Source organism: Sciurus carolinensis, chromosome 1 (genome assembly GCF_902686445.1).
Source record: "Sciurus carolinensis chromosome 1, mSciCar1.2, whole genome shotgun sequence".
In the NCBI taxonomy this organism is placed as follows: domain Eukaryota; kingdom Metazoa; phylum Chordata; class Mammalia; order Rodentia; family Sciuridae; genus Sciurus; species Sciurus carolinensis.
In genome coordinates, this window is record NC_062213.1 from 91,621,288 (window position 1) to 91,693,376 (window position 72,089).

The window sequence follows — 72,089 nt, forward strand, 5'->3', positions numbered from 1 at the left end:
GGAATCATATAGAAAACTAGAATTGAGATGCAATATGGGAGGTAAATTTGTGGGAAGAAAATTTGAAGACAATAAATGTATGTTAGAATAATTGATAGGGAAGGGGTAGAAAAGAAGGCTATCAGGAAGACAGGAGACTGATCTGGAAAAACTCATATAAGAGTGGTGAGGTACAGATCAGTCCATGTGAATCCTCAGGTCAAAGATAGAGGGGCAGAACATGAGGGTGTATCCAAGGGTGTGAAGAGATTAGCTCATGCAGGCCCTGCTGTGTCTGTGGCAGGGTGGGGGTGGTGAAGGGTGAAGCATAGAAGTGAGTGTGAGCCAAAGGGAGACAGGGAGTAAGGTCAGGAAAGATGGAGGATGGTAGAAGCTGGTAAGTCAGCTTCACCCTTTGAAGGCAGAGGATTAACTTGGAACACCAAACTCACATTCAAACTGGAACTGACTAGAAAAGGCCTGCACTACCCTGATGAAACCATGGAAATACAACTGGAACAGTGATTGAAGATTCTTCAATTCCTCCTTGCTGAAGTTTCCTTGGGACCAGGGCTTCAGATATTTGAAAGTGCCTACAACATTGTCCCAGCTAAGAATCTGGAGGTCATCCAGCCATCCTGAGGCCTGGGTGTTGGCCCAGCTGTGGTTGGCAAAGGAGGCGATGTGGAGTAGGTGGAAGGAGGGGAGCTCTTCTGCTGCTGCATGATGTGATCCAAGAGTCTGGGGAGCTGAAAGAGATGAGAGTGACCATTGGAGAGAATATAAGGGATGATAGAAGAGATACTGCAGGAAGAAGAGGAGTGGAAAGAAAGAATGGAGAGAATTATAGTTTGCAAATATCCCAATAGCTGCTATTCCCTAATCCAGGTCCCCATCCCTAAAATCAGAGACAGAAACAGTCAAGAAGCAAGCATCCTCTCTGAGGAAGTAGTCTGGAATGTAGACCCCAAGAGCATAGTGTAAGAGGATTGCCACCTTTGGGCAAGTACCCCAAGAGCTTTCTCCCCTGTGCCTGACCACAGATATCTTTCCACCTGATCTCTTCTTACCAGTTGTGCTTTGCCCATGGCAGAGAAGTCCCTTGAAGAGGAGAAGGACCAGGAACAGCATTTGGAGCTTTGATATCTTGGCCAGAAAACTCTCCTCAGAACTCAGATATATGCTGTCCTTCCTACACCTTTTCATGCTCTCATCTGTCTTTCTGTGTGGCACAGATTAACCTCTCCCTCTACCCACTTCCCTGTCAGAAAATCTTCAATTGCCTTGCTGAGCAGCAACCTCCCCCAATGTCTCTCATTTCCCTCTACCTTTCCCACTGTTGGCTTTCAATTTCTCCTCTCTTGCCTGCATTCTCCTGACCTCCCCTACTGCACCAACTGCACAAATCCTGGAGTCTTGGATTTGGACAAAGAGTATAGTCTGTAATGTGACTGAAAAAGATCAAGTGCTTTTGGTCTTAGAGAAATCTAGCTCACATGTGAGTTCTTAATGTTCTCATCTTCAAAAAGAAGTGACAGAAGTTGCTCAGATAGTGCACAGTTACCTTCCTGCAGTCTCCCCTTGTCTTGTCTATCTGTGATCTTCTCCTGCTCCTCATCTTTTCTCCCTTTTATTGGTTCTCCCTATCTTTCTCTACTTAGTCATTATTTTTGCCTGAGTCTACTATTGTTCTGTATGATTATAACCCATGAATTTCTTTCTTAGAATGACCTGTTTGCTGGGGTGGTATCCTAACCTGAAAACAGGCACTGTGCTTCCAAGAGAAACTAAAACAGCAAAACCTCCAACAGAAACTCCTTAAACTTTCTTGCTAGAAATTGAAGGAGCAAGTGCATCATATGCCAACAAGAGTGGGGCTTATTGTGAGTGACAGTTTCCTATTTGTACAGAAAATTCAGGTTGGTGTGATATATTTATTTTAAACAGCAGAAAAAGTTGAAGTATAGTATTCTACGTATTTTTACTAAAGATATTGAAAGAGGTATATGCCATACAACATGATAAAAACAAATTAGAAAGCTGGGCTGGTGTTAAAACAGATGGAAGATGTAGAGGGATTTGCATGTTAGAAGTCAGTATTATAATTTAGGGAACAAAGAAAACCAAAACGAGAGAAATGAGTAAGCCTGGATTATGAAAGATTATTCATGCAACACTGGGGAATTGTCTTTTGTTTTTTCAAGAAAGTGAAAGATGCCAAACATAAGAGTGAAGTGGCAAAATGCCATTTAGGAAAACTGCCTAGATCCCAATTGGATTTACTGGAGGACGCATCAGAGTGATAATACAAAGATGGCGGATGATCACAGTGACCAGAATAAAGGCGGCAGCAGTGAGAACCAAGAGGAGTGCCCAAAAGAGGAAAACGGCAAAGATACCGTGGACTTCAGAATCGTGACTGTGGGGAGATAATATGGCAACACAAAGAGAGAGAACATAGGTGTTACATGGACAAACTTCAGATGCACAGTACAATGTGTTAGCATGGGCCACTTTGGGATTCAGGCTATATTTGGAAGAACTGGGATGGTTCACGGTATGTGGGTTGTTGCAAGGGGGTGTTATGAACTAGAACCTCCCACGCATATGGTGGCACAGAAACAAGTGAAGACTTTTCCAACTTTTTTCAAATCATATTTTAAACTTCCTTTTAGGATTATTATCATCTACACTTTGGGAAATATTAAATTATCTTGATGTGTGTTCATTTATTTATTCTCGAATCATTATAAATATTTATTGAGTGCTTACTCTGTGACAGGCATTTTACTTAGAACTGAAAATATATAATGGTAGTTCAAATTAAGAGTGGGGAGAATATATAGTCCTTGTCCGGGTAGAGTTCAACATGGAGAGAAGAAACCACACAAACAAATATATAACCATAATTGTGTAAGCACCTAATTGAGAAGTACACTGTACTTTCATAACAAATGATAAGAGGAGTAGACTAGATCAAGGGACAATTTCCCAAACATGGTAACAGACCTGGGTACAAGGGAAGATTAAAAGTTAACCTGGAAAAGAGAACACAGAACATTCAAAACCTGTGTAAGTATAGGGAGTATCTCCCATCTGAGGAACTGAAAAAGTGATTCACATATATTTCACAACAAAATGTCTCAAATACTAAAATCTACTTCTCTGTTTTAATCATGTCTTTTCTTGAGAAGATGGGAAAAATATAATTTCAGATATGACCACTCATTGAATCTTATAGCATACCCTAGTAAAAGTTATATTAGTTTCTCATTTAAGTGACAAGCTCAGAAGACTTATCTGATCTTGACGTCATCCACGCACAGTAACCTACCACATCTGCAATTCTCCAACTCAGTAAAAGATGTTTCAGAGCTCATTCTTCTATCAGTTCATCAAGTTCTCAGTTTCCTTTGTTCTTGTCAACCATCACTTTCAGAGAGACAGCCTCTGGGGTAACCTCTGGGAGGCCTGGGTCTTCCTTCTCCCCACTACCATGTTAGGCAGAAATAAGCTAAACAGAGTACCTCACTTCTGCTACATCACCACCTCACTTCTGTTACATCACCACCTGGTAGGCCTCTGAGGTCCTTTTGAACATCCAACGAGACTCTTCTAAAGTTCTTTGATTCTGCGTGACCCTGAATCCTCACAGGAGGGAGAAGATTCACAGGGCATGTTAAGACCATGCAGTTGAAGAGTTGTTGCTGTAATTTTACTGTGGGGAATTTCCAGAATGAGAGAGTAAGGAGCTTGGCTAATCATCTTCACCTAAAACAGTGATAAAACTGCACAACTGTGGTCAAACTATTCAAAACAATCATATTGCAAATCTGGAAAGGAATCAGAGGTATGGAACTAATTGAGAAGCGCTTATTCTAAACCACAGCTGAACCTGGATAAGCACAATTCTAAGCACATCTTCTTCCCATATCCAGTAGCTTTGTACCAGTGCAGCCAAAAACAACAACAACAAAAAACAAAAAACAAAAACCAAAACCCAGAAGCATCCTTGCTGGATATGGCTAACATGATGAAGAGTAGGAGGAAAAACGAGAAACCCAACATTGTCATCAGAAACAATAACAAACCCCTTGGCAAACAAATGGGAAAAGTTTACTTCCCAGCCTGAGGATGTAACTCTGAATGAGGCGAGCAGTATACCGGAAGATTAGCCAGAAAATCTTGAGACACATACTGTGAATAAGATAAGATTTGGAACCTAATTAGCCCCCTCATGTTCCTGGCAGACTGGAAGAAAGCCCACAGGTACACAGCTGCACACAGGTTCAAAGAGATCAAAAATGACCATCCCTTGCTTTCCGTAAGTCCCTGCAGGAATGTGAGCCACCGCGCCCCCCCCCCCCCCCCGGTTATTTTTTTTCTTCCATGCACATCGTAGGAGGAAACAAAAAAAAAGTGGAGCAGAAAGGGAAAGTCAGGACTGACTTGCAAACTTCCAGAGCTTGCAGTGAATTTCCTAGCCTCAGAGAAAATCCATTGGCAAAGGGTAGAAGCCTTAACAGCTCAAAATGCTGGAATGAAATCTCTGACCAATCACAAGGCAACCACTGAGCCATGTTGACCTCTAAGAAATTAGACTTAAAAGAAAAAAAAAAAAACTATTTCTACAACTGAAAAGAAAAAACAGCAGCAGCTGTTGTTCTGAACAGCATTAGTGTAGGAGACATAGATCACACGATGCAGATCAGTGTTAATGACTATTGTAGAATCAGAATAAATACATAATCTGTACATGCATTTTTCAAGAATAAAAAGTATGTAAAAATGAAGAAGCACTGAAGCGGGGAAGAAGTCAATAGAAACAGGACTTGATGTTGCTTAGATGTGGAGCTTAGCACAAAGATTCTGAAGCTCCTATGAAATAGTATAACTGACCAAAGCCCATATTGAAGAATTAATGCAAAGTAAGACAACAATAATGAGAATAATAGATAATATAATTAAAGAGACATAAATGATTTTTTAAAAGTAAATGGAAATTCTGGAGTCTAAAAATACAATAAATTTCTGGCAGGATGGGAAGGTAAATATGTAAAAGTGATAATATTTCTATATACTTAATATAAGTTTTGCAAATCTGAAGTGTGTGAAGATGATTTTATTCACTGAATTATCAGAAAGAATAAAATATCTCTTATGATATTTAAAAGAAATGCAATTTTAATCAAAGAAATGCAAAGTAGGTACATTGAAAACTATAAAAATTGCTGAGAGAAATTAAAGATCTAAATAAGTAGAGATAATTATTATGCATTCATAATGGCATGTAAAAGAATAAAAATAAGAAATAAATCATGTAACACTTGTATTCATTTGGCATATACATATATTGTAAACAACAACTCATCTTGTATTTCTGCCAATGAATTGATTTTCTTTTTCCTTGATACCATTTTAAATAAGTAAGGTTCAAAGAAAATTATACCTTATAGTATTGCTGCATTTATTTAGCATGATTTTTAATTCTTTTCTTTTTAATTTCTCTTGTCTAACAGTTTCTGTAAGGGAAAATTCATGCTCATAAAATCTGCAATGAATGACCATCTTTCTTACACCATTTATTATTACTTACTCATTGGCAATAGCAGCAATACTTGTCTTATTCCTAATTTTTATGTGAAATATTCCAAATTTTTATATTTAATTTATTTCAAACTTGAATTTTTTTTTTTAATTGTATACAAATGGGATACATGTTGTTTCTCTATTTGTACATAGAGTCAAGGCATAACATTTGTGTAATCATACGTTTACATAGGGCAATGATGTTTATTTTTTTCCCTTCCCCCCCCACCCTTCTTTTCCCTCTATACAGTCCTTCTTTCCTTCATTCTTACCGCTCTCCTTATCCCTAACCCTAAACCTAACCCTAAACCTAATGCTAACCTCTCCCACCCCCCATTATATGTCCTCATCCACTTATCAGCGAGATCATTCGTCCTTTAGTTTTTTGAGTTTGGCTTATCTCACTTAGCATGATACTCTCCAATTTCGTCCATTTGCCTACAAATGCCATAATTTTATCATTCTTCATTGCAGAGTAATATTCCATTGTATAAATATGCCACAGTTTCTTTATCCATTCATCAACTGAAGGGCATCTAGGTTGGTTCCACAATCTGGCTATGGTGAATTGAGCAGCAATGAACATTGATGTGGCTGTATCTCTGTAGTATGCTGATTTTAAGTCCTTTGGGTATAGGCCAAGGAGTGGGATAGCTGGGTCAAATGGTGTTTCCATTCCAAGCTTTCTGAGGAATCTCCACACTGCTTTCCAGAGTGGTTGCACTAATTTGCAACCCCACCAGCAATGTATGAGTGTTCCTTTTTCACCACATCCTCGCCAACACCTATTGTTGCTTGTATTCTTGATAATCGCCATTCTAATTGGGGTGAGATGAAATCTTAGGGTAGTTTTGATTTGCATTTCCCTTATTACTAGGGATGTTGAACATTTTTTCATATATCTGTTGATTACTTGTACATCTTCTTCTGTGAAGTGTCTGTTCATTTCCTTAGATCATTTGTTGATTGGATTATTTGTAATCTTCGTGTCGGGGTACCCGGGACCCCTAGCCCAAGTCTAAGCAGGATGGCAGCTGGCAGTTTGCCGGCGTACGGTCCATGGCGCATACTGATGACGCGGTAAGCAGGAGTCGCACTGACGCCATATGAGGAAGTACTTAGCTGTTGGCTCCTGTTGCTCGTGTGCAGCGCATGATCTGCTCGTGCCCCATACACTTACACATTAGGATCATGTATGTAGCTCGTGCCTTGTCTGTATAGCTTTCTGATTGGCTGCCTTACCATATATATTCTTTGTGTGCTCCCCTGAGCGGGAAGAAGAGAACAATAAAGGATCTTGGAAAGCTCCATGTTGTCGGGGAGTTCTTTCCTGCGGACAGGGGAATCCCCGATAAGTGGCGCCGAAACCCGGGACACACATAAGGGTGAGTGACGTCGGAGGCAGCCTCAAAAGTTCGTGGTACGCGACTATTTGAGCTAGCGGAAAGCAGCTCGGAGCGGACTGGTTTAAAGCAGTCCGGAGGCAGAGTCAAGCAGAAAGCGACTCTGGGTGGATTAGCGAAAGGCAGTCTGCCACGCGGGTAAAGCAAAACGCGACCCGGAGACTGGGGCGGCGGAACGCTAGCCCTTGTATTTTCAAATATAAGGTATATACAGAATGGGATCTGAAAACTCTAAGATTCGTATGCAACAGCCCTTGAGAGAGCTTCTTCGCCTCAATGGCACGCCGCTTAAGGCAAAGACAGCCAGGACCTTTTTAGATAGTGTAGAAAAGATTGCTCCATGGTTCTTGGATGAAGGTTTACTAAATATCCCTCAGTGGGAACATTTAGGGGCGGATCAAGTAAAGCTAACAATCAATCCCCTCTGCCTATAGGAACCATGGCTATATGGACCTTGGTTCGGAGCTGTCTCGACATTCGTAAGGATGTCTTTACAGAACCTTTTCATGAGGGAAGTCAGGTTTTAGAAGAGATAAAGGAAGAACGATCTGTCCGCTCACATAAGACCGGGGATACGGGGAGTGACTCGGAGGGGGAATTATCAGGGGAGGAGCTTGCGCGACAAGTTAAGACATGGACGTTAAAGGAGGAATGTTCTTTGTTACCCTCCGCGCCTCCCGAGCCGCCGCCTCCGCTTAATGAGCGGACGCGTAGAGAATGGAGTCACTTGGGCTCCGCTGCTTATCCGGTCTTTGAAGATGCTCAGAATCAGAGATACCATCAGGCCTTAGATTTTAAGTTTGTCAAGCAATTAAAAGAAGCAGTTAGTACATATGGGCCCCAAGCTGCTTTTACTGTTGTGCTAGTGGAAACTATATCCGCTTTAAATCTTACCCCTCAGGATTGGATCAATTTAGCTAGAGCTACGCTCTCTGGAGGGCAATATCTTATGTGGAAAACATCTTGGCAGGAAATATCCTCAGATACCGCTAGACGGAATGCTGCAGCAGGAAATCCTCAATGGAACATAGATATGCTTATGGGAACAGGCCCTTATGATGGGTTACAGGCACAATTACAATATAATCCTGGTGTCTACGCTCAGATAGCTGCTGCAGCTACACGAGCGTGGAAAACTTTGCAAGGCACGGGAGACTTACAGGGACATTTGTCAAAAGTTACACAAGGAAGCAATGAACCTTATGCTGATTTTGTTGACCGGTTGATTCAAACAGCCTCCCGTATATTCGGGGATGTTGAGCAGGCTATGCCAGTGGTTAAACAGTTGGCTTATGAACAAGCTAACAAATGGTGTAAGGAGGTCATTAGACCCTGGAAAAATAAAGACCTTTCAACTTACTTAAGGGTGTGCAAGGACATTAATGATGCCACTGGACAAGGTAATATGTTTGTGGCTGCATTAGATAGACAGAGCCAAGTTTTGGCTGCAGCTATATCTCGGAATGGACGGGCTGGTCCTAATAAAAAACTTAAAGGGCCCACGGGCTCGTGTTTTGCTTGTGGACAGATGGGACATATTCGAGCTAATTGTCCTAATAAGTCTGCACCAGCTACGCCACCACAAAAGCCTGGACCCGGCTTATGCCCTCGGTGTAAAAAAGGCAATCATTGGAGTAGTTTATGCCAATCCATTAAGGATAAGGAAGGAAATTATTTAGGCCCAAATCCTTCTCTTCCAAAAAACGGGAGGACGGGCCCTCCCCGGGGCCCACAACAAATATACGGGGTAATTCAACAAGTACCTCGACAATGGTATCCCCCCTCAGAGAATGGAATGTCCAGAGAGCAACAACAGGGAGTGCAGGATTGGACATCTGTGCCACCACCAGATTGGTACTAACTCCAGAAATGGGTGTTCAGGCTATTGATTCAGACTGGAAAGAAAGAATTCCTAAAGATACTGTAGGGCTGCTATTAGGAAGGAGCTCTTCTACCTTAAAGGGACTAATAGTACACCCTGGAGTTATTGATTCGGATCATGAGGGGCAGGTTAAAATATTAGTGTCCTCTCCTAAAGGCATTACTGTAATATCTCCAGGTGATCGAATTGCTCAAATGTTAATTTTGCCTAGCAGGCACTCCTCCTGGCCTAGCAAGAATACAAGACGCGCAAATGGGGGATTTGGTTCTTCAGGCACTCCTACGACATTTTTAACACTCAATTTAGATGATAGACCATTCCTAAAACTTGTGGTGGGAGGGCAATCTATTGTGGGATTATTGGACACGGGGGCTGACAAAAGTATCATCAGTACCCATGATTGGCCTAAGGCATGGCCATTAGTTACTGCTAATCAAACCCTTCGAGGACTGGGGATTGCCTACAGCCCTTCTCAGAGTGCAGCTACATTGTCATGGAAGGATACCGAAGGGCATTCAGGAGTTTTTCAACCTTATGTTTGTGACTTGCCTGTTACACTTTGGGGTAGAGATGTTTTACAACAAATGGATATGAAACTTACTACTGACATTACTTATCAAGGGACCCCCGTTAAACAAATTATCAAAAAAATGGGATACACTGAATATGAAGGTTTGGGTAGGGAACATCAAGGTGCGGTTCAGCCCCCTTCCTTACCTAGTCCGAAAACTGATACCAAAGGTTTGGGTTTTCCCTAGGGGCCACTGTGGATAACACCATCCCTATAGTGTGGAAAACTGATGAGCCTTGCTGGATTCCACAGTGGCCCCTCACCAAAGAAAAATTGCTAGCTGCTCATGGATTGGTAAAAGATCAACTCTTGGTCGGTCACTTAAAGCCTTCCACATCTCCGTGGAATACACCTATTTTTGTTATCAAGAAAAAATCAGGGAAATGGAGACTGTTGCATGATTTATGTGCTATAAATCAACAAATGTTCCCTATGGGACCTATTCAATGTGGTTTACCACTAGTTTCTGCCTTACCTAGACACTGGCCAACTATTGTTCTGGATTTAAAGGATTGTTTTTTCTCTATACCTCTTAATGAACGAGATTGCTGGAGATTCGCCTTTACTCTTCCCTCTATTAATCATTCCCAGCCTGATCAAAGATATGAGTGGGCTGTATTGCCTCAGGGCATGGCTAATAGCCCTACCATGTGCCAAATTTATGTCGATAAAGCTTTACAACCAGTGAGAGATAGATTTACAGATTTACTCTTATATCATTATATGGATGATATTTTATTATGTCATCAATCCAAAGACCTTCTTATGCAGGCCTTGCATTTTATGTCTACGATCTTGCAATCTTGGAATCTTATAATAGCACCTGAAAAGCTACAGCTGGATGATTTACAGCAATATTTAGGCACAAAATTGTCTTCAACCCAGGTACAACCATTAAAATTAGAGATCAGGACTGATAAATTAAAGTCTCTTAATGATTTTCAAAAATTGTTGGGAAATATTAATTGGATTCGTCCATATTTAAAATTATCTACTGGGGAATTAAAGCCCTTGTTTGATATATTGAAAGGTAATCCTGACCTCAACTCGCCAAGGTACTTAACTCCTGAGGCTAAAGAAACCTTAAAATTAATTCAGCAACGTTTACAATCTGGGCAAGTTGATCGTTGTGACCCACTCCAGCCTTTATTATTGATCATTCTCCTCGAACCTCATAGCCCATCTGCAATTTTATGGCAGGGAGGTCCTCTACAGAGTGTTTCCCTTCCCAGTTCCCCTTCTAAAATGTTACAACCTTATCCTACAGCTGTGGCTCAAGTTATATTCAAAGGTATTGAGGCTTCCATAACAGCCTTTGGTATGCACCCAACTACTATTATTACTCCTTATACTCAACAACAAATTTTATGGCTCACTAATAACAATCCTGATTGGGCTATACTCCTTTGTAGCACCTCAGCTCAATTCGATAATCATTATCCTAATCACCCTTGGGTGCAATTTTGTAAATCTACTCCCATAGTATTTCCTAAAATAACAAAATTTTCCCCTATAAACAACTGTCTTACGGTATTTACTGATGGTTCTAGAAATGGAGTTGGGGCCGTTATTATAGGGCAGGATGTTCACACTCTGCTTATTCAACCCTTATCTGCTCAAGTTACTGAGCTGGCTGCTGTTATCTTAGCATTTCAACTGTTATCCGATCAACCTTTTAATCTTCTTACAGATAGTCATTATATTGTTAACTCCTTATCTGTATTAGAAACTGTTGCTCATATTTCTCCTCACTCCTCCGTTGCTTCTTATTTTACTAGTCTCCAACAATTGATTTTCCAACGTACCGAACCTTTTTATGTAGGTCATATTCGAGCCCATTCTAACCTACCTGGACCCCTTACCTCTGGTAATTACCAGGCTGATTTGGCTACTAAATCTCTCTTTGTTTTTTCTATGGAAGAACAAGCTAAACTTTTTCATTCAAAATTCCACGTTAACTCTACTACATTGTCCAGAAAATTTCCTATCTCTAAACAATCAGCCCGGGAAATTGTTAAACGCTGTCAACATTGTCTGCCCTTACTGCCAGCCCCATCTTTTGGTGTCAATCCTCGAGGCCTTCTGCCTAATCATTTGTGGCAGATGGATGTTACTCATATCCCTGAATTTGCCACTCTTAAATATATTCATGTCTCTGTGGATACCAGTTCTGGCATCCTTATGGCATCTGCATTACCGGTGGAAAGGGTTGCTCATGTCATTCAGCATTGCCTTCATTCTTTTGCCTGTTGGGGAATTCCAAAAATAATTAAAACTGATAATGGCCCTGCTTATACTTCTAAAAGTTTTTTACAATTTGCAAACACATTTCATATTCAACTTGTTACTGGCATTCCCTATAATCCTCAAGGTCAAGGAATCATTGAACGAGCTCATCTCACATTAAAAAATTGTTTAATTAAACAAAAAGGGGGAATAGGGGTATCTTATAGATCCCCACGAGATAAATTAAATGTGGCACTTTTTATTCTTAATTTTTTAACCCTTGATGTTAATGGACGCTCAGCTGCAGATCAGCACGTGTCTCCAAACCCAGCGCCAAAATCTTCGGTTAAATGGAAAGATATCCTAACGGGAGAATGGAAAGGACCGGACCCGGTTCTTCGTTGGGTCCAAGGATCTGTCTGTGTGTTTCCCCAGGATCAATCAACACCTATTTGGGTGCCTGAAAGATTGACCAGATTCATACCTCCTGATGAAAAGGATGTTACTTCCCCTTCTGATGATGATCGGGATTTTCAGCAGAGTGCAACCTCAAACGATACATCAAAGGAACCTATGGGCAATAGTTAAAGCATGGCCATATCCTTTACCGTTAACTAATACTTCGCTTATTCTTCCTCCTTTGTTCTCTACTAATGCTTCTACGGGATTGCCCACTGCTCTTAATGATCCTGATATTCAGTCCTATAATTCTTCCGTTATATTTCTATATATGTTGAATAGAAGCGGTGAAAGAGGGCATCCCTGCCTTGTTCCAGTTTTTAGAGGGAACGCTTTCAGTTTTTCACCATTTAGAATGATATTAGTCATGGGCTTAGCGTAGATTGCCTTTATAATGTTAAGGAATGTTCCCACTACCCCAATTTTTTCTAGTGTTTTGAGCATGAAGGGATGCTGTATTTTATCAAATGCTTTTTCTGCATCTATTGAAATAATCATGTGATTCTTAACTTTAAGCCTGTTGATATGGTGAATGACATTTATTGATTTCCGAATGTTGAACCAACCTTGCATCCCTGGGATAAAACCCACTTGATCATGGTGCACTATCTTTTTAATATATATTTGTATGCGATTTGCTAAAATTTTGTTGAGAATTTTTGCGTTGATGTTCATTAAGGATATTGGTCTGAAATTTTTTTTCCTCGATGTGTCTCTGTCTGGTTTAGGTATCAGGGTGATATTGGCTTCATAGAACGAGTTTGGGAGGGTTGCCTCCTCTTCTATTTCATGGAATAGTTTGAGAAGTATTGGAATGAGCTCTTCTTTAAAGGTTTTGTAGAACTCGGCTGAGAACCCATCTGGTCCTGGACTTTTCTTTGTTGGTAGGCTTTTGATGACCTCTTCTATTTCATTGCTTGAAATTGGTTTATTTAAGTTGTGTATGTCCTCCTCGTTCAGTTTAGGTAATTCATATGTCTCTAGAAATTTGTTGATGTCTTCGAGGTTTTCTGTTTTGTTGGAGTATAGATTTTCAAAATAGCTTCTAATTATGTTTTGTATTTCACTCGTGTCTGTTGTGATGTTTCCTTGTTCATTCCGAATTTTAGTAATTTGAGTTTTCTCCCTCTTTCTCTTTGTTAGTGTGGCTAAGGGTTTATCAATTTTATTTATTTTTTCAAAGAACCAACTATTTATTTTGTTAATTTTTCCGATTGTTTCTTTTGTTTCAATTTCGTTGATTTTGGCTCTGATTTTAACTATTTCCTGTCTTCTACTACTTTTGGTATTGGTCTGCTCTTCTTTTTCTAGCGCTTTGAGTTGTAGTGTTAAGTCGTTTATTTGTTGATTTCTACTTCTTTTTTTGAATGCACCCCATGAAATAAATCTTCCTCTAAGTACTGCTTTCATAGTGTCCCAGAGATTTTGATATGATGTGTCTTTGTTCTCGTTTACTTCTAAGAATTTTTTAATTTCCCTCCTGATGTCTTCTGTTATCCATTCATCATATAATAGTGTATTATTTAGTCTCCAGGTATTGGAGAAGTTTCTGTTTTTTATTCTGTCATTTATTTCTAATTTCAATCCATTATGATCTGATAGAGTACAAGGTAGTATCTCTATCTTCTTGTATTTGCTAACAGTATCTTTGTGGCATAAAATATGGTCTATTTTAGAGAAGGATCCATGTGCTGCTGAGAAGAAAGTGTATTCGTTCTTTGTTGGATGGTATATTCTATATATGTCCGTTAAGTCTAAATTGTTGATTGTGTTGTTGAGATCTATAGTTTCTTTATTCAATTTTTGTTTGGACGATCTATCCAGTGGTGAGAGAGATGTGTTAAAATCACCTAGTATTATTGTGTTGTGGTCTATTTGATTTCTGGAATTGAGAAGGATTTGTTTGATGTACGTGGATGAGCCAATGTTCGGGGCATAGATATTTATGATTGTTATGTCTTGCTGATTTATGCTTCCCTTGAGCAGTATGTAATGTCCTTCTTTATCCCTTCTGACTAGTTTTGGTTTGAAGTCCACATTATCTGAAATGAGGATGGATACTCCAGCTTTTTTGCTGTGTCCGTGTGCATGGTATGTTTTTCCCCATCATTTCACCTTTAGTCTATGGGTGTCTCTTTCTATGAGATGAGTCTCTTGCAGGCAGCATATTGTTGGATTTTTCTTTTTAATCCAATCTGCCAGTCTGTGTCTTTTGATTGATGAATTCAGGCCATTGACATTCAGGGTTATTATTGTGATATGATTTGTATTCCCAGTCAATTGACTCATATTTGTTTTTGACATGATTTGGTTTCTCCTTTATTTGGCTATTCCTTTAGGCTAGCGCCTCCTGTTGCTGATTTGCATTGTTGTTTTTCATCTCTTCCTCATGGAATATTTTGCTGAGAATGTTCTGTAATGCTGGCTTTCTTTTTGTAAATTCCTTTAGCTTTTGTTTATCATGGAATGATCTTATTTCATCGTCAAATTTGAAGGTAAGTTTTGCTGGGTATAAGATTCTTGGTTGGCATCCGTTTTCTTTCCGGGCTTGGTATATGTTGTTCCAGGTCCTTCTAGCTTTTAGTGTCTGGATTGAAAAATCTGCTGATATTCTTATTGGTTTCCCTCTGAATGTAATTTGATTCTTTTCTCTCACGGCCTTTAAAATTCTGTCTTTATTTTGTATGTTAGGTATTTTCATAATAATGTGCCTTGGTGTGGGTCTGTTGTAATTTTGTATGTTTGGAGTTCTATAAGCCTCTTGTACTTGGTTTTCCATTTCATTCTTCAGATTTGGGAAATTTTCTTTTATTATTTCATTGAATAGATTGTTCATTCCTTTGGTTTGTTTCTCTAAGCCTTCCTTGATCCCAATAATTCTTAAATTTCGCCTTTTCATGATATCCCATAATTCTTGTAGATTCTGTTCATGATTTCTTACCATCTTTTCTGTTTGGCCAATTTTGCTTTCAAGATTAAATAATTTGTCTTCAATGTCTGAGGTTCTGTCTTCCAGGTGTTCTATCCTATTGGTTATGCTTTCTATGGAGTTTTTAACTTGGTTTATTGTTTCCTTCATTTCAAGTATTTCAGTTTGTTTTTTTTTCAGTATCTCTAACTCTTTATTGAAATGATCTCTTGCTTCCCGTATTTGGTCTTTTAACTGTTGATTGGTGCGATCATTTAATGCCTGCATTTGCTCTTTCATCTCCACCTTCAATGCCTGCATTTGCTCTTTCATCTCCTCATTAGCTTCCCTGATCGTTTTAATTATGTACATTCTGAACTCCCTTTCTGACATTTCTTCTGCTGTGCTGTCATTTGGTTTTATTGATGTAGTATCTAGGTTTGTTTGGGACATTTTCTTCCCTTGTTTTCTCATATTGGTCAGCTGTCAGTGGGACCCTGAGATATTGCAGTTTTCCGCTATTGGCTTATAGTGTCCCGGTAGATTTCCAGTGTATCACCTCCCAGCCTTCAGTAGCCTGATGTCTTGGAGGAATCTGATAAAGCAGCGCATCCAAAGAAAACTGCCCCTAGCCCCCTACTGGTTCCACGGTTTGGAACTGGCTCTGTGCGGAAATGCTCTCCCTGTGGGCCTGCACCGTGCAGCTGGCTGTGTGGGAGGAGCCCACTGCCAGAGTGTGGAAGGCTACTTTGGGAAGACTCTAGCTGCCCTGCCTGGCTCCGATAAGCCACCTCTATCTGGGCCTGCCACCCGGGCTGAGCTTTACCCAGTGGGCAGACTCACCTGTGGCTCTATTTCAGTCCGAGTCTCTCAATGCCTCCCCTTCTTAACTCCTGGATTCTGGAGCGACTGGGGGTGCAGTCTCCCTCTAGGCCGCCATCTTGGATCGCCCCGTGAAGAGAGCCTGCAGCCAGAGTGGGCAGAGCTGCCTGAAGAGGTCTCTGGCTGCCCTGCCCTGATACCAGAGGCTGCTTGCGGATCGAAGCTCTCCGTTGGTTCGGGGACTTGTGGCTGGTTCTATGTAGAAAACCTCTCACTGGGCGGTCTGGTCTGAGAAGCTAGCCTTGAAAGGCACCTCCCACCACAGGGGTCCAGGCTACTTGGGGAGGTCTCTGGCTGCCCTATCCTGGTCCCTGAAGCTGCTTGTATGCCGGAGTACGCTGCGCTGCACTGGCTCCGGGACTCGGAGCTTGTTCTGGTCAGAAAGGCTCTCACTAGCGGGCCAGTTCCTTTCCGAGAACCTGGAGAAGCTGGCTGTGTGGGCGGAGCCCACCGCCGGAGTGCGCAGGGCTGCCTGTGGATGATTCTAGCTGCCCTGCCTGGCTCCAATAAGCCACCTCTATCTGGGCCTGCCACCCGGGCTGAACTTTACCCAGTGGGCAGACTCACCTGTGGCTCTCTTTCAGTCCGAGTCTCTCAATGCCTCCCCTTCTTAACTCCTGGGTTCTGGAGCGACTGGGGGTGCAGTCTCCCTCTAGGCCGCCATCTTGGATCGCCCCTGTCACACTTGAATTTTATTTGCTCTTTTTTGACTCTAGTGACACCAAACCATATGATAAACTCCCTTTTATTCTTGGTTGATAAAGTGCTTTTCTCCATCAATTAATACTTAATTATATTGAGGGTTTTATTAACCATGTGATTAAGAAATCATGTGGCTTATTTTTTTCCTTTTAAATTAATTTTATATTCCATTTAGAATATTATGTAATAATCATACATATTTATGAGGTGTGGTGTGTATTTCGATAAATGTATGCAATGTATACTGACCAAAATCAAGATAATTAGCATTTACCTCTCCTTTCCATTTTTTCAAATTCATTTTTATTGTAAACAAATGGGATACATCTTGTTTTTCTGTTTGTCCATGAAGTGTGATGGACTGATAGATCTGACTCCATGAGAATGTTATAGGCCAGACTCTAAGGGAAATGACTAAACAGACTCCATTTTGCTCTGAGACTCCATGTTATGTAGGAAATAAGCTTCTCCCATTGGAACACCCCACCTCTGTGCCCATCATCAGTTACTTGGTGTGACATGTTTAATAATATACAATGGCAACTCCTATGTAGTAAAGAATTGCTCTCTTTTGATTCCTAATGCTCCTAAACAATGTACCATGTGAACAGTGATTGTGTGGATGTTAGCAACCATTCTTCAGTTTGTACCTAGGTAAGGGTCATTCTGACCCACTACCCCCTCTGTCGATGATCTCATGATGTTAATGTGTAATTTCGAATCATAGAACAGACACTTACGATTAATGTGATTTTTGGTATAAGAACACCTACAACCCTGTAGTCGGGGCTGTTCTCCAAATAGCCATTTTTTGGGGGCATTGTGTGAGACAGTCAGCTGGCCAGCTTAATAAAGACTCTCAAATTTGGACTTATCAGTGCTGATGGGTCTGTTCTTAAGTTGCGCCCCATAACAGAAGTAGAGGCATATCGTGTGTGTAATCATACATTTACCTAGGGTAATAGATTCTGATTCATTCTGTTATTCTTTTTCTTCCCCCCGACCCCTACCAACCCTTTTTCCCCCTATACAGTCCCTCCTTCCTCCATTCTTGCCCCCCCTCCGAACCCCTATTATGTGTCATCATCCACTGATCAGCGGGATCATTCCTCCTTTGGTTTATTGAGATTGGCTTATCTCACTTAGCATGATGTTCTCCAATTTCATCCATTTGCCTGCAAATGCCATAATTTTATTATTCTTGAAGACTGAGTAATATTCCATTGTGTGTATGTGTGTGTGTGTATGTATATGTATATATATATATATATATATATATATATATATATATGTATGTATATATAATCACAGTTTCTTAATCTAGGTTGGTTCCACAATCTGGCTATTGTGAATTGAGCAGCTATAAACATTGTTGTGGCTGCATCTCTGTAGTATGCTGATTTTAAGTCCTTTGGGTATAGGCCGAGGAGTGGGATAGCTGGGTCAAATGGTGGTTCCATTCCAAGTTTTCTAAGGAATCTCCACACTGTTTTCCAGAGTGGTTGCACTAATTTGCAACCCCACCAGCAATGTATGAGTGTTCCTTTTTCACCACATCCTCGCCAACACCTATTGTTGCTAGTATTCTTGATAATTGCCATTCTAATTGGGGTGAGATGGAATCTTAGGGTAGTTTTGATTTGCATTTCCCTTATTACTAGAGATGTCAAACATTTTTTCAAATATCTGTTGACTGCTTGTAGATCTTCTTCTGTGAAGTGTCTGTTCATCTCCTTAGCCCATTTGTTGATTGGATTATTTGTATTCTTGGTGTAGAGTTTTTTGAGTTCTTTATAGATTCTGGATATTAGTGCTCTATCTGAAGTATGAGTGGCCAAGATTTTCTCCCACTCTGTAGGTTCTCTCTTCACATTGCTGATAGTTTCCTTTGTTGAGAGAAATGTTTTTAGTTTAAATCTATCCCAGTTATTGATTCTTGCTTTTATTTCTTGTGCTATCTGAGTCCTGTTAAGGAAGTCTGATCCTAAGCCGACATGTTGAAGATTTGGACCTCCTTTTTCTTCTATAGATGAAGAGTCTCCGGTCTGATTCCGAGGTTCTTGATCCATTTTGAGTTGATTTTTGTGCAAGGTGAGACATAGGGGTTTAATTTCATTCCATTGCATATGGGTTTCCAGTTTCCCAGCACCATTTGTTGAAGAGGCTATCTTTTCTCCATTGCATATTTTTGGCACTTTTGTCTAGTATGAGACAATTCTACTTATTTGGGTTTGTGTCCATGTCCTCTATTCTGTACCATTGATCTACCTGTCTATTTTGGTGCATGGTATGTTTTTTCTCATCCTTTCACCTTTAGTCTGTGGGAATCTCTTTATATAAGATGAGTCTCTTGCTGGCAGCAAATTGTTGGATCTTTCTTTTTAATCCATTCTGGTAGTCTATGACTTTTGATTGATGAGTTCAGGCCATTAACATTTAGGGTTATTATTGAGATATGATTTGTATTCCCTGTCATTTGGTTCATTTTTTTGTTGTTGCTGTTTGTGTTTTTTTTTTTTTTTTTGACATGACTTGGTTTCTCCTTTATTTGACTGTTCCTTTAAGCTAGTTCCTCCCTTTGCTGATTTACATCGTTGTTTTTCATCTCTTCCTCATGGAATATTTTGCTGAGAATGTTCTGTAATGCCAACTTTCTTTTTGTAAATTCTTTTAGCTTTTGTTTATCATGGAAGAATTTTATTTCATCCTCAAATCTGAAAGTAAGTTTTGCTGGTTATAAGATTCTTGGTTAGCATCCATTTTCTTTCAGAGCTTGAAAAATGTTGTTCCAGGTAATTCTAACTTTTAGGGTCTGAGTTGAAAAATCTGCTGATATCCATCTTGGTTTCCCCGTGAATGTAATTTGATTCTTTTCTCTTGCAGCCTTTAAAATTCTGTCTTTATTTTGTATGTTAGGTATTTTCATAATAATGTGCCTTGGTGTGGATCTGTTGTAATTTTGTGTATTTGGAGTCTTATAAGCCTCTTGTACCTGGTTTTCCATTTCGTTCTTTAGATTTGGGAAATTTTCTGATATTATTTCATTGAATAGAATGTTCATTCCTTTGGTTTGTTTCTCTAAGCCTTCCTCAATCCCCATAATTCTTACATTTGGCCTTTTCATGATATCCCATAATTCTTGTAGATTCTGTCCATGATTTACCATCTTCTCTGTTTGGTCAATTTTGTTTTCAAGATTAAATATTTTGTCTTCAATGTCTGAGATTCTGTCTTCCAGATGTTCTATCCTATTGGTTATGCTTTCTATGGAGTTTTTTATTTGATTTATTGTTTCCTTCATTTCAAGGATTCCTGTTTTTTTTTTTTTTTCAATATCTCTAACTCTTTATTGAAATGATCTTTTGCTTCCTGTATTTGCTCTATTAACTGTTGATTGGTGCGATCATTTAATGCCTGCATTTGCTCTTTCATCTCATCATTTTCTTCCCTGATCATTTTAGTTATGTACATTCTGAACTCCCTTTCTGATATTTCTTCTGTCATACTGTCATTGGATTTTATTGCTATACTGTCTAGGTTTGTTTGGAACATTTTCTTCCCTTGTTTTCTCATATTGCTCAGGTATCTACCCCTCTAGTAGTGAAACTCTGAGATATTGCAGATTTCCTCTATTGACTAATATTGTCTCTGTAGATTTCCAATAACTCACCTCTTAGCCTTCAGTAGCCTGAAGTCTTGGAGGAACTTGATAATGCAGTGCTCTACTAGGAAGCTGCCCCTCTAGGGGTAGTGGCCTTCAGGTGGGGTATATTCCCTGTCAGTGGGCAGAGGCGCCTCCACTTGTTGACTGATGGTCAGTCAAAGGGAGACTAGACTGCAGACTGGGGCACATCTGATATGGGTCTGTGTCTCTGGTTCTACTCCCCTGGTGGGAATGCCTCTTCCAGTGGGGTAGACTCACCCGGTAGGGAAGTTTTGCTGGGCAGCTCTCCTCTGAGAATTTCCCTTCAGTCCAGAACTACCACCGGGACTGGGAAGCCCTCCTCTGAGATGTTCCCAGGGGTCCTGACCTACCACCTGGGCTGGGGATCCTATCCCTGTGAGGGACTCCCTCTCTGAGTGCCCCTCCTCTGCTATGTTCCTTGGGGACCAGAGCTACTGCCCAGGCCTCGGACCTGCACTCTGCATCTAATCCTCTTGCTGTGCAGCCCTCCTCTGCAATGCTCCCGGTTGACTGGGTTCTCGGCTCCAGCAGAGGAGTCTCACTTGGCTTCTCTACTCCATGATGTTCCCTGTGTTTCGGGATTACTGCCCCATCCAGGGAGCCCAACCAAGGGGAGAGTCTCACCCAGTGGCTCTGAGTTGGTCCCTAGTCTCTCAATACCTCCTCTTCTTGACTCCTGGGTCTTGTCAAAGGTCCTCTAGCTTCCTGTAGGTGTTCAAGTAGGGAGCTGCCCTTCCAATGATGATGGTCACGCCCTCAGTAATAATTCAAAATGCCTGCACCAGCCTGTAAAGAGGCCTCTGGCTAGCTCCGGGATGCAGGCAGGCTGGCTTGTCTGCTGGCTTGCTCTGCGATGGCAACAGACCTCGGTGTGGTAGTCGGGCAGGGTTGCTCAGTAATGGTGTCTGTCTTCGGCATGGTGGTTGGGTGGGTTGGCTGCTCGCTGCCTAGCTCTGCAAGGCAGGTAGGTTGGGTGCCCCCCTGCTACCTCCACGATGCAGGTGGCCTCTCCTTTCCATTTTATTGTGTTGTGAGTCTTCAAGCTTCCTTGTTTTAGTTCTTCATAAAACCTGTAGTGGCTCCTGTGAACCAAAGTCACTCTACTTTGCTGTAGAACACTAGAACTTTATTCTCATAGCTAAGTTTTGGTGCCCATTGTTCTCCTTCCTGCCTTTCTCCCTCCTAAAGGTGATAGACTAGTTTGCTTGAAATCTCTTCAAATAAGATTTAAAAAAAAAAAAAAAAAAAAAAAGACCCAGCATTCAGAGTGCAGCATGAATATTATGGGATACTTTTATCCAAATCTACCAAAAAATCAGGAGATAAAGTTGTAGATTGGAAATATTTGAAAAATTCAGAGGACAGGAAAGGAGCATTTATTTGTAAAGGTACAAACAAGGAGGTTATAGTTGTTAGCAAACTGACAATTAAAAAAATAAAAAAACAATGACAGACTGGGATTGTAGCTCAGTGGTAGAGCACTTTCCTACCATGCGTAAGGCAGTGGGTTCAATTCTCAGCACCACATATAAATAAATAAAATAAAGGTCCATTGATAACAACAACAACAACAACAAATGAAATAAAATCCAAGTGCTTTGCATCAGGACAAAAGAAAATATGCCCTCATCTCAAAACCTGCAAGACTTCCTTGCCATGATAGCTGCATCAGAGATGGAGAAATATAAATTTGTTTCAAATACTCCAAGAAGGAATCATTTCAGGGAAGCACTCCACAGTAACCTAGTGCCTCTGAACATGTTGGGATTTATTTTCCCATGCTCAACTAGTAAAAGACTACGAGACCACTGCGCTCATTGTTCAATGGCTGCCAGGTATAGCTCATGTCTGTGGCAGACCTTGGCATTACCCATGTGAGGCTGGTTTGGAAGACATACAGAAATGCAAGGCTTATGGAGTCATGTAGACTTCCACCAATATTTCAAGTCCTGAGAGTAGGCCATAGGGTCAGGGTCCCCTAGGAAGCTCCTAGCTGGGCAATGTGTTATGGAGATACAAAACCATGGAAATTAAACTTCACTGGGAACCCAAAGAAGGTCATGATACCCACAATGTGAAACGCCTGCCAAGGAAAAGTATAGTCAGCATGGAGAGCCAGTGCAGGAAACTCTGTGTGCTGTAATAAGCAAGGCTATGGGGGCAGGGCCATCCCAGACCTTGGTAGCCCACGTTCTGCTCTAGTGTGCTGTAGATGTCAGACAGAGAGCTTTAGAATTGAATGGTTGCCCTGCTTGGTTTCAGTCTTGCTCTGGGATGATCCCTCCTTACTATTTTCTTATCCTCCCCTTTTAAAATAGAAATGTTTGATCTGTGCCTGCCTCACATTATATCCTGGAAGTGTGTAACTTTTTTAAAAAACAGGGCTCACATTAAATTTGCCTTGAATCTCAGAGCAGAGTTTGAACTTGAACTGTTGAGCAATGTGGGACTGTTGGCTTTGGAACACTTAGTGATGAAATGAATGCATTTTGCTTTGTGAGATGTATAAACCTTGGGGATTAGAGGCAAAAAGCTATGACTTGAATATGAATGTTGTTCCCCAAAAGACCACATGGTAAAGGGAATTTCCCCAGATTGGCTCAATTTGCTCAATTAGAAGGTGCTCTGGGTCTTTCAGAGGTAGGATTTTATAGGAGGTTCTTTATTAATTGGGGGTGTGCCCCAAGGTTGATCAAGGGACCCAGACCCATCCTCTGTCTCTGTTCTTTCTCTTTCCCATGATGTAAAATGTCTGCTCTGACATGAACATGTCCTGTGGCATCCTCACAGTCTTACAGAAGTCAAAAGCAAAGGAGCTGCCCAATTTTGAGCTGGAGCCCCGAGAACTAGGAGCTAAATAACCTCTTTACCCATTAGGCATTTCACTTTAATGGTAGAAAACTGAATAACACAGTAATTAAATTAAAGATGATTACTTTCATATTGTTCTGATTTTCTATAAAGTATATGTGTCTAGTCCACAAACCAGCCAGACATCCCCCCACACCTGCATCCTCAAGACCGATTCTGCTCAGCTCAATCAGGAACCCAACACAACTGCATGATGACTGCCAAGTTTCTTGTAAGGACTCTGTGGGATGTATCACTACAACATACAGCTCTTCTCCATCCACACTACCCACACTGTGATTTATTATATCCAATGACTAATGATTATTATTACTTCATTCCTTGCACTATTAGTGAGGTATAGGGTAGGGTGGAGGGGCCATTGCAGAAGCTGGTTTCTCACTATCAGGAGTGCACTGTTCTGATCAACTCTAGGCAAAACAGGGGACACATTTAATAGGTTCAAGAAGCTACACAATGTGAAATATTTGAGTAATAGATTTTATACTGAATTAATTTCATCCCTTAAATATTTCATCCTAGTTAGTTCAACATGATGAATACTGATTTAAAATTTAAAATTTCCTTTCTAGTATTTCACTCCAGGATTTTTAAAATTTGCTTAGTTTTTAGTTTAAATCATAGAAGCCTGTGCCATAGTTCATGTGGTACACACATCCCTGTTCTAACACTGTATGAAAAAGTCCTAAATTTCTTTTTTTCCAAAATGTTACCAAAAAGTAAGAATTGAAACAAGAGTAAAATAAGATGTGAGACAAGATGAATCCTAACCAATTTTATTGACTTTTAAAATATCCTGGAATTTTACTTATGACAATGTTGGATTATATTATTTAAGGGAAGCTATTCTGATGAGTATAACTAGTAATAGATTTTGAAAAATTCTACCTATCTGATGACATCTGAGAGCTATTACCATAGTGAGGAATTAGAGGACCAGAGGCCAGGAAAGATAAGAAGTCCTGAAAGGCAGAGCTCAGTGTCTGCAGCCATATGTCTCCACCTGCAGACATCTACGAATCCTAAAGAGAAAGGGGACTGAGCAGAGCATTTCACAGGCTAAGGAACCGAGAAACAAAAATTAGGTTATGGTGTCTGCATGGGAAGAGAAGTCCTGGAAAACACCATGGACTTTAGGGTGCAGTTCTAAAACCTACATCCTCAATCTCTATGCCCTAGGACCAAAGTGAATCATAAATAGGGAAAAAATATAGAGCAGTAATGGTTGAAATCCAGATCTGAATATTGTATTACTGATCTGATTAAGATCAACAAGCGTTGTTGTTAGTCCAGAACCCTAAATGTGAAGTTGAGAAATGAAAAGGGTGAATAAATCAAAGTCAATATTACCATGTTGTGTTCAAAATTTATTTTGAATGTTAAATTTACATGTGTTGTAAATTGAAAGACACAACAACTACAGAACACAGGAAGTGGATAAATGATAGGAAAATATTCCAAAGTCACTGAACAAGAAGAAAGTGGTAAAATATTAATTAATGTTAGGGTGTAATGTTTAGGATTAAGTGAAGGTTTAGAGGATAGCCAACAAAGAAATAGTAAAAGATCTTCAAACCAAGTTAATAATTGGGAAAGTAGTGTATATTAAAAATATTTGATCTAAAGGAGGTAAAATATTTGATCTAAAGGAGGCAGGAAGAAAAGAAGCAATAGCAAGATAGCAGATTGAGCTGTAAACACAAATTCAGCAATTAATTAAATTAAAATAAATAGCCTAAATAACTAAATGACAAAGACTCAAAGTGAGTAGGAAATGACTTACCTGTACTCTATTCACAAGTGAACTATAACAAATATATCTAAAGAGAAGATTTAGAGTTTAAAAGATGCAATAAGAAAATACTAAACCCAATGACCCTGATAAGGCCCTACTAAGTCCTGAAAACATCACCTTACCAGCAAGGAAATATTAAAAGAAGAAATACATCACAAGGAAGATTTAGCATTTGTAAATATTTAGGCATGTAATAGTACATTCTCTAAATTATGAAGCAAACAAAGTTATTTTTAAAAAGGAGATATTAAAAATGTACAATTTTGGTGGAGAATTTTATTAACATACCTGTGTGAATGATAGGAAAAGCATTGTACAAAAGCATCTGAATATGTATTAGATGCAAACAGCATAATTAATGAAAGTGACCTAATGGATATATTTAGAATTCACATTTATAACACCACAACCATAATTCTTTTCAAATAAACATAGAACATTTGTATTGAAAATGATGCTTGTCTATAAAACAATATGAACAAATTTCAAGAGTGAAAACACACAAAATATTTTTACTGACACAATGTAATTAAGTCAAAGCAATGATATTACTGGCAAATCCCTACCCTGCCTGGATGTTCAGAAACACTTTCTAAATAATTAACACGTCATGGTGAACAATTAGAAAATATATTGAACTGACAAAGACAATACAGTATATCAGGTTTACTGACATGCACTGAAACCCTGCTGCAATAAAATTCGTAGCCTTTAAATCAAGCAAATATGGGAGAATAGATACTTAGGGATTTCCATCAAGAAACTAGAACAATGAAAGCAAATTAATCCTGAAAGAAGTAGAAGGAAAAAACTGAAAATAAATTGCATGATTTGGATGACTTGTACAAAATATTTGAAACTTATCATATCTGACAAAAAAAAAAATAAAATTCTGAATACACAGTAAGAAAAGCTAGAAATATTCTCAAAAACTGGCCACAAATCCCAGCTGGGGAGGCTAAGGCAGGAGGATCACAAGTTCAAAGCAAGCATCAGCAACTTAACGAGGCCCTAAGTAATTTAGAGAGACCCTGTCTCACAAAAGGGAGGGAGGGTGCTGGGGATGTGGCTCAGTGCTTAAGCACCCCTGGGTTCAATCCCTGGTGCAAAAACATAAAACCAACTGGCCACAAAATTTAATACTTTTCTATTTAAAAAAAAAAAAAAAACTTCCCAACACCTGACGACACTAGTGAATTCCACTAAATCTACGCACACACACACACAAAATGTAAATAAAAATAACTACATACAAATGCCACACACCAGAAAGAAAAAAAAAACAACCATTTTTCATCTAATTTTATGTAGTCAAATTCTTAATATCAATACCTAATGAGGATATTGTTAGAATTACATGAATATAGATGTAAAACCCAAAACGAAACATTATAAAACTGAATACACGTGTATACATTGCATGCAAAACAGGGAAGTTAAGGACACATAATTTTGTTTTGCCTTTTGGAAAGCATTAAAGTGCAAGTCACATATTTACTGGATAAAAAATATTTAAAACTCTCAAGAAATTCATAATATGTACTAGCAATGATGAAATCTGAGTGGGTACTACTTCTGACAGCATTTCAAAATAAATTCACTGTTCGTAATTGTTTTTCTGATTGGATATAAATTATGATCTTTTTGCAATGTATGGGGAAAATGATTTGATCAACATGGATGATTACTTGATAAAATGTGTCAGGATTGACTCCCGGGCTGACATCCTAAGTTTCTGGACTTCTTGGTACTTATTCCAAGTACCAAGACATGATGGGGGAGAAGACATGATGAGTGCTCACTGGATGTCCTGATATGACCTGTCAAGAAAGCCAGAACAAAAAGCCAGGTGTATTGAAGACATATGTGCACATCCACATTTGTAGCAGCACTATTCACAATAGCCAATAGTGGAAATGATCAAAGATTCAGTAATGAATACATGGCTAAAAAAGTGTGGTGTGTACACATGCCATGGAATATTATTCATCCTTAATAAGGAAGGAAATTCCGACATATGGTAAGACAGAATTGAACACTTATTGGTGAGATAAACCCGTCACTGATGACAATTACTGTATGCTTTCAATCGCAAGAGTTACACAGGGTAGTTAAATTCAGAGACATGGAAAGTGGAATGGCCACCAACCAGCAGGGAGGAAGGAAACAGAGAAGTGTTTTTAAGTGGAAAGTGAGTTACCACTTTGCAAAATGGAAAAGACTTTAGGAGATGAATGATGGTGATGCATGCAAAGAAGGTGAACGTAGTTAACACACTTGATAATGGTAAAGATGTAAATCTCATGTGATCTTTACCACTGCTTTCAAAATTCCTTCTAAATGGGAAATAGGAGTTAAGAGGAAGTTTTGGTGGAAAGATGGAGGCTCTTGGGCTACAAAATAGATGAAAGGCAAAAAGAGAGGGAGTGAGACAGACAAGAAAGATTAAGGAAATAAAAATGCACCTGCGCCTCCAAAACCACAATGCAAGTCCCAGCAAAATGATCACACAGGGCACTGTAATTGCCAAAACGATCAAGCCAATGGAGAGGGAGTGCCCTGTTGATTGAGAGAGAGAACAAGGGATAATGTCACTTCAAATCCCATAAATTCATCCCCTGGCCTTCTGTTGCAGAGTTACGTAGCCTTCATTCTCTAAAGTTCCTTTCTCCATTCTTTTCTCTCTCACTACACCTTCCATTTTCTTTCTCCCCTCAACCTTCTCCAATCTTTCCCTCTTTGCTTGAGTACCACCTACCCTCATCTCCAGCTGGGCCCCCTACCCTTTCTCACCCCAGTAGAGGATGAGGTCCTGCCCTCCTAGGCTGCTGTGCTTCACCCTGCAGGCCAGGCCAGCTGCCTCCCCAGTTGCCACATCCAGGGTTGCTCTGAGATACCACGTCCCATCAGCGTTGGGCAGGATGTCACCTTGCTGAGTGTCTTCCTGCTCCTGCTCACCCCGCATCCACAGCACCCACACGGGCTTTGGGTAGAATCCAGACACATGGCACACCAGCAGCAGACGGCCAGGTCCAGGACTAGGACCACTTGACAGCCAGGCCTCAGGCTTCACTGGGACAGAAAAGGTAGGAAGGGCATCACATCATGACACTAACCCAGAGCACAGGGACTCAGAAACCCTCTTCTATCATCCTTCTTTAGGAAGGAAGAAAGTTATCAATAAAGTCCCTCCTCTTTTTGGGGTACACTCCTACACTTGGGTTGAAGGAGGTAGTGGACAGTGAAAGAGACAGGACCAACCTTGCTTCTGCAGATCTGCCTTCCCAGCTTCCAAGAGGCTCAGGAGATATTGGGGGCATGTTTCTAATAGCAGCTTCTCCACTGTTTCACAGATACCTTTGTACTTTGTGATTACTGTGCAGAATTTCTGTGCCCTGAGTTCACCTTCCGGGGAGGGCCAACCTGTCTTAAGGCTCAGAAAATCCAGTCCTTCTAAAGAACCCCTCAAGAAGCTCATGATGGCTCCCCCAGCGTACAGCTCACAGCCTGCTAAACCCTGGATCTCAAATGGGTCTGTGCAGAAGGAAAACAGAAAGGTTATTAAATAGCAAACAAGAAAGAAAGGGTTGTGGGGAGGACCCAGGATGTTGATTCTGGGAGAGGAAAAAAATCTGGAAGGTGAAACAATGAATCTGAATAATGATAGCATTTACTTTCAGAAAGAAATCACTGGAAAGGTATAAATATTGTGAACAGTAAGAACCTGTAAAAGTATACTGTGGGTATAGGGGAGAGGAGAGGTAGAGGGTAAGGAAGAGTGCCATGCAGTCACCAACACAGCTTTCCAAAGGGAACCAGAGATGCACATGGAGAGGAGAAGTTTGAATGGATGGATGCGAGGAGGAGCCACACTTTAGGTCTTTCAAGAACAAGTAGGAAATTAAGAAGCAAGTTTCACAGGAGACAAACCTGGGGCTGGTCATAGATCAGACCTATCAGATCTGGCAGAGACAGGTGCACATGTATCAAGATTATGGAATATTTTGTGGAGGTGTGGAGTCTCAGAGAAGGAGTCTACTCCAGAGAAGTGTGTGCACACAGCTGGGTGAAGAAAGGAAGCGGGGGAAGGACCAAAGGGAGCAGTGCCCTGGAGCAGGAGAGAATAAGTCATTGACAAGCCCCCAGGTCTGAGGACTGGACTTACATTCCAACTCGAACTCATTGACATGATCCTGCACTTCACTGGTGAATACAAAGAAATAGACTCGGAAGATCTCCTCCAGCATCAGAATGGTCTCACTGCTGAAGTTCCCCTTTGCCCATGGTTTTAGGAATATGGCAGTGCCTGTGTCACTATCCCAACCATGAATCTGCATATCATCCAGCCAGCCTGAGCCACGATTCTGTGTCCAGGTGCTGTTGACAAAGGATGAGATTTGCATGACATGGAATGAGGTCGAACTCTGGGAGGCTGTAAACAAAGGAAGGAAAGATAGTGAAGAGAAAGGGAAAAGCAGGAGGGAAACAGAACCTGTGCATACTGAAAAAGATGCAGGAAACAAGACCCCAGGGTCTGCAGAAACATAACAACTGACACATCTGAGAGCCTCAGGACCTCAGGCTGAGTCCCACCTCCACATAATGGAAGACATCTAGAGTCAAGAGGGGGCAGGTCCTCAGAGTCCAGGTGCACCTGGGCAAGTGCAGCCTGCTTTCAGGGAGACCCTCTGCACCAGATCAGGAGCTGACTCAACTAGGCTTACCTTCCAGATTGTCCCCACCTGGGAAGAGAACTGCTAGCAATACAAGTAGCAGGAGCAGCATTCCACTGACAGAGAACTTCTGACTCTCTGCTGGTGTTTGATCTCTCATTTCAGAAACCCTTTCTCTCAACACTCTGCAGTGACTTCCTCTTTTCCAACTGACAAAACTCTTCCTCATACAAAGTGCATATTGGAGAAGAAATGTGCCTCCCACAGCCCTGGGTACTCCTACACTACCTCTCATTTCCCCTGTGGCCCTGGCTTCTAGACTTATTCTCACCTCCATGGCTTTCAGCTTCTCTCCAGGTCTTCAGCTTCCTTGAGAGAGCTCAAAAAAAATTCCTATGTGGTTTTGAAGGGTCGATTCTTCTCCCAAAGCCTTTATTTGTATGTCTGTAAATTGAGGGAGTAACACTAAGCAATTTCTCAGCTGCCCCTCTGCTGGGAAGGATGCTTCTGGTTTATCCACCCAAGTCAGCCTCTCCTATGTCCCTATCTTCTCTGGTACTGTCATTCTCCTTCCCAAGGTTCTCAGTGTCTCCTTTATCCTGTGTCATCCCCTTGTCTTATCTCCCTAGTTCACCTTCTTATTTCTGATTTTCCATTTTCATATCTTGACTGCAACTTTGTCAAAGCCTTTATATTTCCAACTGTAACTGTAAAATCAGCCAATCTATCAAAGTCTTGGGAGAAAAATAAATAGATATAATACAGACGATTAGATTAGACTACTCAAAAACTAAAGAAAAATATCTGTCCTATTTTACTTTCCCTCTTTTATTCGCCAAACAGAATACAAGGAAATGAACATGAAACCACTGATCTTGAAAGATTTTTCACTTCAGTCAAGTAAAAATATTATTAACACCTACAATGGAAACAGCAGGGTGCTGGGAGTTACAGCATATAGAACCACCAGACTGAAGCAAAACATAAAACACTACGAGGCTGCGGAGGCTTTCTCTGTTACAGTGCCCCTTAATGGTTTGTTGTTATTATTGTTTCCTTTTCCAACTCCATACATTTCATGGTTGCTTGGGTTCTTTTTCTACGAACGCATTTTACCCTCAGTTCCCAGAACAGTACATGAGAACAGACGGACAATGCACAGAAAACATTTGAGGCAGAGCAGTAGGAAGAGTAGAAGGAAGAGAAAATAATGAATGAGAACACAAGTACGGAGAGCCTCAATGCAGTTGGAATCCTTTGTTCTCTTCTATACTGGATCCTGCATTCTCTGTCTGTGTGTCTTCTTATGAGAAATGTCTATTCAGATCATTTCCCCATTTTAATTGAATTATTGGTGTTCTTGAGTTTTTGGAATTTCATACATATTCAGGATATTAGTTCTTTTCAGACAAATAGTCGGCAAAGGTTTTCTCCTCTTCTGCAGTCTGTCTTTTCACTCTGTTATTTCCTTTGCTGTGTAGAAACTTGTTAGTATGATAGAATCCTCTGTGTTGAGTTTGACTTTTGCTGAATATGCTTTTGGGTTCCCATCCAAAAAAAGTATTGCCTACACTAAAGTCTTCATGTGTCCTCTCTATATTTTCTTCTAGCAGTTTCATACTTTCATGTATTATATTTAGGCTTTTGATGCATTTTGAGTTTTTTTTTTAAATTTACACAGGCAACTATACTCCATACCATGAGGACTCCTCTCTCAAAAGGGTCTTTTGTTTGACCCTTTTGTCAAACAAAACCTGAGTAGGAAAATATTTCAAAATTCAAATTCTTGGCTATCCTAGTCAAGGGTGTGCCCAGGACACAGGGCCATAACAAACTTTTGCACTAACAAAAAATCCTGTGAGAATAGAAATTAATAGTTGAAAATGGATCCCTCTTTTCTGAGTCCCCAATAAAAAATATGTCAATACATATCCTAAAATCCCACCCAAAAATCAAAGAAGATGATCATTTCCATTTATGTAGAAAGAGCATTTAACAAAGACCCAAATTTTGTCTTGATAGCAACTCTCTCAACAGTGAGATATAGAAGGAAATTTTCTCAACATAATAAAACATACGTATGAAAATCTCACATAATCCATGTGGGAAAATTGAACACTTAGTTCCAAGAGATTTAGTACAAGAAAGGATGTCCTCACTCATCACTTCCATCAAACACAGCACTAGAAATCCTAGCAAAAGCAATCAGCAACAAATAAATAAATAAAAGTACCTAAATCTGAAGGGGAAGACTAAGATCATCATTGCTTTAAGATGATATGATCCTATAGATACAGGACCCTTAACACTTAGCTCAAATAAATGAATTCAGTAAAACTATAGAATATAAAGTCAGCATAGAAAAATGAGCATTTCTATACACAAACAACAATTGACACACACAAAACATGAAATAAAAAATCTCATGTAAAATAGTATTAAAAAATAAAACATTTAGGAAAAACAGGATGTGAAAAATATGTATGCTGAATACCATGAACACTAAGTGAAGAGGACACAAGCAAATGGAAAGATATCCCTTGCTCATGGGTTAAAAGAATATTGTTAAAATTTCCATATTACTCAAAGTGATCTATAGATTCCAAACAATACTTATCAAAAAATGACCTATAACAGAAAAAAAATTCTGGGGAAAAAAATCAGAGCCATCACCCCACCTGATTTTAAGTATTCGAGGAGATGGATGTGTTTTACCTGATTACACCACGTTTGAATGCATTTAAACATCACACAGTACTGTATGAACATGTAAACTTTTCTGCTTTTAATGTATCAGTGAAAAAATAAATATAATTTTTACAGGAATAAATAAAATAATATGTCAAATCTATATAGTAATCAAAACAGTGCAGTATTAGCATAAAAACAGGCACACACCAGGGGGACAGAATGATGAGTCCAGAAATTAATCCAAACATATTTGTTCAACTAATTTTCAGCAAGGGTGCCATGAGTATATAATGGGGAAAGCATAGTCTCTTTAATAAATGGTGCTGAGAAAACTGTATTTCCACAGGCAAAATAGCTAACTGGATTCATATTTCACCATACACTAAAATCAATTCAAAATGGATAAAAGGAATCATGCCTGAAACCATAACATTCCTAGAGGAAAAGATGAGGGAAAACTGCTTGATATTGGCCTGGACAATGAGTTTTTTAATATCACCCCCAAAGCTCAATCTCTAAGAGCAAAAGATAAATGAACAAGTTTATATCAAACTGAAAATATTCTCCACAGCAAACAACCAAAAAATACCTATATAACCTGTATAAACATAAAATACTTGCAATGTAATAAGTTGTTAATACCCAAAATGTATAAAGAACTCACACAACTCAACTAGAGAAAAGCCAGTATCTTGATTTAAAAATGAATAAGGACTTGAATATTATTTTTTCAAAGAAAACATAGAAATGGCCAATAGATGTATGAAAAGATGCTCAAAATCACTAATCATCAGGTAAATGAAAATTGAAACCACAGAAGATATCACCTCATACCTGTTAGATAGGCTATTATTGAAGGTGTGGGAAAATGGAGACCCCTGTACATGGTTGGCAGGAACATCTCGGTGCAGTCATTATGGAGTACAATACAGAGGTTCATAGATAAATTAAAAAGAGAATTACCATATGAACGGCAATCCCAGTTCCAAGTATATACCTAAAGGAGATAAAATTAGCATCTCTTGAAGTTATCTGCAGTCTCGTATTCATTGCAACATTATTCACAGTAGCCAGATACAGAAATAACAAAACAAACACAGAAAACACCAATGTCCATTAATAGGCAAATGGCTAATGAAACGTGTTTGAATATTGCGCAACTTTTAAAAAAGAAAAAGAAGATGAAGAAGGAGACCTTGCCATTTGCCACCACATAGAATACACAAAGAGAATAAAAGAACAGTGACCAGGGAAGGGGGAAGGGGAGGAAAAGGGGAGAATTAGGTTTGATTCACTCTATGGCAAATATGGAGAATGAATAAATCCAGAGCTCCTATGTATGAGTATATTCATCATATTATACTATTACAATATTATAATATTGACTGTACTCAATATTATTAATATTGTTGTATTTAGAATATTTGCTAAAAGAGCAGATTTTAGATACCCTTGCCAAAAATAAATAAATAAATGAATGGTAATTGATTGTGAGATAATTGTTTAATTTCCTATGTAAACATTTCACTCTCCATATATATATACATATATATATATAAATATATATATATAAAAGCAATGTGTTGTACACCTTAACTATATATGATAAAAAAGTTTCTAAATACAAAATAAATTTAATAATCCATCTTCATTCAATACAAAATCTCTATTGTTTTCCGAAATATCAAACCTTCATCAGAGTCTATAATTACCAAGTACAATGCCAATTTGAAACCTAACAGTAAGGAGTGAATATTGATTTTTAATGAATAATTTCATATATGCAAAGGGAGAGAAAGTAGTATAAAGAACTGACCTTTCCTACATAGGTTTGAAAATATCATCAACCCCTAATTGAAGGAAAATTCACATATCATGTTTCTTTCATGAAGTTTTCAAAAGGTATTTCTGAAACATAAAGATTATTTTCTTAACTGTAACAAAAATTACCTTATGGTACCTAAAATTTAAAGTTTTTCACTATCATTAAATAGATAATTATCACTCAAAATTCCCCCACTGTTTCATGAATTATGTTTTTACAATTTATTTATGGAATTAGAATAAAAGTAAGGCTATGCCTTGAAATTGGCTGATATGTCTCATGAATCTTTTTAACCTATCATTTTTCTTCTCTCATTTTTAAATAGGATAATATGATTTCAAAACCCCATTCCAAGACCTCTGTTGTTTGGTTTTCTTAGAACGTCTCAAAGAAAAAGGAAAATGCTATGGTGTTTTCAGGGTAAATATCATCCTCAACTCATAGTTATACTTTCAACTCAAGATCAGAACAACAGGGTTTTACTCATCCATCTCACATCTACTTTACTCCCACACAGAAAATCCTAGTTCCCAGTGAATTTACGTAATAACATATCATTACATGTTCACCACATCCCATAAATGCCCACATGTCAGACATAAAGGCATAAACACTACCCCCAATGTCGTTACTGAAAACTGTTATTTGTTTTTTGACCCTAGAGTATATTCCCCTAGAACAGTAAAGTTAAATAGCTGTACTTTAAGTTTATTTCAAACAGTCCCTGGCTCTGTGGAATTTCATTAACTTGCATAGTGTTCTTGTTCAATTTATATTTTGCTTTCGATTTTTAGGAATTGATATTTTGTTCAGTAATTTTTACAAAATTTACATTTGGAAAATGATTTCCAGAATGACAGGACAAAGAACAGACTATCATTTCCCCAAACGCAGTGACAACACAGGATAAAATTCTCAAAATAAAATATGTCCGAATCTGGAAATGAGTGAAGGCTATACAACAAATTGAGAAGACTTGCTCAAAAATAACTACCTGAGGCTACATAAGAACAGTGGGGGCTGTGGCAACTTAACATGGTGAAGCTCCTGTCCTTCTCCTGGCCAGACAGTAGATCGGGCTGAGGACCAGCAGTCTTGTTGCCACAACGAGAAGGGTAGACCCAATCTGGAACTCCACAAAAAGGCCCCAAGCCCACAGAGCTTGTTGAAACAACAGCAACAGGTAGTAAAAACAAAACAAAACAAAACAAACTCCCCCAAAACAAAAACAAAACAAAACAAAAAAACAAAAAACAAAGTCAGCATCACAGCTACCAGAGGCTGCAGTACTGGAGGGAGAAAAAGACTAGGCAGGATTTAGTAAAGATATCCGGGAGATAAGACAGGCATAGTGGACTCTGCTCAGTGCCCACTTGTTTCCAGGGGTCTGGAAGGCTGCACACATATGAGGAGAGGCCAAAGATAGACAGATATCAACCTCTGCTGGTTACACATGAGGACTTGCACGAGGAGAAAGCACAACCCAGACAGATTTGCCATCTGCTCAGGTGGTATGTGTGTGCCCCAACCACCAGCAAAAGGTGGAAGATTTACTAGCTTAAGGTATTAGGCAGAGCCACTGACCAATCATTGCCTACCACAAGCTGCAGTGACCCAAGAGGTGCTCCTAGGAAACTGGGTTAAAAACTGCAAAAGTAAGTAAGAAGGGGAGGGAAGGAGATAGGGATTGAGGAAACAGTTGTCAAACAAAACAAAACCAACAAAAAACACTGAGCAGAGACATCAGTGACTACAGACTGCAGGGCTGTAAGAATTTACAAAGTAAATCCAGGCTGATAACTGAACAAAAACAAATAGAAGACACAAATAAGCAAAAGAAACCAAACCACAACGATGACTTGATTTAAAGAGAAACAACCAAAAATTTTCTTAAATGAGATGATGAGTAATAAATATTCATACATGAAATTCCATTCAGCAATATAAAGGTACAGGTTCCTGATATAATTAGCAACATAGATTCTTTATATCCTTCAGATAAATGGAAAATAGAGAACCAGATATAAAAAATACCTACAATGTATTCCCACCTTAAATAGGTCAGGAAATATAGTTCTAAGCTCAACAGGCATGAAGCAGGAATAGAGCTACGAAAGGTCAGGTTGGGGTGGTTTTGAACAAAACCAATATAAGGAGTTACTGGATTCTGGATCCTGACTATGGTGATGTTTATGTGGGCAAATATACTTGTTAAAATAAATGGAACCATACACTTAAGATACATGCATCTTACTGAAAATTATACATTAATAAAGTTGATTCAATAAAAATTTTAAAGTAACAAAACCATAGACACAGTAAGAAGACATGGTCATATGGAAAAAGCTAACATTCAGCTTCAGAGGGACACAGCCTCAACAAAGTTAACAAGCATTAAACAACAAAGGGAGAAAGACATCAATGACGCAAAATCTACAACAAAGTCTACAAGGAATATTATGAGAAAAAAATGCCAACACAATAGATATCCTGACACAGACTGGTAAGGCTTTTGTATTTTCCACTGAGCAAATATTACCTGCAAGAAAGGTACTTTGCCATGGTTCCTACACCTAGGAACTCAAAAATAAAAAGCACTGGGAAGACCCCAGTAACTGCAGCACAGGCAGGAAGTGAGGCAGGCATGTGATAGAGTCCAGTTGAAGCACTCTCTGGGCATAGAGGAGGGAAAAGCTGTTTTCCATTCAAGGATCAAGAAAAATCTCTGAAGGAACTGGCATCAGGGCTTTGAAGGCTGAGTGCTATGGTAAAAATGGTGAATCTAAGAATTCTATTCCAGAATTACAGAAAATAGTTGGCCTTACAAGAGCAAGTGATTATTAAGTAGAAGGAGAAAAAAAATTAAATGGAGAGTAGAACAGAGGAAATTACTATGCTGTCCTAAGTTCCGAGGCAATCGGGTTCCCTCACATTGAGGGAGTCATGGTGAAGCATCACATGCGGTAAACTGCTATGAGCTGGGAAGGAATAGAAATGGGAGACACTTTAGATAAGCTGGGGAAGGTGACTGAGGATAAAGTAGAGTGATCAAGAGAGAAAAAACTAATACAGTTGACTATGGAATGTAGAACAAGAAATTGGGAAGAGATAAGGAAATTTAAAAAACCCATGAGTACATCTACAAATTACAAGGACTATCGAAAGTATTAGGAGCACTATCACTGTCAAGAGGATGAAGTTCATGGAAAGGGGGTATCCTGTGGATACTGGAGACATACATGGATTTCATCTTAAACCCACTGCTGATTCAACTCTTCCCACTAATTTCCTTATTTAGCGTGTACATTCTGGCTATGAGCCACATCAATCATCCTGATACAGTCAGTTCATTTCTGCCCCTACCAAGGAAAGGTTTTTTGACTACCTCCAAATCTCATGGATCTATGTGTCCCTTGTGTCCCGCTCTTCTATTCCCATGTTCATTCCTTTCTCACAATTCTCATCTACATCAGGCATCTCCAAACTTTCCTTTGTCCTACCATGGGGATGAAGACCACCTACTCACATTTTCAACTCACATTTCCATGACCCTGGTAGAAGGTCATGTCCTGGCCTGCTGGACTGCTATGCCTCACTCTACAAGACAGGTCAGCTACCGCATCAGCTAATACACCCAGGATGACCAAAGACAGTTTTAGTCAGTTTTGTTTTCACATGACCTAAATACAAGAGAAGAAAACTTAGAGGATGGAAAATTTATTTCAGGCTCACAATTTCAGAGGTTTAGTCCATGCTTGACTGTACTGTTCTTGGTCGAAGGTGATGCAGCAGCACATCATGGTGGAAGGGCCCAGTGGAGGGAAGCCACTCAGCTCATTGTGGAATCAAGAAGCAAAGAGAGAGAAGAGAAAATGGGCTACAGGGAAGATGCATCCTTCCAAGACATGTCTCCAAAAACCCACCTCCTCCAGCCCCTCCTGTCTGCAGTTACCACCCAGTCCCTTGCATTCAAACTAAGGTGGATCCATTAGGTTACAGTTCTCATGATCCAATCATTTTACCTTAGACTATTCCTACACTAACAGAGGAGATTTGGGGGTCATCTCATTTCCAAACCACAACAGAAACCATGTCCCATCAGCATTAGGAAGAATACCATTTTGTTTAATGCCCAGTTGCTGCTGCTCAACCCACATACACATTGCCCAAACAAGCTTTGGGTAAAAACCAGAGACATTGTAAATGAGCAGTAGTTAGTCATTTGAAGATTGAATGAAAGGACAACCAGGAATCTGGTCTCACTGCGGATAGAACAAAAGAGATTCATATGTAAGTACTTATGCAGAACTAAGAAAACATTATTCACATTAACAGGAAAAGTTATAGTTTTTCTTCTCTAGGAAACTATCACCTAGGCAAACTTCATTATGTCTTGTTTAAAGAGTATGATATAAAAGGGTCAAGACTTAAATTGAAATATCTTATGGGAAAGGGGCTGAATGGACTTGAAATATCCTCCTGAGGCACCAGGGACGCCTGATACTTGCATTCTGATGAATGACACTAAGTAACATGTCAAGTTTCTGCTGAATGTGACCACCTTTCTTGAACTAAATAATTGAGTCTTAAAGGTGTGGTTCAAGCAATGAGGACAAAGGTTGCCTCCAGAGGTAAGGTCCCCAGGACTGGGTCAGAGGTTGGATTTGATGTCTGGACATCTAGCACTCCAAGTAACAAAAAAGGACATACAAAAGCAAAAATATAGTCAGAAAATTCATAAGAATGAGAATTAGGGAGACCAGAGAAGCAAAGAAACACTGAGAACCTTATTAAGGGCTAATGACAATGCCAGAGAAAGCAGTTTAGTGGGAGGGAGAGAGGCTGAGTTGGGTGGATAAACCAAAAGAATCATTTCAGATTAAAGAAGATTGGAAGCTGATCAATGGTTCAGTATTTCCCTTCTTATTGACAGATGGGTAAATAAAGGCTTAAGGACATGAAGTGACCTTTAAAATCATATAGGGACTTTTCCGAGCTCATCTCAAGGAAGCTGAGGCGTTGCAGAGAAGCTGGCAACATTGGAGGTGAGACTAAGTCTAAGAGATCAAGGGCTGTGGAGGAAATAAGAGGTGGAGTAGGAGTTCCAGCTCTGTGGGAGGCACATTTCTTCTCTGACATGACTTGGTATGAGGAAAAAATCTGCCAGTTGAAAAGAGGAAGTCACTACAGAGTACTGAGAGAAAGTATTACTGAAATGAGAGATCAAACACCAGCAGAGAGTCAGAAGTCCTCTGTCAGTGGAATGCTGCTCCTGCTACTTGTATTGCTAGCAGTTCTCTTCCCAGGTGGTGACAATCAGGAAGGTAAGCCTAGTTGAGCCAGCTCCTGATCTGGTGCAGAGGGTCTCCCTGAAAGCAGGCTGCACTTGCCCAGGTGCACCTGGCCTCTGAGGACCTGCCCCCTCTTGACTCTAGCCATCTTCCCTTATGCTGGAGGTGGGGCTGCAGCCCGAGGTCCTGAGGCTCTCAGATGTGTCAGGCGTTATGTTTCTACAAACTCTGGGATCTTGTTTCCTGCATCTTTGCAATCTTTGTTTTTTTTTTTTTTGTTTGTTTGTTTGTTTGTTTTTTAATTTCCCTCTAGCTTCTCCCTTCAGTTAAGTCTTTTTTTCTTTTCTTCACAGCCTCCCAAGGGCCAACCTCATATCGTGTCATGCAAATCTCATCCTTTGCCAACAGCACCTGGACACAAAATCGTGGCTCGGGTTGGTTGGATGATCTGCAGATTCATGGCTGGAACAGTGACACAGGCACTGCTATATTCCTGAAGCCCTGGTCTAAGGGCAACCTCAGTGATGAGGAGGTCACAGAGCTGGAAGAGATCTTCCGGGTCTACTTCTTTGGATTCACGAGGGAAGTGCAGGAACGCATCAGTGACCTCCAGTTGGAATGTGAGTTCAGTCCTCAGAACTGGGGGGTTCTCTGTGACTTGCTTACTTACTCCCTTGGTTCACTGCTCTTTCTGGTTCTCTCCCCACTTTCCTTCTTTACCTAACTGCCTGCACACAATTCTCTAGAGCTGCCTCCCTTTATGGCTCCACTCCTCCACAAAGTGGACCTGATCTGGCTGCCTCCTCACTCATCTCTGACAGATGAAGGTATCTGCTCTATGATCAGCTCTTGGTGTGTCCCCTGTGAAACATTCTACTTATTTTCCTACTTGTTCCTAAGTGAACCAAAGTGTGGCTCCTTCTCTTATCCAAACGTTTCCCTGAGTTCTCCTCTCCCTGTGGACTTCTGGTTCTCTTGGGAAATCTGTGCTGGTGACTGCATGCCACTGTTCCCCCACCCCCACCCCGCCTCTCCTCTGCCCTGTAGTCACTGTCCTTTTTCCCACAGCATTGCCACGTTCATGAGAGGCACATGTCTCCCCATTGCTCTACCTCAGAAAGTCTCTAAATGCTGCTATAACTTATCATTTCACATTCTAGACTTTTTTTTCCTCACCCAGATCTATATCCTAGGTCCTCCCCACATCCCTTTATTCTCTTTTGATGTTTACTAATTTTTTTTCTGTTTTTCTTCTGCACAGACCCTTTTGAGATCCAGGGCGTAGCAGGCTGTGAGCTACACTCTGGGGGAACCACTGAGAGTTTTTTGAAGGGGGCTATAGAAGGACTGGAATTCCTGAGCATCAATTATACATGTTGGCCTTCCCCAGGAGGAGGCAGCAGGGCAGAGAAGGTCTGTGAATTAGTCGCAAAGTACAAAGGTATCTTTGATACAATAGAGAACCTGCTTTATGAAACCTGTCCCCGGTATCTCTTGAGCGTCCTGGAAGCAGGGAAGGAGGATCTGCAGAGACAAGGTTAGTCCTGCTATTTCACTTTCAAATTCCTCCTTAAACCTAAAAGTAGGAAAGCACCCAAGAAGGAGAAGGGCTTCATCAATAATCTATTTCATTCCCAAAGGAGAGAAGGGGGTCAATGTGCAAATCTGCCTGAGTCTGTGTGATCTGGGTTAGCATCAATCTGTGACACCCTCCCTGTCCTTTGTCGTCCTAGTGAAGCCCAAGGTCTGGCTGTCCAGTGGTCCCAGTCCCAGACCTGGACATCTGCTGCTGGTGTGCCATGTCTCTGGCTTCTACCCAAAGCATGTGTGGGTGATGTGGATGCGGGGTGAGCAGGAGCAGCTGGGCACTCAGCAAGGTGACTTCCTGCCCAACGTTGATGGGACGTGGTATCTCCGAGCAACCCTGGATGTGGCAGCTAAGGAGGCAGGTGGTCTGGCCTGCAGAGTGAAGCACAGCAGCCTAGGAGGGCAAGATCTTGTCCTCTACTGGGGTGAGAAAGAGCTGGGACCCAGGCTGGAGATGGGAGGAGATGATGCTCATGCATAAAGTGGGGAACTGTGAAGGATGGGGGAAGAGGAGAGGAGTAAAGATGGGTAAGGATGGTGGTCAAAGAGGGCAGGAAATTGAGAATGGACTTCTAGAAAATGAAGGATACATAGCTGGACAAACAAAGGCTATGGAATGAATGCATGAGACAGTCTGTGTCATCCCTCCCAACTGACAGGAAGCTCCATCTCCATTGGCTTGATCATTTTGGCAGTTATAGTGCCCTGTTTGGTCTTTCTGATGGGCCTCACATTATGGTTCTGGAGGCGCTGGTGAGTTTTTATTTTCTTAATATTTCTTTTCTCTTCACTTTCCTACTCTCTACTTTTTGTCTGTTTACATTATATCAATCCCCAACTTTTCACAAGAACTTTCTTCTTAACTCCCATCTCCCACAGAGCTAATATAAAAAATGTGGTAAGATACATATAATATAAATTTAATATCTTTACCTATTTGAAGTGTGTTAAATACATTTGCATTCTTTGTGGCCATCACCATCGTCCATCTCCCAAACCTTTTTCATCTTGCAAACTGGAAACTTACTTTCCATTTAAAAACACTTCTCTGTTCCCTTCCTCCCCAATGGTTGGTACTCCATCCATTCCACTTTTTTTTTATTATGAATTTAACTACCCTTTTCAACTGTTATAATTGGAATTGTGCACTATCTATCACTTTGTGACAGGTTTATCTTATTTAGCAGTATGTCTTCAAGGTTTATTTACATTGCATCTTATGTCAGAATTTCCTTCCATTTCGAGGCTGAGTAATATTCCACCACATACAGACCACATGTTCTTTACCCATTTATCCACTAGTGGACTCCTGAGTTTTTCCACCTTAGACTATTGTGAATTATGCTGCTGTGAATGTGGGTGTACACACATATTGTATTGTATATTGGGTTCTGTTTTGCTTGCTTTCTTGACAGGTCATATCAGGACATCTAGGAAGCATTCATTCCATCTTCCATCTCTGATAAATACCAGAAATCCCAGAAACTTAAGATGTCAGTCCAACCTCAATCTCATTACATTTCATCAGATAATCACTGTTTCTATTGAATCAGAGATTTAATAGTTTGGAAGAAAAAAATCACTATCTGTATAGCAGCAGAGAAATAATTAAGAGCTGTGAATTTATTTTGAGATAGTATCAGTAGTATAAACCATCTATATTTCATCATTTATTAGGTACATATTCTGCCTTATGGAGTTGAAAATGTATTTTATCTTTTATTAAGGTAATGTTGTGACTTACACATAATGATTTTCAAATGGCAAAACAAAATTTTGTTTCTGTAACTCACCTGTTTTCTTGTGTAACATCAGCATACGTATTGAAAATATTTTTTAAAAATATTTTGTTTAGGGTTTTACATCTTTGCTCATTTAATTCTTACAATGTTGTTGTCAAATATTGGTATCAAGAACTTTTTGTTTATATAAAGGAAGTTATAAAATGTTTCTTTGTTTTTATTCTCCAGAATTTGAGACAGTTTGTATGTGTATTTTCATTTTTATTTTCATAAAGATTTGATAGAATTCACCAGTGAAACTTCAGGAAATTGTTTGATCGAAAAGTTTTAAATTTTGTGGCCAGTTTAAAAAAAAATAAACCTAACTCTATTCAGAATATGTATTCAGATTTTTTTTGTGTGTGTATTTGGTAAGCTTTAAATATTTTGTACAAGTCGTCCAAATCACTCAGTTCATTGTAACATTTAGCTAATCCCTCCCTCTTACCATATTAAAGTCTATAGGGTGTGTAGTTGTGCACGTTTTATCTGATAGTGAACATTTATTCTCTCATCTTGACAAAGATTTATCAATTTGTGTAGGGTGTCAAAGATCTAACTTTTGACTTTGTTCATTTTTTCTAATGTCACATTTTCTTTGTATTTTTTTCTATTTCCTTTGGGTTTAATTTGCTTTCCTATTTCTAATTTCTTGGTGTAGATTCATACATAACTTATTTTCACAATCATTTTCTCATATTTGCTTTAAAAGCTAAATATTTCCTTGAATCATCAGGGCTTTAATCTATATCAGAATATTTGGTGAACTTCATGGTCTTTGTCATCTTAATTTATTTTCTAATTGTCCATTTCTTTTTTTTTTTTTCTTTTCTTCTTTTTGTACTGGGGATTGAACCTAGAGGTGCGTTACCACTGAATCACATCCCCAGCCCCCACTCTCTTTAATTTTTTTGAGGGGAGTAGTACCAGGGATTGAACTCAGGGGCACTTGACCCCAGCCCTATTTTGTATTTTATTTAGAGACAGGTTCTCACTGAGTTGCTTAAGGCCTCACTTAGTTGCTGAGGCTGACTTTGAACTTGAGATCCTCCTGCCTCAGCCTCCTGAGCCACTGGGATTACAGGTGTGTGCCACAACACCCTGCATTTTATGATACATTCATTATTTAATTTATGTATTTCTGAATATCCAGACAAGGGAAAGTATTCTGCTTATGTTTTTAATCATTAGTCCAATGATTATCATTAATTCCACTGTGTCAGAAAAATACATCTTATTTTTTCAGCCTCTTGAAAGTTTTTCATATTGTTTTATGGACAAACTTCATTTTCATGTAAATGTTCCATGTTTACTTGAAGAGAATGTACATTTTTCTATTGCTAAAAAGTTGAATTCTAAATATATAATTAGGTCATTTTTATTTATTATGTAGTTCATACCTTATGCCTATTCAGTGATTTGCTTTCTGTATTATTCAGCAGATATGTTTAAAAAATTCACCAAAGTTGTACATTCTTAATGTCTCTTTTTTACCATCTTTTTCTTTGTAATCTAGAAAACGCTCCTATTACATGCAGACCTGTTATATCTACATGTCCTTTCTTCCTTGTTTTGATCCTCCCTTATCTGAATAATGATTCCTTATCAACAGGATGACTGTCACAAGTCAGTGGGCCATATCAGGTTCCTTGGGGTTCATGTTTTCACATTCTATCCTTCTCTCTCTCTCTTTAATTTCTAAACCATGAGTTACACTTGTGATTTCTCTCTCAAGAAAATAATATAGATAAGTTATTTTTTATTCACTTGGAAAATGTCTCTCTTTTAATTATTTAGGCTACTTATTTTAATATAATTTACTGCTAACCTTATGTTTAGGCTATCATCTGCCATCAGACAACGGTTGCCCTTTATTCCTGCCTCTTCTCCCTTCTTGAGTCAAATACTTTGGTTTATACCATTTTTCCATTTATTATCTTTTTTGCTTCATGATCTTTTTCTATTCCTCTGTGGGTCATCCTACAAACTTCCACATGATCATAAACATTAAATTTTAAGAATAATATAATGTTACCACTTTCTGAACTTTCTGCTAGTTGCTGGTTCAATGACCTTAAAACATTTTATGAAAGTTTATCTACTTCCTGACTATGTGCTCTGGTTGTTGGGCATTTTAAAAAATAGCTTACACAAATTTCAAATTCAAAATAGATTTTGAGCATTGTCCACGTGGTATGTATTTACTTCATTTCCCCTTTCAATTGCTCTACTTCACAGTTGGGTTTGGAAACTAGTGAGGCTTCCTGATCCTAATCAGATCAGGAATTGCAAGTATTCAAATCTGGATTTTAATCACTTATAGGACTGCCCTTTTCCCCCCATTTATGTCTCACTTTACTCTTAGGGCATAGGGATTGAGGAGGAAGAGTTTTAGGGTAATATCCAAAAGTGTGTTGTGTTGACCAGAGCTTCTCTTCCTATGTAGGCCTCAAATTCCAGATTTTCCCCCATCCCCCTGATCCTGCAGAATGTTCTGCTCAGTCTCTTGTGTCTTAGCCATAATTTTGGAATTTGTAGATGCTTTTAAGTGAAAGAAATGTGGCTTTGGCCCCTGAGCTCTGACTCTCAGGACTTCACCCCTTTTTCAGCTCATGGGCCTCTAATTCTTCACTGTCTCGATAGCTCTCAGATGTCCTCAGAGCGTGTTTTTCAAAATCTACCTCTAGTTGTACTCATCAAGATAGCTTCCCCTAAATAATATTGCCAGAAAGGAAATTCTAGTATTTTTAATTTTGTATGTTTTTAGTGTGTTATGGTTATACATAATATTGGGGTTCTTTTTGACATAACCATACATTCATGAAATATAACTTACTCCATTTAGTTCCCAGCACTTCCTCTTTGCCTCCCTTTCTCCTTCTCCCCCTTCCCCTTCCTCTACTCTACTAGTCTTCTTTCTATTTATTTATAGATTCTTAAAATTAGTGCTATATACATAAAGGTGAAATCCACTGTGCTATATTCCTACATGTAAATACATGAAAATTTGGTCAGTTTCATTCCACCATTCCTCCCTTTTCCTGTGCCTCCTCCAGTGATATTTTAAAAGCCAATAAAATTGGTTAGGATTCATGTTGTAACAAATGACAGAAGCTTCTTCTTTGTAAAGACTGAGCAGTGTCTTGCTGTGTATATAGACCACATGTTTTCTACCTGTTCTAATTAGTTATACAAGACAGTAGAATGCATTTTGACACATTATACACAAATGGAGCACAACTTCTCATTTCTCTGTACAGGATGCAGAGTCACACCAGTTGTGCAATCATACATATATATAGGGTAATAATGTCCATCTAATTCCACCATCCTTCCCACCCCCAAACCCCTTCCCTTCCTTCACTTGCCTCTGCTCAATCCAAAGTTCCTCCATTCTTCCCTAGCTCACCCCCATTACAGATCAGTATCCACATATCAGAGAAAACATTTGACCTTTGGTTTTTTGGGATTGGCTTATTTCACTTAGCATGATCATCTCTAGCTCCATCCATTTACTTGCAAGTGCCATAATTTCATTCTTCTTTAAAGCTGAATAATATTCCACTATGTGTATATACCGCATTTTCTTTATGCATTCATTTCCTGAAGGGCATCTAGGTTGGTTCCATGGTTAGCTATTGTGAATTGAGCTGCTATAAACATTGATGTGGTTGCATCACTGTAGTATGCTGATTTTAAGTCCTTTGGGTATAAACTGAGGAGTGAGATAGCTGGGTCAAATGGTGGTTTCACTCCAAGTTTTCTGAGGAATCTTCATTCTACTTTCCAGAGTGGTTGCACCAATTTTCAGTCCCAGCAGCAAGTTATGAATGTACCTTTTTTGCCACATCCTTGCCAGCACTTGTTGTTGCTTGTATTCTTGATAATTGCCATTCTGACTGGAGTGAGGTGAAATCTTTGCTGATGACATGATTCTGTATTTACAAGATCCAAAAACGTTCACCAGAAACATCTAGAACTAGTAAATTAATTTAGCAAAATAACAGGATATAAAAACAACACCCATAAATCAAATGCATTTCTATACATTCTATATATATATATATATATTTCAGTGACAAATCCTCTGAAACAGAAATTAGGAAAACTACCTCATTCACAATAGCCTCAAAAAAAAAAAAAAAACTTGGGAATCAATCTAACAAAAAAAGGTGGAAGACCTCTACAATTAAAACTACAGAACAGAAGAGATCGGTTCAAGATGGCGGACTAGAGAGCGGCTGCATTTCATGTAGCTCCAGGACTCAAGATTCAAAAGAGGAGATAGTGACTTGGGACCAACTCAAAGCCGCCGGGGGAGTTTCTCCCATAGGGGAGGCGTCCCGGATGGGGCAGTAGCCCCGGAACGCAGAGAACTTTGTGAAGTAGAGTGACTCGGCGGGTCGCCCCTCCCCCGCCGGAGCGGTAAAAACGGACAGTGAAGCGGAGCGAAAAATGGCGGATTGAAGTTTCCAGGACCGCGGGCAGATTCTCTAACCTAAGGAGACTCGTCTGTGAAGGGTGAGGCTCTCAAGCCCAGGAGGGAGGTCCGGGCCCCTGGGAACGTTGCCTGCGAAGGCTGCCCTGCCCAGGCGGCAAGACACACCTCCCCGCTGGAGCAGTGAGCTCGGAAAGCGGGGAACTTTGCAAGGGAGGTTGTGCGACACACCGCTTGGTTTTGAAGTGATCTGCCAGGGCTCCAGCGGCTGCCAGAGAAAGAGTGGGGCAGCGAGTTGTTTGGATCCAGCAACTGCCTGAGCAACGGGGAGGGGGCTGCCCAGAGGAGGTGGAGGTACGCAGTGAGTGCCTTGGTCTCCAAGCGCCCACACCTGGAGGAAGAGACGAGCGACGGGTCACTGGGGCTTGGAGCATATGTACGAGGCTCCAAGTGACTGCTCAGAGGGCGGGTCGCATAGCCAGGCGATTAGGTGCATAGCAAGGTCCGGTCCAGGGACCTAGGCACCTTTTCTTGAATGAACTACACAGAGACAAGCTGAGGGGCGAAGTGAAGGTTCCAGGACTTCGGGCAGCGTCTCTAAGAAGGGACAACCTAAGGAGACTCGTCTACGAAGGGTGAGGCTCCCAGGCCCAGGAGGTAGGTCTGGGCCCCTGGGAAGGCTGCCCTGCCCAGGCAGCAAGACACATCTACCCTCATTGGAACAGTGAGCTCGGAAAGTGGGGAACCTTGCAGAGGAGGCCGAGCAGCACACCGCTTGGTTTTTTGGTTTTTTGGACCAATCTGCCAGGGCTCCGGGGGCTGCCAGAGAAAGAGTTGGGTGGCGAACTATTTGGATTCAGCAACTGCCTGAACAACGGGGAGGGGGCTGTCCTGAGGAGGTGGAGGTGCACAGTGAGTGGCTTGGTCTCCAAGCGCCCACACAGAACACCGGGTGGCTGCCTGGAGGAAGAGACGAGTGACGGGTCACTGGGGCTTGGAGCATATGTACGAGGCTCCAAGTGACTCTTCAGAGGAGGGGTCGCATAGCTAGGCGATTAGGTGCAAAGCACGGTCCGAGCCGGGGATCTAAGCACCTTTTCTTGAAAGAGCTACACAGAGACCAGCTGAGGGGTGGAGCGAAGGTTCCAGGACTGTGGGCAGCTTCTCTGAGGAGGGGCCACCTAAGGAGACTCGTCTGCGAAGGGCAGGGCTCCCAAGCCCAGGAGGTAGGTCCAGGCCCCTGGAAACGCTGCTTGGGAAGGCTGCCCTGCCCAGGCGGTAGCTGTGGACTGAGGGGAACCTCTAGGAGGGGAACGGACTAGTGAGACCTCCCCACCGGGTGGGTCTTCCCCGCCGATGAGGTTTTCCCACAAAGACAGTAAAGCCAGAGACACAGGCCCAAACAGGCCTTGCCTCAGTCCGCAGCCTAGTTCCCCTTTGGATGACCATTGGTCAACAAGTAGAGGCACCTCTGCCCTCTAGCAGGGAATATACCCCACCTGAAGACCACCACCCCTAGAGAGGCAGCTACCTAGGGGAACACCAAAGTATCAACTTCCTCTAAGACTTCAGGCTACTGAAGGATAAGAGGGGATACACTAGCAATCTTCAGGGACATTATAAGTCAATAGAGGAAATCTGCAACATCTCTGCAGTCCACTGATACCTGAACAATATGAGAAAACAAGGGAAGAAAATGCCTCAAACAAATCTGGATGTTATATCAATAAAATCCAATGACAGCATGGCAGAAGAAATGTCAGAAAGTGAGTTCAGAATGTACATAATCAACATGATAAGGGAAGCAAACGATGAAATGAAAGAGCAAATGCAGGCATTGAATGAACGCACCAATAGACAGTTAAAAGAGCAAATACAGGAAGCAAAAGATCATTTCAATAAAGAGTTAGAGATATTGAAAAAAAACCAAACAGAAATCCTTGAAATGAAGGAAACAATAAACCAAATTAAGAACTCCATAGAAAGCATAACCAATAGGATAGAACACCTGGAAGACAGAACCTCAGATATTGAAGACAAAATATTTAACCTCGAAAACAAAGTCGAACAAACAGAGAAGATGGTAAGAAATCATGAACAGAATCTCCAAGAACTATGGGATATCATGAAAAGGCCAAATTTGAGAATTATTGGGATTGAGGAAGGCTTAGAGAAACAAACCAAAGGAATGAACAACCTATTCAATGAGATAATTTCAGAAAATTTCCCAAATCTGAAGAATGAAATGGAAAACCAAGTTCAAGAGGCTTATAGGACTCCAAATACACAAAATTACAACAGACCCACACCAAGGCACATTATAATGAAAATACCTAACATACAAAATAAAGACAGAATCTTAAAGGCTGTGAGAGAAAAGAACCAAATTACATTCAGGGGGAAGCCAATACGGATATCAGCAGATTTTTCAATCCAGACCCTAAAAGCTAGAAGGGCCTGGAATAACATTTTTCAAGCCCTAAAAGAAAATGGATGCCAACCAAGAATCTTATACCCAGCAAAACTTACCTTCAGATTTGACAACGAAATAAAATCCTTCCATGATAAACAAAAGCTAAAAGAATATACAAAAAGAAAGCCAGCATTACAGAACATTCTCAGCAAAATATTCCATGAAGAAGACATGAAAAACAAAGAAGCAAATCAGCAAAGGGAGGAGATATCCTAAAGGAACTCTCAAATAAAGAGGAACCAAGTCGTGTCAAAAATAAGCAAATAAATGAATAAAATGAGTCAAATGACCGGGAATACAAATCATATCTCAATAATAACCCTGAATATTAACGGCCTGAATTCATCAATCAAAAGACATAGACTGGCAGATTGGATAAAAAAGAAAGATCCAACAATATGTTGCCTGCAAGAGACTCATCTCTTGGAAAGAGATACCCAAAGACTAAAGGTGAAAGGATGGGAAAAAACTTACCATGCACATGGACCCAGCAAAAAAGCTGGGGTATCCATCCTCATTTCAGATAGAGTGGACTTCAAGCCAAAGTTAATCAGAAGGGATAAAGAAGGACATTTCATAATGCTTAAGGGAACCATAAATCAGCAACATAACAATCATAAACATCTATGCCCCAAACAGTGGCTCACCCATGTATGTCAAACAAATCCTTCTCAATCTCAGAAACCAAATAGACCATAACACAATAATACTAGGTGATTTTAACACGCCTCTCTCACCACTGGACAGATCTTCCAAACAAAAATTGAACAAAGAAATCTTAGATCTCAATAACACAATCAATAATTTAGACTTAACAGACATTTATAGAATATACCATCCAACGAAGAGTGAATACACTTTCTTCTCAGCAGCACATGGATCCTTCTCTAAAATAGACCATATATTATGCCACAAAGCTAATGTTAGCAAATACAAGAAGATAGAGACACTTCCTTGTATTTTATCAGACCATAATGGATTGAAACTAGAAATAAATGAAAGAGCAAAAAACAGAAATTACTCCCACACCTGGAGATTAAACAATATGCTATTATATGAGGAATGGATAACAGAAGATATTAGGAAGGAAATTAAAAAATTCTTAGAGGTAAACGAGAACAAAGAAACATCGTATCAAAATCTCTGGGACACTATGAAAGCCGTACTTAGAGGAAGATTTATTTCATGGAGCGCATTTAATAAAAGAATTAAAACTCAAAAAATAAATGAACTAACACTACAGCTCAAAGCCCTAGAAAAAGAAGAACAGACCAACACCAAAAGTAGTAGAAGACAGGAAATAGTTAAACTCAGAGCTGAAATCAACGAAATTGAAACGAAAGAAACAATACAAAAAATTGACAAAATAAATAGTTGGTTCTTCGAAAAAATAAACAAAATTGATAAACGTTTAGCCACACTAACAAAGAGAAGACGAGAGAAAACCCAAATCACCAAAATTCGGAATGAACAAGGAAATATCACAACGGACACGACTGAAATACAAAACATAATTAGAAGCTATTTTGAAAATCTATATTCCAACAAAATAGAAAATTTTGAAGATATCAACAAGTTTCTAGAGACCTATGAATTGCCTAAACTAAACGAGAAGGACATACACAATTTAAATAGACCAATTTCAAGTAATGAAATAGAAGAAGTCATCAAAAGCCTACCAACAAAGAAAAGTCCAGGACCTGATGGTTTCTCAGCCGAGTTCTACAAAACCTTTAAAGAAGAGCTCATTCCAATACTTTTCAAAGTATTCCATGAAATAGAAGAGGAGGGAACCCTCCCAAACTCATTCTACGAAGCCAATATCACCCTGATACCTAAACCAGACAGAGACACATCGAAGAAAGAAAATTTCAGACCAATTTCCTTAATGAACATCGACGCAAAAATTCTCAACAAAATTTTAGCAAATCGCATACAAAAATGTATTAAAAAGATAGTGCATCATGATCAAGTGGGTTTCATCCCAGGGATGCAAGGTTGGTTCAACATCAGGAAATCAATAAATGTAATTCACCATATCAACAGACTTAAAGTCAAGAATCACATGATTATTTCAATAGATGCAGAAAAAGCATTTGATAAAATACAGCACCCCTTCATGCTCAAAACACTAGAAAAAATAGGGATAGTGGGAACGTTCCTTAACATTGTAAAGGCCATCTATGCTAAGCCCATGGCTAATATTATTCTTAATGGTGAAAAACTGAAAGCATTCCCCCTAAAATCTGGAACAAGGCAGGGATGCCCTCTCTCACCACTCCTATTCAATATCATCCTTGAAACTCTAGCCAGAGCAATTAGACAGACCAAAGAAATTAAAGGGATACGAATTGGAAAAGAAGAACTCAAACTATCCCTATTTGCTGATGATATGATTATATACTTAGAGGAACCAGGAAATTCCACCAGAAAACTCTTAGAACTCATAAGTGAATTCAGTAAAGTAGCAGGATACAAGATCAATGCTCATAAATCCAATGCATTTTTATACATAAGTGATGAATCTTCAGAAAGAGAAGTTAGGAAAACTACCCCATTCACAATATCCTCAAAAAAAATAAAATACTTGGGAATTAATCTCACAAAAGAGGTGAAAGACCTCTACAATGAGAACTACAGAACACTAAAGAAAGAAATTAAAGAACACCTTAGAAGATGGAAAGATCTCCCATGTTCATGGATAGGCAGAATTAATATTGTCAAAATGGCCATACTACCAAAAGTGCTATACAGATTCAATGCAATTCCAATTAAAATCCCAACGATGTACCTTACAGAAGTAGAACAAGCAATCATGAAATTCATCTGGAAGAATAAGAAACCCAGAATTGCTAAAGCAATCCTTCGCAGGAAAAATGAAGCAGGGGGTATTGCAATACCTGAACTTCAACTTTACTACAAAGCAATAGTAACAAAAACGGCATGGTATTGGTACCAAAATAGACAGGTAGATCAATGGTACAGAATAGAGGACACGGACACAAACCCAAACAAATATAATTTCCTCATACTAGACAAAGGGGCCAAAAATATGCAATGGAGAAAAGATAGCCTCTTCAATAAATGGTGCTGGGAAAATTGGAAATCCATATGCAACAAAATGAAAATAAACCCATATCTCTCACCGTGCACAAAACTAAACTCAAAATGGATTAAGGACCTCGGAATCAGACCAGAGACCCTGCATCTTATAGAAGAAAAAGTAGGTCCAGATCTTCATCATGTCGGCTTAGGACCAGACTTTCTCAACAGGACTCCCATAGCACAAGAAATAAAAGCAAGAATCAACAACTGGGATAGATTCAAACTAAAAAGCTTTCTCTCAGCAAAGGAAACTATCAGCAATGTGAAGAAAGAGCCTACAGAGTGGGAGAAAATCTTTGCCAATCATATTTCAGATAGAGCACTAATCTCCAGAATCTATAAAGAACTCAAAAAACTCAACACCAAGACTACAAATAATCCAATCGACAAATGGTCTAAGGAAATGAACAGACACTTCACAGAAGAAGACCTACAAACAATCAACAAACATATGGAAAAATGTTCAACATCTCTAGTAATAAAAGAAATGCAAATCAAAACCACCCTAAGATTCCATCTCACCCCAATCAGAATGGCGATTATCAAGAACACAAGCAACAACAGGTGTTGGCGAGGATGTGGGGAAAAAGGTACACTCATACATTGCTGGTGGGGTTGCAAATTAGTGCAACCACTCTGGAAGGCAGTATGGAGATTCCTTAAAAAACTTGGAATGGAACTACCATTTGACCCAGCTATCCCACTCCTTGGCCTATACCCAAAGGACTTAAAATCAGCATACTACAGAGATACAGTCACATCAATGTTCATTGCTGCTCAATTCACCATAGCCAGATTGTGGAACCAACCTAGATGCCCTTCAGTTGATGAATGGATAAAGAAACTGTGGCATATATATATAATGGAATATTACTCAGCCATAAAGAATGATAAAATTATGGCATTTGCAAGCAAATGGATGAAATTGGAGAATATCATGCTAAGTGAGATAAGCCAATCTCAACAAACCAAAGGAAGAATGATCTCGCTGATAAGTGGATGATGATACATAATGGGGCGTGGGAGGGGTTAGTTTTAGGGTTAGAGTGAGGGTTAGGGAGGGGGGCAAGAATGGGGGAAGGAAGGACTGTATAGAGGGAAAAGGGGGATGGGAGGGGTGGGGGGAAGGGAAAAAAAAATAACAGAATGAATCAAGCATCATCACCCTATGTAAACGTATGATTACACAAATGGTATGCCTTTACTCTATGTACAGAGAAAGAACATGTATCCCATTTGTTCACAATAAAAAAAAATAAAGTTAAAAAAAAAAAGTTAAAAAAAAAAAAAAAAAAAAAAAACTACAGAACATTAAAAAAAGAATTTGAAAAAGACTTTAGAAGATGGAAAGATCTCCCATGCTCTTCGGGAGGCAGAATTAATATTGTCAAAATGACCATACTGCCAAAAATATTATACAGATTTAATGAAATTCCTATTAAAATCCCAGTGACATTCTTCTTAGAACTAGAGAAGGCAATCATGAAATTCATTTATAAAAAATAAGAGACCCAGAATAGCCAAAGAAATCCTTAGCAAGAAGGGTAAAGTACCAGGCATCACAATACCAGGCCTTAAACTATACTATGGAGCTATAGTAACAAAAACAGCATGGTTCCAATGCACCAAAATAGACATATAGATCAATGGTACAGAATAGAAGAAACAGAGACAAACCCACATAAATGCAGTTTTCTCATACAAGACAAAGGCACCAAATACATACATTGGAAAAAAGATAGCCTTTTTCACAAATGGAACTGAGGAAAGTGAAAATTCATATGTATTGAAATGAAATTAAACCCCTATCTCTCACCCTGCACAAAACTCAACTCAAAGGGGATCAAGGACCTAGGAATTAGACCAGAGACCTTGTGCCTAATAGAAGAAAAGTCAGCTCAAATCTTCATCATGTTGACCTAGAACCTGACTTCCTTAACAAGACTTCTAAAGTGCAAAAAATAAAATCAAGAATCAACAACTGGGATGAATTCAAACTAAAAAACTTTTTCTCAGCAAAGGAAACAATTGATAACATGAAGAGAGAGCCTACAGAATGGGAAAAAGTCTTTACCACATCTAACTCAGATAGAGTATGAATCCCCAGGATATATAAAGAAGTAAAAAGCCTTAACACCAAAAAACAAACAAACAAACAAAAAACCCAATCAATAAATGGGTTAAGGAACTGAACAAACACTTCACAGGTGAAGAAATACAATTGATAAACAAATATATGAAAAAATGTTCAATATCTCTAGCACTTAGAGAAATGCAAATCAAAACTAGCACTTTTTTAAATTCTAAGTGAAATAAGTCATCCACAGTTACACAAACACTGCATGATACCACTTATAAGTGGAGTCTAAAACTCAAGCCTCTGGGAGCAGTGTGCAGGGTCATGGCTTAAAGAGACTGAGAAGGTTGGGTGATTGAAGCATGGGGACATATTGGCCATGGGTGCAAAGTTTGGAAGGGTCCACTCTTCTGAGTTTGATGGGTTTCCAAGGACTCCCTGCCAAGAAGATAAGCTGACAACTTGTTCATTGTTGTCTGTGGCTTCAAACTTGATAAATGCATACATGCACTTGAAAAATGGCTTGCAACTTATTGCAATTGACTATTGGCAGAGATAGCTAATGCTACTTCCTGAACTCTCCAAAACTAACAAAATTCAGTACTCTGATGTGTAACTGTAGAACATGCTGGCAGAAGAGGGTGGTATTTTATTAATACTAACATCTGTTATTTTGTATTTAACAATAATTAAGAAACAAAGCTGAAGAAGATATGTGCTCAGGTCAAATGGTTTTCAGTTACACACTCATGGTTCTCCTAAGACTCATTTGTTGCCTCTTCAGTTGCCTTGTGCCAGGCACTTGGGGTCTCTGGATGAGGAGCATCCTCCAGGGAGATCTGCCTATCATCCTGAGTCTGGTTCTCCTTCTGACTCAGACTAAATTACTGTCTTAAAATAAGAGAGGTTTCATGAGCAAACAGCATCCATACAAATTTTTTAGGGGTGTCGTAGGGCACAAATCTACCTCCAAATCCAGTTGGGTAGGGGTCCTACTGGATTTGATATGCTTAATCTGCTGCTTCAGTGGTCAGACTAGAGTTGGGGAAGAATCATTAGGAAAGAAAGTCTAGTACACATGGTACACACTTGGCCAATTAAGAATGAGTTTTGGCAATATGGAGAGTCTTCAAAAGACTAAGAATAGAACAACCGCATGATCCTGCTAATCCACTTCTTGGTCTTTATTCAAAGGAACAAAAACCAGCATACTGTAGTGGCACATGCACACCAATGTTTATAGCAGTGCAATCCACAATGGTCAAGTTATGATTTCAAACTGTGCCTGCCAACAGATGAATGAATAAAGAAAGAAAATATAGCATATATACACAATTGCATTTCACTCTGCCATAAATAAGAATGAAATTATGTCATTTTCTGGTAAATGGGAGAACTTGAGACATACTAAATGAAATAAGCCAGATTAAGAAAGTCAAGGGCAAAATGTGTTCTCTCATACACAGAAGCAAGAAAGAAATCTGGAATAAAATTAGGGGATTCCATGAAAATAAAAAGAGAACAGTGAAGTAGAGAAAGGAGATGGGTGGAAAAAGGAAGTAACTGCAGAATGAAATGGACCAAATTATTCTGTGTGCATGAATGAATACAACAGAAAGAACTCTACTTTTATATACAACTGTAATGCACCAACTAAAAACAATTCGAAATAGAAGGAACACCAGTAGAATATAGCAATCAGGGGGAGGAAGAAGGGGAAGTACTAGGAAATGAAAATGAGCATATTACCTTATGTGCATTTATGATTTCATCAAAATGAACCCTGCTATTATGTGTACCTATAAAGCAATAATGAAAGCACTTTTTAGAATAATGATCTCTGGACCTGAAATACATTCTTTCCAAGAGATAAAGAGCTCTGCTATGGCCTGGATGTGAGATGTCCCCCAAAACCTCATGTGTGAGACAATGCAAGAAGGTCCAGAAGAGAAATGATTGGGTTATGAGAGTCTTAACCCAATCAGTCAATTAATACCCTGGCAGGGTTAGCTGAGTGGTAACTGAAGGCAGGGTGTGGCTGGAGCAGGTGTTCATTGGGGGCATGGCTTTGGAGTATATATTTTGTTTCTGGCAAGTGGAGACTTTCTCTCTGATATCGGATCATCATGTGAGCTGTTTCCCTCTGCCACACTTTTCTGCAATGATGTCCTGCCTCCCCTCAAGCCCCGAGGAATGGAACAGGCTATCTATGGACTGAGACCCCTGAAACCATAAGCCCTCAAATAAACATTTTCTCCTCTAAAATTGTTTGTGTCAGGTCTTTTAGTTAGAGCAGTGATGAAAGTTGATTACATCAAGCTCATACTGCCTGTGCTTGGCTTTTGGCTTTGTGTAGGTATGTCTTTTCAAATATAAAACTCAGTGTGGGTTCCTTTCTTCTGTTTGAGCCTGTGCGTTGATGACTCTCAAGAGTATCTCCAGTTTTCAGTATTTCATACTTCAAAGGGGAGAGACCCAGGGCCCTCTGCTGCATCACAAGAGGGGTGTGTGCCATCTGATTGCTGTGCCTTAGCTGCCAGGAAGGACCCACTGATCATGGGGGACTGACATACCTATTGAAGTTGACCTCGTTTTGCCTCATTTATATCAATAAAACACTGCCTGATCCAATGTTTATGTTGTGTTTTTCTTGACAACCCTGACACCAAGATGCAGAAGACAGAAATCTAGGACTTCCTCCTGTGGGGTTGGTACCAGTGGGTGTGTTCTGCTCAATAGGGACTCTCCATGATGATTAACTGTGGGATTTTTGGGGGTCACTTGATTATTATGTAGATAATCATTGCTGGTTAAGAACATCTTATTATTTTTTCAAAGTATTCTTTATTTGTGATTACTTGTCTTATTACAAGACCCGTATTTATTCTTGCCTACTAACACACATGAATCTAAATGAACCTGAAATAATAGTATGATGTATGTATATAAAATTTCTATTTACTAAAATTGATAAAAATTAAACATGCACTCCTACATTCTAAATCCATATGCTTTGACACTAAATACTTTAATTTCATATATTTAAAATAATTGTTATTATTTGTTTGAAGACTTTTGGTAGCCTAAATTTTTTGACACATGAAATGGAACCAACGCCCTCTCCTAAGGAAATTTTTCTTTTACCTTTGAATGAAGAACCTGGGTGGTGGGGTACATGTATGCTATTTAGTGGCAAATAAAGGTGTATCTACTCATGTTTGGGGAATATTTTTAAGAATTGAAAATATTTTTAGATCTACTAAACATGCTTAGTTCAAATTGAGTTTACAGAAATCCTTTGCAAGTTGTGTGATTTCATTTATTGATATAAAGGAAGATGTCCAGCCAACTGAACTTGAAGAAAGAGAGGCAAGGAAATTCTTTATTGAATCTCAAGACAAAAATGAGTCAAAAGTGAATGCTACTCTATTCAAGAAGCTCCAGGAGACTAAACACAAGCAAAACTGCTCTTTGAATCGCCATCAGAAGAAGCAAAGGACTGAGGAGTAATACATACCCTGTGCCTCTCTATGGAATATCTCTACATTACAGCACCTAAGAACTGCTCAGAAGCATTGAGAGAAAGCAGTGGTAACAACCTCCAGTACAGATATCAACTTCTCACCATGCATACCATCAGCTAGGAGGCTGCTGTAAGCAGCATTGTGGGCAACAGAGAGTTGGCAAACAAAAGCATGCACTGGAGAGTAAAACACAAAGCAGGTGTTACTCGTAACTCTTGCTGAAAGACTGGGATATGAGCACAGGTAAAATATTTAGTGCTGCTGAGTTTGTTCTAAAGCATATTAAGGAGATTGGGGTCACAGTAATTTTGGTGTAAATATAATCATGCCTCATTTTGAAGTCACAAATGGTGAGGCTAGGTGATACTGTGTATAAGAACTCATCTTTTTTTTTTTTTTTTCGCTTGTATGTTGAGGTACCACTGACATGAGAAATTCTTGCACAACTTGTATATGACTCAGTGAGTTTGAGTACTTGTTTGAACCTGTGATATCATAACCACCATTAAGGTCATACAGGTATCCATTGCTTCCCAAAGTTTCTACCCTCCTTGTTAATTATTATTAGTGATACTATTGTGTGTCTGTACTTTTGTGTGTGGTAAGAACGAATAAGACTTACTCTCAGCAGATTTTCAGTGCGCGTTGCAGTCTTGAGTTACAGACACTGTGATGTATCACATATGCCCAGAACTTGTCCCTTTGAACACTGTCTCCCCATTTCCTCCTCCAAATCCTGGAAACCACTATTCTGCTCTCTACCTCTAAGAACTCATCTCCTTTGCCACACACTTATCTGAGTCCTTCAATGACTGTCAATCCCTGTGCATTGACCTACAAATTTCCTAAAGACCTGTCAACTCACCAGCTTCATCTCCTACCATGTTCTGCATCACTTACTCAAAATCAGTTATTGTAACTTTCATGCTTTTTAGAAAAGTTCCAGTATAATGTCATTTCACTTCTAGTTCCTTAGTGTGGACACTAATAGCTTGTTTCTTGCTCTTGCTTTGAGGTCTCTTGTCAAATGTCACCTTCTCAGAGTGGCTCATCTGTCCACAATCTTTTCAATAATTTTTCTTTCTTCTCTGATTCAGCTCTTAACTATTGCCTATGTCATCACCTTACATAGAATATTTTACTTATGTTTTCTTCTCCTTCCCCTCCACTATTAATGTAAGCTCTGTGAAGATAGAGTATACCTCTCTTGAGTTTCCGCTTTATTTCTTTGCCTATAATAGCCTCTGTAACTTGATAAGTGCTACAATTTGGATGTAGAATGTCCCCCAGAGGCCTATGTGTTAAAACCTTGGTCCTCAGCTTGGCACTCATGAAAGATGTGGGAAGCTTTAAAAGGTAGAGTCTAATAAGAGATCATAGGTCACAGGGGACACACCCTAAAAGGGGATCACGGAATGCTGTTCTCTTCCTTTCTCTCTTTGCTTCCCAGCCACCATTAGATGAGCAAATTTTTGTACCATGTGCTCCTGGCATGACATTCTGCCTCATCACAGGCCCAAAAGTAATGAAGTCAACAAATGATGGACTGAAATGTCAATAACTATGTGCCAAACCAAACCTTATCTCTTTGTGAGTTGGTTATCTCAACTATTTTCTTATACTACTAGGAAGCTGACTAATACAATAGGCTTCCAATAATTATTCTTGACTGAGTAGTACACTATTTAAAGCAGCAATTTTGGAACAATACTAGTTATATGATTACCTCCTCATTTCTAAAATGGAATAAAGGTAAATTATTAGAATTCTTGTAAGGATTAGACCAGTTTATATATAAGATATGTAGAATTGTGTTTGGGTGTTTTAGTTGGCTTTTTTGCTGCTGTGAATAAAAGACCACCAGAATAATTTTAGAGGAGGAAAATTCAATATAAGGGCTCACAGTTTCAGAGGTCTCAGTTCATAGACAGTTAGCTCTATTCCTCAGGACTCCAGAGGAGATAGAACATCCTGGCCAAAGAGAGTGATGGAGGAACATGGCTAACCTGATGTTCAGGAAGCAAAGAGAGACTCTACTCATCAGATAGAAAATACGTACCTCAAAGCATGCCCCCAATAACCCACCTCCTCCAGCCACACCCTACCTGCCGTCAGTTACCACTCAGCTAATCCTGCCAGGGTATTAATTGACTGATTGGGTTAAGACTCTCATAACCCAATCATTTCTCTTCTGAACCTTTCATGTATTGTCTCACACATGAGGTTTTGGGGGAACACCTCACATCCAAACTATAACAATGGGCTACTGAGGTACCACTCACATTACTTTTATTATTTAATCAGTCTTAATCATAAAAGAGGTACTTCTCTTATTTGGTTTAATAATTGAGTTGATGTTCATTATGTTCATTATGTGATTATTACTATCTTACTGATAAAGGGGTCAGTAATTTGAGTTACATTTTTGGCAGTGGTGTTTACACTCTGAATCACAAAGGGAATATGAATTTTTAATCAATTTTTTCTATTTTAAGAGAAGAAAGAACGCATGCATGTAGAATATGCAGATCCATCTCCCTCAGGAGGTGTATTTCTGCTTTGCCCAAACTGTACCTAATTATCTACTGCAATATCTTGTCAGAGGCATTTTAGAATGCATTAAGTTATTTTGTTCAGGAACCTAAATGTTCCTCAAAATCACACAACACAACAATCACGTTTCCCTAGGAGATTCCCTGGGACTCATCAAAGTAGAGAGGTAGGGAACCCCAAAGTAGCATTTTATGTGAAATGAAGATAGCCACTTTTAGTACAGAGGACTTGGATAAAGTGCTGAGGGATCTTTCTCCTTCCTAAATTCATGTCTGTATTTTTGCATCTTGCCATACACAGAAAGATAATAACCCTGATAAAAAAAGGGAACATGGAATGAACATTTTACCATCTTTAAACAATATATATCAATGCTCTATCTACATCTTCTGGTGACAGCATCACTTTGGAGACATAGCAGTACCTGAATTTCTAAGGCCCATCAGATAGAAGTTAGTATTACTAAGAACTCTTCGATATAGTTTTTCTTTTCTTTTTTTTTTTTTTTTTGTGTGTGTGTGTGTGGGACTGGGAATGAAACATAGAGCTTCATGTATGCCAGGAAAATGCTCTACCACTGAGCCCCGCCCCCAGCCCACTGAAAGCTCTTCTGGTAAGTAAAACTTTAATATTATTTTTTTATACAATTTTGTATTTATTTGTAATATACATATTCAATTTCCCAACATATTAGACTATAATCTAGGCAAGAGAATACAACTTTGACTAAGATGAAGAAAATTCAGGATACATTTAAATAGGAAACGCAATAAATACATAAAATCAAGGTAATTTCTAGAAAATTAAGTATTCAAAATAAGAATATTGGAATTATATGTGAATGAGGTAGGGTCTACTGCATTACTTACTAATCAGGAAAGGGCTCTTTATGGAGGTGATACCCAAGCCAAGAAGAGATTTAACATAATTAATGGACAGAAAGAAATCTGCATTCAGGAAGCATAATTTGCATTATGAGAAAAATTAGATATGGAGTGAAAGAAGTTAACTTGAATCACATCAGGGGTTTGAGAATTTCTGTGACCAAAAATCTAAGTCAAGGGGAAAGTCCATTCAAATGTGAAACATGAGAAATACACCTTCACTAAATACACTGCACCAGAAACTGGAAGGACTATACTTGAACTTCTTTATTCTCACAGGGGTTGTTCCCTGTGGACTTGACTTTCAACACTTACTGAAAACCTGCCTTTCAACATTTACTGCTTCAAACAATTCCTTAAAATTCTACCTTCCCCTTGTCTATATAATTTTTTCAAAAGTAACTCAAATACTATTCATCACTAAAATGGTCTAATAAAAAAAAAATTCCACCTTCTTCTCTGGACTCTAATGGCCCACCTCTAGATAAGCAGACTATCATAGAGAAGGAGACAGAACCCAACAAAGGAAGGCAGTCTCAGTGTCTTGTTTGAGGTAAGAGTTTTGGGTAAGTGATCACTGGATAAGTAGTCATAGAACCCTGTGGGATAACTGGCAAATATCCAACATGGAGTTATGAACTTTCACTAAGAAATCTGCTCAGTTTTCCTATCCAAGGAATGGGATTGGTTGAACTTCTATATGAACTCAATATCTTAAGAGCATTCTCCAATGACATCTCTCAAATGTATTTAATTTAAGTAATTAGGTAATTTAATAAATCACATAAAAAACTAATGGTAACACAAACTCTAAACCTTAAAAAAATCAACTAAAGTATCACAGAAAATAAAATGCATAGCTTAAATGTTACTAATCACTTTTCATTCAATGTCCTAGATATAGCTATGATCATAAAAATTGTCCTAAAATCCTATGTTTTCTTCCTAGGTCAAAATATGAATGTCCTCCCTGACTTTGTTCATCCCAAAAGACTCATGTAGACATGCATTCTTTGGGAAGGGATGGCCAGTCTAACCCTGTTCTCACTTTGATAGTAGATATCCCATAGTTCAAGATAATTTAACATATTGAACTTTCCCTGAAAAATATTAGTGCATAGGAATCTGCATATTTTTGCTAAAGAATACCAATAGGAGTATGTTCCATATCCCTTTTGTTTTGGGATTCAGGCTATACTCAGAATAATTTGAATAGTTCATGGCATAGGGGTATTGCAGGAGAGAGCTATGAGTTCCAACCCCCTAAGCACATGGTGCCACAGAAAGTAATGTAGACTTCTAGTCCAAATTTTTGATGATTCTCCATACTGCTTACCAGAGTGGTTGCACCAATTTGCAGTGTCACCAGCAATTTATGAGTGTGGGAAATTGGTGCAACCACTCTGGAAAGCAGTATGTAGATTCTTCAAAAAACTTGGAATAGAACCACCATTTGACCCAGTTATCCCACTCCTCGGTATATATCCAAAGGATTTACAATTAGCATATTACAGTGACACAGCCACACATCAGTGTTTACAGTAGCTCAGCTCAATTCACAATGGCTAAGCTATGGAACCAACCAAAGCGCCCTTCAATAGATAAATGGATAAAGAAAATGTGGTATATGTACACAATGGAGTATTACCCATCCATAAAGAAAATGACTTTATGACATTTGCTAGCAAATAAATGGATCTGGATACTATCATGCTAAGTTAAGCAAGCCAATCACAAAAACCAAAGGTGGAATGTTTTCTCTAATATGTGGAAGCTAACCCACAATAAGAGGGACAAGGATGAAGGGAGGAAAAGAAGTGCAGTAGATTAGAAAATGGGTAATGGAGGGAAGGGGGAGGGGATAAGCTAAGGAAAGATGGTAGAATAAATCTGACATAATTTTCACTGTATGAAAACAACACAGTGAACCCCACCACCATGTACATCCATAAGAGTGGTACTCTAACTAGAATAAGATATATTCCATGTTTGCATATTTAGATCAAAATGGAATCTGAAATCATGTATAACTAAAAAGAATCAACAAATTAAAATAAATAAGTAAAAATTTAAAAATTAAAAACAATGAAAGAGAAAGAAATTCAGATTTTTATAAATTTTTCCATCTCTTTCAAATTATATTTTTAACTCTATTTAATAGTATTATTATTTGTGCTTTAGAAAACGTTCAAGTATCTTGCAATATGGTTATTTATTCAGTATTTTAATCATTAAGTAAATATGTATTGAGTACTTACTATATGCCAGGCATCGTACTGAGAACTGAAAATAAAATGGTAGTTCAAATTAAGAGTGGGGAGGTTCTGATAGAATTTAGCAGAGAAAGACAAATATAAAAAGAACATGTAAACAGAATTATCACAAATAATGAATTGAGAAGTACATATGTTATGATAACAAAAGAGAAGAGAAGTACATCAGATCGCATGGGTCAAGGAATTATTCTGAGAGCACAATAAAAGACCTGGGTCCAAGGGCAAATTAAGAGTTAACCTAGAAAAGAAAACACAATTCAGGTAAAGCCCAGCAAATACAGGAGGCATCTTCCATCTTAGGAACTGAAAAGGACACAATTCACATATATTTCACATCAATATTTCTCAACTGTTATTAAAATATGTTTTTGTTTTAGCTGTCTTTTGTTGAAAATTCTGAGCAAAAGATAAGTTTAGACATTATAATTCATTGAATTCCATAAAATATTCTACTAAAAGTTATATTGTGTTTACATTAAGCAATGAGTTCAGGTTTGCCATCTACCCATGGCAGCCTATAGCATCTTCAATTCTCAAACCCAGTAATATGTATATTAATTTGTTGAGTGCTGGGGTCCTATGTGTTTGCCAACTATCATATTTAGAGAAATAATCTCTTGGGTAACCTCTGGGTGGCAAGGGTCTTCCTTCTCCCTACTACCATATTAGACAGATGTGAGATAAAGCTAAATACCTCATTTGTGCCAAAAAGTCACTAAGTAGATCTCAAGGGCCCTTTTGAGCATCCAATGAGGCCTCTGATGAAGTTTTAGGATCTGGGCTTGACATTAAATTATCAGGGAATCCTTTTAGAAATATTCATAATGCATTTTGGGAACATGCAGACAAATCTGACCCTTTGAGTTCCCTAGATGGGGAACTTCCAGACTGGCAGACTGAGGAACTTGGCTAATCCTCCTTTCCCGAAATAGTGAAAAAACTAGACACAAAAGCAATCACACTGAGGCTCTGTAAAGGAATCAAAGTGATACAATAAATTGAGAATGTTTGTTTTTGAAAAACATTGAACCTGAGTAAGCACAATTATAAGAACATCTCCTGCAAGTTTGTAGTGGATTCTCCAACCAAAACAAAAATCTGCTGACAAATGGTGGAAGCCTTAGCAGCTCAAAGTGCTTGAGCACAACCTCTGACAAATTATAAGACCACAAATCTATGTTGACACGTGCAGAAATGTTGATCTGTAAGAAATCAGGTTAAAAAGAAAAAAAGGAATCTCTTTTTAAATTAAGAGACAATAGCAACTTCAGATTGTGGTGGTGTCACCTTATAAAACATTAATGAAGGAGACACACTAAATACACCCAAGGATGCACAGACCTATCACTATAACTATGGAGCAATCATATTATGTGATCCTAAATATATTTCTCAGCAACAATAAAAGAGGTGTTAAAAGAAAGAGGGAAGCAGGATAATATACAGGTAGAAGAAAAAGAAGTCAATAGAAACTGCCTTTGACATCGCCCAGAATGATGACAAAGCTCCTATGAAGTACATTCAAAAACAAAGCCCATGTTTAAGATTAAAGGACATTGTGAAAACGGTACATTTTAAAAAGAGCCAGAAGAGAAAAATTAGAAATTTCCCAAGACAAAGAAATAACAAAAATTTCAGGGTATGGTAAAGCTAACTGCTTTGATTACACTTTTTATACAAGTAGCGAATTATCACACTATACCCCATAAATATGTACAAATATCTTATGTTAATAAAAAACAAACTAAATGGAAATTCTGAAGTGGGATGGTCCAATAACTTTCTTCCAGGATACAAGATAAATATTCCAAAATTAACTATATTCTTATCTAGTAACAATACATCTTTGCAAAAGTGAAATTAGGGAACTGATTTAATTCACATAAGCTTAAAATAATAAAATACATAAGAAGTTCAATGAAAAATATGTAAGATGTGTATGCTGAAAACTATAAAAGATAAGTTAAAGATCTAAATAAACAGAAAATATATCCTGTATTAATAATAGCAAGAGGTTTTAAGTAAATGAAAGGAACAAATTAACAAAATTTAACACTTGTATTTATTTTATATCTTTATATATTATAAATAATTCATCATAAATTCACTTTCATTTTACATGATTTTATGCCAATAAAGATTTTTTGTTTTCTTCTTTCGTTCCTTTAATTTTATTTTACTGCTGGATATCACTTTCAATAAATAGACTCAATGGGAAATTCTGCCATAGTATTCCTATATTTATTTAGTATGTAAATTTTTTTCTGTCTACCCATATAACTAAATTCTTTCAGGTTTCCAGGGTTAATTTGTTGTATTAATAAATCATATTATCTTCTAATAATGATGATTTCTCCTTTCTTTATGCCCCTTATTATTATTTACTGACTGACAAGAACACTCCTGTTTTCTTCCTAAATTTAATGTTAATCTTCATTTTAATATTTAAGAATATTTACCATAATTTAGGTTAAAGATATATAAGGAATATCCTTTTTATTCCAGAGAATTAAAGTAATTTTCTCCATCAATAGGTTATTTCTATTGAGGACTTTATAAGTTATGTATGGAAATAATCAGATGGTTTATTTCTTCCTTTTAATTCTTTACATAGGCAACTATGTTAATGGATTTTTCTAATGTTCAATTATTCTTGCATATCTGCTTTTTACCAGAAGTATGTGATACATCTGAATTTAATATACATAAATTCATAAATGAAATTAGATAATAGCTATTGGGTGTCAGGCTTATTTGTTTGCTTGATCTTTATTTCTGTGCTTTGCTTATCTTCCAGGAGTTTTGTCAGGTTTTTGAATTTTCATGTGAGATTGATTCTTGTCTCATACAGTGACTTCAACTATAGCATTCAACTCTCTGAAACTGTCCATCACAGAAGAACCTAGGATCTTTTGAATTAGTTATAACATTGACTTCAGGATCAATTTTTTGTAAACTGCTATATATTTAGGGTTCTTTCCTTCTTTGGGTGTCATTTTCATTCTTTTTAATTTTCAATAAAATTTTCATCTCATTTTGATTTCAAGTCACCAATATAAAGCTGTACAAAGTTATTTCATGAATTACTCATTACTGCATCCATTAAAAGTCACTTTTAAAATCTCAATGTATAAGCATTATATTTATCCATCATTCTACAGTTTACTTTCATATTTTATTAACTTTTTTAAAAATACAATTTATTTTATTGTATTCTATTGTAGAATAAAATTGTTTTTGAAGAATGAAATTGTGGCATTTGCCAGTAAATGGACGGAACTGGAGAAAATTGTGCTAAGTGAAACAAGCCAGTCCCCAAAATCCAAAGGCAAAATGTTCTCTCTGATATATGGATGCTAACTCACAACAAGGGAGAGAAAGATTAGAAGTTCATTGGACTAGACAAAGGGGAATGAAGGGAAGGGAGGGAGGATGGGAGTAGAAAAGACAGTAGAATGAAACGGGTATATCTTTCCTATCCTTATAATATTGAGTACATAACCAGTATACCTTTGCATCATATACAACCACAATAATGGAATCATAATTGGAACAAGTTATACTTTTTCAATATATGTATAATATGTCAAAATATACTCTACTGTCATGTGTATATAAAAAGAATAAATTAAATAAATAAATACAACTTATGATTATTTGGTAGCTTCTGTTACATGATTGACTTAATCCATTCAAGTAATATTGCATTTATACTTGTTTTCTTTCTTCTACAATTTTTAATCTACTCCATGTTTCCTTTACTTTTTTTTTGAGGTGAGTGTCCAGATTATTTATGTGCAACATTTCTCATTTCCTACAAATTATTTTAAAATTTTAAATTGCTATCCAACTCTACCTTGATTGTATAAAACCATTATAATCTGTAGACATGACTAGATATTCAAGAGAATATATATACTAAACTACAAAATGCAATATAGTAAAAATATTGAAATGACATAAACAAAACATCAATGCTACAAATAACTATAGTGATTAAAAAAATTAAGATCACTTACAAAATAAAACAAAAAAATTACAAGAAATTGTACTGTCATATGGGTGAAGATAACCACCACTTGCTAGTTTTCAATTTTGAGATTATAGAATTCACACTTTTATGCCAAGAACTAAGCAAAATAGAAAGAAATAATCTCTGCTAACAAACCAACAATAATTAACAAAATCATTAATGAGGTTTCTTCTTAACTAAAATCATGCAGAAGATAAATTCCAAAAGGAAAAATGTCTAACATTAACTTTCACTTTTGGAACATTACATGGTACAATTATTTCTTCCTTGTTTGGCCATATTGCATCATTGCCTACCCACATTTTTTACTAACTATACTAGTGTGGAACAGAACATTTTCAAAACAAAATTCCCCCTCCTACCTATTCTTTGGGCCCTCCCAGTCTCCTTCACAGATCCCCTTGTGTTCCCCAAACTGGAAAATTCTCTAGAACCACATTACAAGATGTGGCTTTGGACAGATCACTCTTCCTAAATAAGGAAATAATGGAGGAAAAATCACTTACAATTGATTTAAAATAGTATATTTTAGTACATTTGTAAGAATGTAAGAAAATGTTCCTTCTGATACTAACTTCTTCATACAATTCAACTAAGATTTTTGTTTCTCTTTTGTCTTATTCCCATGAAAGATGAACATTGCTTAGGTACTTCTTTTCTGGTTTGTGTCTATTTACATTCCTTTAATATTAATGCATATGTATTTTTTTCCTTTTCAGCTTTACTGAGGTACATTTGGCAAATAAAATCAAATATAATTAATGTATACAGCATAATGTTTTGATATATGTATACACTATGAAATGATCACCACGAACCACAGTAACTAACATTTCCAACACCTAACAGCTATCTATTATTCTTTTTTTTTTTTTGAGATGAGAACATTTAAAATTTGCTCTATTAGCAAAGTTTAAGTATAAGATATAGCATTGTCAATTATGCCAAACATTAGATACCCAGAACTTACCTTACATAACCAACATCTCTTAATTTTCACCTTCTCCCAACCCCTGGAAACCACCATGTTTCCTTGAGTTGGACATTTTAGATTCCACATATAAGTGGGATCATGTAGTATTTTTGTGTTTCTGGATTGTTTCACTTTGTTTAATGCCCTTAAGGTTCATCTGAGTTGGTACAAATGGCACAATTTTCTTCTTTCTTAAGGCTGAAAAATATTCCATTCTATATAAGGGCATTATGTATTTATGTATGTATAGCTCTCATACTTTCTATTCATCCATTATTGAATGTTAAAACTACTTTTTATCTTGACTTTTGTGAATAATCCAACAATGAGCATCATAGTGCTGATATGTCTTTGCGATAGTGATTTTATTTCCTTCAGATACATATTCAGAAGTGGCACTTCTATTTTTACTTCTTTGAGAAAACTTCATACTGTTTTCCACAATGGTTGCACCAAGTTACATTCTTAACAACAATGTACAAGTTTTCTCTCTTCCCCTCATAACCAACATCTTTATCTTTTTTGTCTTCTTGAAAATAGTGGGTTTTTTTTCAGTACTAGGTATTGAACCCATGGGTGTGATACCACTGAGCTGCATCCTCACCCCATTTTTATTTTGTATTTGCGATCTCACTAATTTAAAACTGGCCTTAAACTTGAAATCCTTCTGTCTCAGACTCCTGAGACACTAGAATTACAGGAGTATTCCACCTTGCCAGGCTGATAATAGTCATTCTATTGGGCAGGGATGATATCTCATTAAATAAACAAATTCAGTGAGGATGCAGGGTACAAAATCAACATACAAAAATCAGTAGTGTTTCTATATATAAAGAATGCACTATCCAAATAGGAAATTAAGTGAACAACTCCTTTTATAGCCCCAACAAAAGGAACAAAATACCTAGGAATAAACTTAACTAAAGAAGGAGGACTGAAAATTATCAAACTTAGATGAAAACAATTCAGATAGACAAATGAAACAGCATCCCATGTTCATGAACTGGAAGAATTAATTTTGTTAAAATGTCGTTTTCCTAAGTGATCTACAGTTTTAATGTAATAGAGAAACCAATAATGAGTTCACATGTTTATGGTTAGCTGATTTTTGACAAGAGTGCCAAGAATTTGCAATGGGAAAAGAGAATCATCTCCTCAACAAATGGTAATCAGAACACTGCACCTCTGTATGCAAAAGAAATAAATTCATCTCTTATCTCACACTAGATAAAAATGTCAATTCAAAATGGATTGAAGACTTAAGTGGAAAAACTAAAACAACAAAACTACCAGAATTAAACTTCGGGGAGAAATCTTTTACCAGTTACTGTTGAAAAGTACTGTCTTATGGTAGTGCTGTCTCATAGATCTACTTACATGATTGAAATGTCCTGTTCTGTGATGACCAGTACAGAATTGAATTGAATTCAATTAGGAAAAATACGTTTTCAGCATTTAAGCTCAAAATGATAACTTTTTTTTAATTGTAAACAAATGGGATACATGTTGTTTCTCTATTTGTACATGGAATAAAGGCATACCATTTGTGTAATCATAAATTTACATAGGGTAATGTTGTTTGATTCATTCTGTTATTTTTTCCCTTCCCCTCACCCCTCCCACCCCTCTTTTCCCTCTATACAGTCCTTCCTTCCTCCATTCTTGCCCCCCTCCCTAACCCTAACCCTAACCCTAATCCTAACACTAACCCCTCCCACCCCCCATTATGTGTCATCATCCGCTTATCAGCGAGATCATTCGTCCTTTGGTTTTTTGAGATTGGCTTATCTCACTTAGCATGATATTCTCCAATTTCATCCATTTGCCTGCAAATGCCATAATTTTATCATTCTTTATGGTGGAGTAATAGTCCATTGTATATATATACCACAGTTTCTTTATCCATTCATCAATTGAAGGACATCTAGGTTGGTTCCACAATCTGGCTATTGTGAATTGAGCAGCTATGAACATTGATGTGGCTGTATCTCTGTAGTATGCTGATTTTAAGTCCTTTGGGTTTAGGCTGAGGCATGGGATAGCTGGGTCAAATGGTGGTTCCATTCCAAGCTTTCTGGGGAATCTCCATACTGCTTCCAGAGTGGCTACACTAATTTGCAACCCCACCAGCAATGTATGAGTGTACCTTTTTCCCCACATCCTCGCCAACACCTATTGTTGCTTGTGTCCTTGATAATCACCATTCTAATTGGGGTGAGATGGAATCTTAGGGTAGTTTTGATTTGCATTTCTCTTATTACTAGAGATGTTGAACATTTTTTCATATATCTGTTGATTGCTTGTACATCTTCTTCTGTGAAGTGTCTGTTCATTTCCTTAGCCCATTTGTTGATTGGGTTATTTGTATTCTTGGTGTAGAGTTTTTTGAGTTCTTTATATATTCCGGAAATTAGTGCTCTATCTGAAGTATGAGTGGCCAAGATTTTCTCCCACTCTGTAGGCTCTCTCTTCACATGACTGATAGTTTCCTTTGCTGAGAGAAAGCTTTTTAGTTTGAATCTATCCCAGTTGTTGATTCTTGCTTTTATTTCTTGTGCTATGGGAGTCCTGTTGAGGAAGTCTGATCCTAAGCCGACATGTTGAAGATTTGGACCTACTTTTTCTTCTGTAAGATGCAGGGTCTTTTGAATTTTTATCCACATTATCTTGATTTATTATGATACATATGCATCCGACCCACAAAGCAGCCAGGCCATCCCCTTATATATAAATCTTCAAGATAGACACTGCTCAAGGAGGGGACCCAACACACCTGCACAGTGACAGACTGCTTCATCTGAGGACTCTGAAGGGTCCATCACAATATCCTACTCTTTTCCATCCACACTACCCGCCCTGTGACACTTTATATTCAATGACTAAAGATCATAGTTCCTTTATTCCTTGCACTATTAGTGAAGTACACTAGAGGATGCAGTTACTATCACATAAA

At 38.6% G+C, this 72,089-nt stretch overlaps 3 protein-coding genes across 5 annotated transcripts in view; 1 reads left to right on the forward strand and 2 right to left on the reverse strand.

Annotated features, from left to right (window-relative positions):
- Positions 1-1,204, reverse strand: part of LOC124989021 (T-cell surface glycoprotein CD1e, membrane-associated-like) — a 5,232-nt gene extending 4,028 nt beyond the window's left edge. The window contains exons 1-2 of the mRNA XM_047558931.1: positions 1,050-1,204; positions 432-728 (exon numbers count right to left, since the gene is read on the reverse strand). Coding sequence (XP_047414887.1) covers positions 432-728; positions 1,050-1,185 — 433 coding nt within the window. The 5' untranslated portion in view covers positions 1,186-1,204. The remainder of the gene's footprint in view (positions 1-431; positions 729-1,049) is intronic.
- Positions 1,205-25,316: 24,112 nt separating this feature from the next.
- On the reverse strand, positions 25,317-29,796 carry LOC124991926 (T-cell surface glycoprotein CD1b-like). Of its 2 annotated transcripts, none has more exons than XM_047562817.1 (6): positions 29,677-29,796; positions 29,118-29,384; positions 28,214-28,486; positions 27,746-28,024; positions 27,418-27,511; positions 25,317-26,772 (listed from the first exon to the last, which is right to left on the reverse strand). In XM_047562817.1, the coding sequence occupies exons 1-6, from the start codon at positions 29,783-29,785 to the stop codon at positions 26,751-26,753; spliced, it is 1,044 nt and encodes a 347-aa protein (XP_047418773.1). In that variant the 5' UTR covers positions 29,786-29,796; the 3' UTR covers positions 25,317-26,750. The 2 variants fall into 2 exon arrangements, with proteins under 2 accessions (XP_047418773.1, XP_047418781.1); XM_047562825.1 differs by having other exon boundaries at positions 29,118-29,329; positions 29,677-29,754.
- A 9,521-nt stretch (positions 29,797-39,317) lies between these two features.
- LOC124991243 (T-cell surface glycoprotein CD1b-like) lies at positions 39,318-42,967 on the forward strand. Of its 2 annotated transcripts, none has more exons than XM_047562088.1 (6): positions 39,318-39,465; positions 39,786-40,052; positions 40,694-40,969; positions 41,166-41,444; positions 41,679-41,772; positions 42,435-42,967. In XM_047562088.1, the coding sequence occupies exons 1-6, from the start codon at positions 39,357-39,359 to the stop codon at positions 42,451-42,453; spliced, it is 1,044 nt and encodes a 347-aa protein (XP_047418044.1). In that variant the 5' UTR covers positions 39,318-39,356; the 3' UTR covers positions 42,454-42,967. The 2 variants fall into 2 exon arrangements, with proteins under 2 accessions (XP_047418044.1, XP_047418046.1); XM_047562090.1 differs by having other exon boundaries at positions 41,166-41,309.
- Positions 42,968-72,089: the final 29,122 nt, after the last annotated feature.

What these genes read in the sequence shown, in the direction of transcription:
- LOC124991926 (XM_047562817.1), bottom strand. Translation starts at nt 29,785, where the DNA reads ATGAGAGATCAAACACCAGCAGAGAGTCAGAAGTTCTCTGTCAGTGGA. An exon ending in GGACCTCATCCTCTACTGGG is followed by an intron (nt 27,512 to 27,745) that starts GTGAGAAAGGGT and finishes CTCAATCAACAG; the next exon opens with GGCACTCCCTCTCCATTGGC. An exon ending in TTGTGGTTTTGGAGGCGCAG is followed by an intron (nt 26,773 to 27,417) that starts GTGCATTTTTAT and finishes CTTTCTTGACAG; the next exon opens with GTCATATCAGGACATCCAGT.
- LOC124991243 (XM_047562088.1), top strand. Translation starts at nt 39,357, where the DNA reads ATGAGAGATCAAACACCAGCAGAGAGTCAGAAGTCCTCTGTCAGTGGA. An exon ending in AGGTGGTGACAATCAGGAAG is followed by an intron (nt 39,466 to 39,785) that starts GTAAGCCTAGTT and finishes TTTTCTTCACAG; the next exon opens with CCTCCCAAGGGCCAACCTCA. An exon ending in GGAGGATCTGCAGAGACAAG is followed by an intron (nt 40,970 to 41,165) that starts GTTAGTCCTGCT and finishes TTGTCGTCCTAG; the next exon opens with TGAAGCCCAAGGTCTGGCTG.